The following is a 72,089-nucleotide window of genomic DNA, read 5'->3' on the forward strand; positions in this document are numbered from 1 at the left end:
CTGTTCCAGGGATGGCTTGCACCTGTTACCCTTGCATCTGGATATTGGATAAGGCTTTTGCCACCTCCATAGAGCCTTTCTTAGACAAGGCTGAAAAGACTAACCCACCACCCTGGAAAACATAAGTGGAAAGAAACAGAAGGGTAATGCTGACCAATGCTAGACGTGTAAACCTCAATATGCATGCTCCCGAGGCCCTCCCCAGTATAGAGAACATTGATGTCCATACAGTGACAGAAACCTGCAGCAAGCCTCCTGACAGCACACCAGCACTACCAGGTTATACCTCATATCATGCGTTATAGCCCCAAAACCTGGACCAAAACATGAAAAGAGGGGGAGTATCCATATTCAGCACAGACACCCATACGTCTAGGTAACTGACAATACACGAAGCATCGGAGACCACCCATGTGCAACTAGCCATAGGCAAAACTGCTGTACAGTCTGTAGCATGCTACAGACCACACTCTCACACACAGGAACCCCACCCAGCCATCCTGAAGACACTGGACAGCATGAATGTCCCACCAAATACCAAACAAGGTACTCACAAATTACCACATAGGTTGTAAACCATTATGTATGGAAGGAGTAATCAGGGACCTAGGGACACATGTGGACAGTAACCTGTTATGTGACACTCACATTGCCAACGTGACTAGGAAGACTGTCTATACTGGACACTATATCATGAAAGGATTCACATTTACGTCAACAGAAGTCATTGTGCCCCTATACTGTTCACTTATCAGACCCATAATCTAGTACAATGCCTCATTTGGGATGTACCTTACCTGACACCTGCAGCAGTTAGAAAGACCTCAAAGGTACCACACCAAGAGGATAAAGGGTCTCAAATATATGTCATATGCTGAAGATGCAAAAACCAAATGGCTGCAGGTACACTGAGGTGCCCAAAACACACAACAACAGCAAAAGTAAATTAAGGCACCAAAGTTACACACTGGAAATCAGTCACTGTACTTTATTGCAGAAGACAAACGGTAAGCGCTTTCACAACTTAATGTTGCTTCATCAGACCACATCACTACAACTGATGCTTGGTTAAATACTAGGACAATTAGCATGACATCACAATTTAAAGAGATATTACTCCACTAACATAAGAACATATATCGATATCCATAAGAAAAATGCATAAAATATATAGAATTGTGTGTATTTACACACAATAATATTTAAAAAAGGGGGAATGTCATCCCTGATGGTTATTAAAATATATATATATATATATATATATATATATATATATATATATATATATATATATATATATCTATATATATATATATATATATATATATATATATATATATACATATATATATATATATATATATATATATATATATATATATATATATATATATATATATGTACATATACACACACATTTTGTGCACATATAACCATAATAGTACAATAAAAAATATATAAAAAAATCTTATTTAGTGTTTAAGGCGCCTTGCTTTAAGGTAAGGAGCTAATGAGGTGCAGCCATTCAAACCAGGATATCTATCTGCTTGTAATTTAGTGATCCATTGTTGTTCTAGTTCTTCAGTGTGGTTTTCTACATCACCACCTCTGTTTGTCCTTACTATTTGTTGTAAGATTAAAAATTTAAAACAATGACTACTGTCTGTATTCAGGACATGATTAGCTAGAGCATTTGATTGCTTCTGGTTCCGTATGTCCCTTATATGTTCTAACATTCTTTCATTAAAACTCCTATTTGTTTTGCCTACTTAACAGGCATGGCATGCTTGGCAAAAACAAAAATAAACAACATCGACAGTTTTACAATCATAGTAATTCTTTGTATAAAGTTTAAAACATTTCACAGGATGAATGTACTCATTTTTAGTATAGACATGCTGACAAGCAGCACGATTCCTGCACGGGAAGGTGCCCTGTCTGTTTGAGAGATTTTTTCTAAAAGACTGATGTTCTCTATTACAGAGCTGCTGCTTTAAAGACACATTATTTCTAAAACTGAAGTTTGGGGTGTCACCAACTGTGGAAACCAGATCTGGTATTTCATGTAATAAGTGCCAATTCTTTTTATTAATTTCCATATACTTATTGATGTCACTTGCAAATCTAAACACTATTCGAAACTTATTTCTATCAATACTTGTATCATAAGGTATACTTGTATCAGCACTATAAGAGCTCATGTATGGTTTACATCTTGTAGATCTCAATTTCCATGCATCTGCTATCACTCTAGTGATTTCTGAGCTAGAATAGCCTCTTGTTTGAAATTTGTCTTGTAACTTATTTAAAGCAACTACTGCCTCTTCATCATTATTATGTAGGAATAGGGTTCTATAGACCTGTCCTTTGAGGACATTTCTAGGTATGTGTCTCGGGTGCATGCTTCACCTGTGAAGACAGGCATTAGTTCTTGTGGGTTTGTGATAAATACTGGATCTTATCTGTTTTAAATCAGTAAGGGTGACACTCATATCCAAGAAATCAACACATGTATCAGAAAAAGTAAAAGTAAACTTCAAAAAGTCTGTAGTACTATGCAGGTAATCAATGAAATTACTGATATTTTCACCATGCCCTTTCCATAAGACAAAAACATCATCCATGAAACGGACGTACCAGAGAATGTAGCCAAAAAATGGGTTAACATCTGTCAAAACACATTGTTCTTCCCATCTTACTAGTGATAGATTGGCGTAGCTATTTGCACACGAAGTGCCCATAGCCACGCCAATCTTCTGTAGAAAAAATTGATCCTGAAAAGTTACAGTGTTATTTTCAAGTATAATCTCCAATAGTGCACAGACTAGCATAATCTTATTAGTAGTCAGCTTCTTATTCATATCGAGGAATTCTCTTATTCTATCAATACCCCAAACATTTGGAATACTAGTAAAAAGAGATTCAATGTCCATGGTAAGGAATACAAATTCTTCATCATTATCAATGGTTTCCATTCTATTTTGCAATCGCTGTAAAAACATTTTTGTGTCTCTAAGAACTGTTTAACAACTATCCAAGAACTCATGTAAAATGCCTTCTACATAAATAGATAAGGGCTCAGTGCACCATCCTGCTCCTGATACGATGGGGCGTAAAGGAGGAACCGTGGGATGTTTATGAATTTTAGGGAGTCCATAAATCCTAGGAACTAGAGGTTTTTGTACTGAAAAATAATTGAATAAGGATTCATCAATTAATCCTGTAATCAGTAAATCAAACATTAAAAAAGACACTTTATCAGTGATAGCAATCAGCATTTGAAAGGTACAAGTATCTAATAGCAAAACCTTCATCTGGTTAACATATAAATCTTTGTCCATTAATACAATTTTACCACCTTTATCTGCTTGTTTAATAATAAGAGAATGCAAATCCTGCAATTCATGTAGAGCCTTATATTCTTCTGTATTTAAATTATGAAAGGTGCAGCCTTGCGTACCAGGAGTATAAGCTTCATTAAAAGCATTTTCACAGATATCTAAAAATCTGTAAAATTCTGATACATGTGCTGATTTCTTGGATGTGAGTGTCACCCTTACTGATTTGAAACAGATAAGATCCAGTATTTATCACAAACCCACAAGAACTAATGCCTGTCTTCACAGGTGAAGCATGCACCCGAGACACATACCTAGAAATGTCCTCAAAGGACAAGTCTATAGAACCCTATGCCTACATAATAATGATGAAGAGGCAGTAGTTGCTTTAAATAAGTTACAAGACGAATTTCAAACAAGAGGCTATTCTACCTCAGAAATCACTAGAGTGATAGCAGATGCATGGAAATTGAGATCTACAAGATGTAAACCATACATGAGCTCTTATAGTGCTGATACAAGTATACCTTATGATACAAGTATTGATAGAAATAAGTTTAGAATAGTGTTTAGATTTGCAAGTGACATCAATAAGTATACGGAAATTATTAAAAAGAATTGGCACTTATTGCATGAAATACCAGGTCTGGTTTCCACAGTTGGTGACACCCCAAACTTCAGTTTTAGAAATAATGTGTCTTTAAAGCAGCAGCTCTGTAATAGAGAACATCAGTCTTTTAGAAAAAATCTCTCAAACAGACAGGGCACCTTCCCGTGCAGGAATTGTGCTGCTTGTCAGCATGTCTACAATAAAAATGAGTACATTCATCCTGTGAAATGTTTTAAACTTTATACAAAGAATTACTATGATTGTAAAAGTGTTAATGTTGTTTATTTTTGTTTTTGCCAAGCATGCCATGCCTGTTATGTAGGCAAAACAAATAGGAGTTTTAAAGAAAGAATGTTGGAACATATAAGGGACATACGGAACCAGAAGCAATCAAATGCTATAGCTAATCATGTCCTGAATACAGACAGTAGTCATTGTTTTAAATTTTTAATCTTACAACAAATAGTAAGGACAAACAGAGGTGATGATGTAGAAAACCACACTGAAGAATTAGAACAACATTGGATCACTAAATTACAAGCAGATAGATATCCTGGTTTGAATGACTGCACCTCATTAGTTCCTTACCTTAAGGCAAGGTGCCTTAAGCACTAAATAAGATTTTTTTTATATATTTTTTATTGTACTATTATGGTTATATGTGCACAAAAATGTGTGTGTATATGTACATATATATATATATATATATATATATATATATATATATATATTTTTTAATAACCATCAGGGATGACATTCCCCCTTTTTTAAATATTATTGTGTGTAAATACACACCTTTCTATATATTTTATGCATTTTTCTTATGGATATCGATATATGTTCTTATGTTAGTGGAGTAATATCTCTTTAAATTGTGATGTCATACTAATTGTCCTAGTATTTAACCAAGCATCAGTTGTAGTGATGTGGTCTGATGAAGCAACATTAAGTTGTGAAAGCGCTTACTGTTTGTCTTCTGCAATAAAGTACAGTGACTGATTTCCAGTGTGTAACTTTGGTGCCTTAATTTACTTTTGCTGTTGTTGTGTGTTTTGGGTACCTCAGTGTACCTGCAGCCGTTTGGTTTTTGCGTCTTCAGTTCCTATTTTTTATTTGGCTAAGGACACACTGCACGTGGATATAATATGGACATGGATACCAACCAAGAATCATATAATGAGCATCATCAATTTTTAAAGCTTCTTGAAGTACCAGTGAATCCATTATTAAACGCTGACGTACAGGCAAATACAGTGGATATTGGTTCAGAGATGGAAAAAATGCTTGAGTTTCAGGCACAATATAGGGGGCTAGAAAACCTTCTATTTAAGTACAAATGACTACAATGGCAAAGACTACACCTACAAGCTTCATTGGAAGCTAAAGTAATACCTCGAGGTCTACGTATCTTAAATATGCCAACTTATGGGAATACATATCCTGAACTCTTACGTAAGTGGCAAGAATTTAATTTATCTTTTAGCTCCAAGTATATGGAGCTCCTTATAGAGTTTTTTTACACCCCTTGAAACTGAGCTGAAAACTGAAATTGTGACACTACAAAACCAGATATCTGTAACCTTTCCTGCTACTATTACCCTTAATAAAATGGGCCAGTTGCATGAAAGCATTAGTGCCTATGAGAAAAAGCTTCAAAATGTTAAATTAAATAAATTAAACAGAGATAAAACTGATTTTAGCAACAATAATGTCTTCTCATGGCCGAGAGATCCTATAAATAGAACCCCTTTGTATAATCCTGCTACAGTGAGCAGAGGAACTAGTAGGACACTAAATACTGAGACACAGGCTTCCACTTCCTGTTTTAAAGCTACTGAGATAAGGGAAAGCATGGCAATACAACAAACTGACCAAGAACATGTAAATTCTAGTGTTCCTACTCTCCAAGTTGCATCCTTTGCTTCTATAGTGAATGGGAATACATCTACATCGAATATGGATAAAAATTAGAAGTCAGAAGAACGAAGGAATGCAAACACTATAGGTAAGACTCCATTAGACACTTCACAAGCACATGCTACAGATACTAGTGTTTTTTAGAGAATTTGAAAGTGGGAGAATTCACTTTGAAAGCAGCTCTTCCTTTCAGAGCTCGAGCCAAAAGCAATCCCAATATGGGAAAGACAGCAAGGGAATATCAAATGGACAGAACTGCACACTTTTCAAAGAAAAGGAGGATGTAAAACCTGATCTTATTGTTAACATTTCTTCCTTTACTCTAACTAATGAACAAAACAGTTTGCTTAGTAAGGGTTTGTCTTTTATACCTGCCAAGAAGGCAGATTTAACTGAAATGCTAACAGATTTGAAATTGCTTGGTAGGAATTTATCATTAAAATGCATGTTTCGTAATAATGAAAATGTCAATGTAAATATATACAAGAAACCTAGCACTTTTGTACCTCCCACCCCTTCAGGCATACAAAGATTTTTAGATATCTGTGAAAATGCCTTTAATGAAGCTTATACTCCTGGTACGCAAGGCTGCACCTTTCATAATTTAAATACAGAAGAATATAGGGCTCTACATGAATTGCAGGATTTGCATTCTCTTATTATTAAACAAGCAGATAAAGGTGGTAAAATTGTATTAATGGACAAAGATTTATATGTTAACCAGATGAAGGTTTTGCTATTAGATACTTGTACCTATCAAATGCTGATTGCTATCACTGATAAAGTGTCTTTTTTAGTGTTTGATTTACTGATTACAGGATTAATTGATAAATCCTTATTCAATTATTTTTCAGTACAAAAACCTCTAGTTCCTAGGATATGTGGACTCCCTAAAATCCATAAACATCCCATGGTTCCTCCTTTACGCCCCATCGTATCAGGAGCAGGATGGTGCACTGAGCCCCTATCTATTTATGTAGAAGGCATTTTACATGAGTTATTGGATAGTTGTTATACAGTTCTTAGAGACACAAAAATGTTTTTACAGTGGTTGCAAAATAGAATGGAAACCATTGATAATGATGAAGAATTTGTATTCCTCACCATGGACATTGAATCTCTTTTTACTAGTATTCCAAATGTTTGGGGTATTGATAGAATAAGAGAATTCCTCGATATGTATAAGAGGCTGACTACTAATAAGATTATGCTAGTCTGTGCACTATTGGAGATTATACTTGAAAATAACATTGTAACTTTTCAGGATCAATTTTTTCCACATAAGATTGGCGTGGCTATGGGCATAGTACTACAGACTTTTTGAAGTTTACTTTTACTTTTTCTGATACATGTGTTGATTTCTTGGATGTGAGTGTCACCATTACTGATTTAAAGCAGATAAGAACCAGTATTTATCACAAACCCACAAGAACTAATGCCTGTCTTCACAGGTCAAGCATGCACCCGAGACACATAGGTTCATAGGTTCATACTAGGCTATCTGCCCAAGGGCATTTATAAGCCTAGCCCATAGTTATGTGGCTTTCGCCACCCCTTTAGTTTGAATAAAAACTATGCCTATCATTTTTCTGTGCCTCTGTCAAGCAGTGACACTGAAGTAATCCCTGGGGTATATCTGCGATCTCCCATCCATTGGTCAAGATTCCTCTTGAACAAGGCCAGCGAGGTGCTCTGCCTCACATGTACCGGGATTTTGTTCCACAGCATAGGGAGTCTCTGACATACCTAGAAATGTCCTCAAAGGACAAGTCTATAGAATCCTATGCCTACATAATAATGATGAAGAGGCAGTAGTTGCTTTAAATAAGTTACAAGACGAATTTCAAACAAGAGGCTATTCTAGCTCAGAAATCACTAGAGTGATAGCAGATGCATGGAAATTGAGATCTACAAGATGTAAACCATACATGAGCTCTTATAGTGCTGATACAAGAATACCTTATGATACAAGTATTGATAGAAATAAGTTTAGAATAGTCTTTAGATTTGCAAGTGACATCAATAAGTATACGGAAGTTATTAAAAAGAATTGGCACTTATTGCATGAAATGCCAGGTCTGGTTTACACGGTTGGTGACACCCCAAACTTCAGTTTTAGAAATAGTGTGTCTTTAAAGCAGCAGCTCTGTAATAGAGAACATCAGTCTTTTAGAAAAAATCTCTCAAACAGACAGGGCACCTTCCCGTGCAGGAATTGTGCTGCTTGTCAGCATGTCTACACTAAAAATGAGTACATTCATCCTGTGAAATGTTTTAAACTTTATACAAAGAATTACTATGATTGTAAAAGTGTCAATGTTGTGTATTTTTGTTTTTGCCAAGTATGCCATGCCTATTATGTAGGCAAAACAAATAGGAGTTTTAAAGAAAGAATGTTAGAACATATAAGGGACATACGGAACCAGAAGCAATCAAATTCTCTAGCTAATCATGTCCTGAATACAGACAGTAGTCATTGTTTTAAATTTTTAATCTTACAACAAATAGTAAGGACAAACAGAGGTGGTGATGTAGAAAACCACACTGAAGAACTAGAACAACAATGGATCACTAAATTACAAGCAGATAGATATCCTGGTTTGAATGGCTGCACCTCATTAGTTCCTTACCTTAAGGCAAGTCGCCTTAAACACTAAATAGGATTTTTTAATATATTTTTTATTGTACTGTTATGGTTATATGTGCACAAAAATGTGTGTGTATATATATATATATATATATATATTTTTTTTTTTTTAGTAACCATCAGGGATGACATTCCCCTTTTTTAAATATTATTGTGTGTAAATACACACCTTTCTATATATTTTATGCATTTTTCTTATGGATATCGATATATGTTCTTATGTTAGTGGAGTAATATCTCTTTAAATTGTGATGTCATACTAATTGTCCTAGTATTTAACCAAGCATCAGTTGTAGTGATGTGGTCTGATGAAGCAACATTAAGTTGTGAAAGCGCTTACCGTTTGTCTTCTGCAATAAAGTACATTGACTGATTTCCAGTGTGTAACTTTGGTGCCTTAATATGTCATATGCTGCCTGGCTGTAGACACCCCAGCTGAATGCAGTCACATACTGCCTACACAGAGGTGTTGTATGCCTGTTGTACAAGGCCATGTCCAACACAGGAGTAATGGACATGCTCCACCCCAGAAAACCCAAAGCCATTGGAGCTGTGAGAGTGAGAGATGTCAAGCTCAACACATAATGAAATATGATGTGCTGGAGGGACAAATACATAACCCTGAGGCTCCCTACACCCTGGAACAGAATCCCACTCCATGTTAGGCAGAGCCCCTCACTGACACTCTTCAACAGGAATCTTGCCAAGTGGATGGATGATCGTAGATGTACACTTGGGTCTTCACTGTGTCACGTCCAGTCAGAGGCACAGCAAAGTAAAGCATAAATGGCCATAATATTCATATAGCAAGGGGTGGCGAAAGCCACACACACTCTGGCTAGGCTTATAAATGCCCTAGGGTAGATAGCCTAGTATGAACCTATGAACCTATGAAGATACAAATTGTACGGGACACTAAGGATAATCACAAGGCTTTCTTAACTGATGGTAGGAACCTTGTTGGGAATTCACAGATATGCTCTGAATCATTTAAATATTACAAACAACATACCAAACACAACCACATATTGCCAACATCCATCCTGACAGGGGCAGTTCAACCCCCCCCCCAGAATGCAAAATATCTATCCCAGCAGACTGCTGGCCCCCTGACATTGCAGATGCTGAGGTAACAGCCAGCATCGACAAAGCAAAACACACAGTAGCAATGGTATGAGATGGTGTCCTGGGCTGAGTCCAACATGGACTCCAAGAAGAATGGAATGCCAAATCACACTGCTGCTCAATGTCAGCCTTACCACAGGATATGTACCCAAAGAGCAGTGTACAACAACAGTGGTCCTTCTCAACAAAGGTGTTGCCTGAATGGATACTGCAAACTACCACCCCAGAATCCTGACAAGCTTGGTCTGCACAGCTATGGAAGGGATCAGCATGTACCGCAGACATAAAGATATTGGGGACCTACTGACACCGGACTCTACCCAGTGTGGCTTTCTTAAGTGCAGATCCTGCCCCTTAAACGTTTGACTCATTTGAAACAGTCATTAAGGTCATTGATGAGGGCAATGTGGTCCACACAGCATAGCTGGACCTTGCAAAGGCTTCCATACAATACCCCACGTGTTCATTATAGATAAGCTCACCAGCTTAAATATAAACCCCTATGTCAGTAGAGGGGTTGCAAACCAGACCAAGGACAGAACTGACATGGTCAGACATGCTGCAGCCATCAAAAGGGGCACATAGAAACAGACAACTGATGCCATAGCCATGTTAGCAAGCTAATTGCAGAAAAGTGTATAGTTAACCCCTGTGGATATACAGTAAGTGCTCACCAATTACCACGTAGGTGTTAACCCATTAAGTACTTAACATGTAATGAGAGACCTGGGGACACAAGTTGATAGATATCCTGCATTGGACAAGCATGTGGCTGTAGTGGTTACAGAAACATACCATATACCCACCTAATCATGAAGGTTGTCAGATCTAAATAAGGGGAGGTCATTGTGGCTCTGCAGTCATCCTTCATCAGCATTACAATTGACTACAATAGCCCCTGTGGGATGTACCTCAGCAGACACCTCCATCAACTGTAAAGTCCCCAAAAGTACCTCACCAGGAGTATCAAAGAGCTTGAACAGATGCCATGCATTGCCTGATTAAACAAACTGCAGCTCCACACACTGCCATACTGCCCACCCAGAGGCAAGCTGTGCCTGATGTATAAAGCCATGTCCAAGTTGGAACCAATGAACATGCTGCACCTTGTACAATCTGAATGGCAGTGAGCTATGCACATGAGAGACCTGAACCCCAGCACTGACATACATAGGACAAGCTGTACTGAATGATCCATAACACAGAAGCCACCCCCACTCTTGAGTAAACTCCCAGTACAGGTTAGCCAGAGAGTCACTCATCGACTCTCCTCAAGAGGAATCTTGATGAGTGGATGGGAGATGGTAGGTTTACCCTGGGTATCACTGTTATATCATGGGTAGACAGAGGCACAGTATACTAACCATGACATATGTCATGGCAAACTCCACTTACAATGTGTGTCGAAGGACAAACACACTCTCCGACTAGCATTAGAAATGGCCTAGGGCACAGCGCTAGTGTTTGCCAATGTACACCTATGTTGTGGAATACACTACCAATGTTGGACAAGCCTGGTTTACGTAGTTCATATCTGAACATAATGCAACATGGTCAGATGTGCACAACTGGCCCCTAACCAGGCTGTTGTGCTCACTATGAAAATGTGAAGCAGTGATAGGACTAAAGGCTAGGATACTGTCCACCACAGTGAAAGTACTGAAACAGTACACTATACGGTACTACAGTGTTAAGTCAGTATGAAAGGATGCTGACAACTGTATGCAAAGTATCCCATGCAAACCCTGCAGGCACAGTATAATCCCTGTTGTGTTCAGACACAAAGCAGTTGGACAGTAACTATACAACATGACACACAACACACAACCATAAACGTGAGATATTTTTGAAGTTCACACTCATCCACAAATGTGGTGGGCTGCAGAGTTCAACATATGGAAAGCTCACACTGGGCATGCTCGCACACTTTGATAAATGAGACATATGTCAGACAACATGCCATGGAAAGCCTGACCTGGGCATGCTCACACACTTAGGCCAAATCTCAGTTTAGCAGTTGGCCACACATATCTGGTATTTGTACGTGTTATGCCAGGAACCAACCACATTACAGCAATCTGCCCAGTGCACACAGTTAAATGACTACAGAGACATATGTGATATAGTGGATCCCTCTCATATTCAAACATCTTCCACAGATACAGAAGTTGTTCATAGAAACAGGGAATGCTATGGCAATAAAGACCTGCAAACAGTCTATCAGCAACAAATATTGTGCATCTGACAATTAAACATATGGGTGCAGAGGCCAACACTAGGCTGTTTGCCCTAGGGAATGACAGCTTAGACAGAGTGTGCTTGGCGTCTGCCTCCCCAGTACGGTAGGCTACTGTGCCACTGTAAAGTAGGTCACATAAGGCACCGTGTGAGGCTAGTGTGCTGTGCCTCTGTCAAGCAGGGTCACAGTGGAGATCCCAGGAGTTGAATTTGCTAAGCCACATTCATGTTGTTGGTGTGTGCTAGAAGAGGGTTGGTGAGTACCTCTAACAGTAAGTGGGCATCAATAACAGACTGAGGGGAGCCTTATCTGCATTGTCTGGACAATTTCACTGTCAACACTTTGTTGTGATGATTATGAGGGATTGAAGTGTCGTGCCAGTACTGTTCAGAGATGTCCTCCCTCTGTGGGCTACTGCTCTGCAATGTATTAGCTCACTCTGTCTGTTGGACAGCCCATATATGGCTGGTGTACACCTGACAGGTGCCCTGTTGTGGAGCAGTCATGGGTATATTTGGGATAGCATGATCAATGCAAACCTTCCACATGCTCATAGAATGCAATTGTCAAGGATTATGCAGAGTGGCCTGTATACTCCCCCAGCATGGGTCCTTTGAAGTCTTCCACTCCAGTCTTCACAAGGGTAAAGTCTGCTTTTGATAAATACACTTTGTTTGCAGTGACAACCTTGCCTGGGGGTGGGGATGGGATATGGATGTCCAGGGAAAGGTGGGTATGGTCAGATATCAACAATGGTGGTCTACCTCTGGTGTGGAACAGGGAGTACCCATGTTGCAGATGGTCAGGTGCAATATGTAATCCCCCTTGTGGCTGTGGTGAGTGGTTGTGCCATAGCACATAGACTCACAAATGGTAGTGGCTGTAGGGTAATGTTGTAGAGGCCTGAGTAGTTCCCACACACAATATACCTGTACCTGATGTTAACAACTGGAATGGTGTATGTGAACACCTGCATACCTTGGCACTGTTCCCAGGGAAGCAAAATGTGTGTCCTGGATGTGGGAGGGGTGGTCTGAACTGGTTGTGTTGTGTGTTACAGGTCCTGTGGTCACGAAGCATGGTATAGAACATAACCTGCCAGTGCGATGTGCATATCTGACCCTGAAGTAGGTGGCTGCAAATGCATATATATGCTATCCCCAACCTGACAGGTAGTACTAGATGTACATACCTCTGTAGAAATAATGATGTCAGCACCCTATAAATACTGCAGGTGCAGAACAGATGCCCAGTAATTCGGATAGTGTACTCTGCTAATGCATCTCCATCAAGTGTCATAATATAGCTAGGTACGGGTTTGAATCCTGCAAATGCTCCGTGTGTGTGTGGGTGAGTGGGGTTGGTGTGTGTGCAAGTCTGTGTGAAGAAATGTCCCTTTTGGCAACTGGGAAAACACACTACAGGATGTACATTCCCCTTTCTAAACACTGATGATGTCAGCACCCTATAAGTACAGCAGGAGAAGAAAATCCTCCCAGTAATGCAAGTAGCACGCTCTGCTAATGTGTCCATCTTGAGTGTCATAACATAGTTAGGTAGTGGTTTGAATCCTGCAAATGAGAAGTGTGTGTGTTTGAGTGAGGGGGTTAGTGTGTGTGCAATTCTGTGTGAGGGAAATGTCCCTTTTGGCAACTAGGAGAACACACTACAAGATGCACATTCCCCTTTCTAAACACTGATGATGTCAGCACCCTATACGTATAGCAGGAGAAGAGAAATCTCCCAGTAATGCAAATAGCGTGCTCTGCTAATGTGTCCGTCTTGAGTGTCATAACATAGTTAGGTAGGGGTTTGAATCTGGCAAGTGTGTGAGTTTGGGTGAGGGGGGTTAGTGTGTCTGCAATTCTGTGTGAGGGAAATGTCCCTTTTGGCAACTAGGAGAACACACTACAGGATGCACATTCCCCTTTCTAAACACTGATGATGTCAGCACCCTATACGTATAACAAGAGAAAAGAAACCTCCCACTAATGTGAATAGCGCGCTCTGCTAATGTGTCTGTCTTGAGTGTCATAACATAGTTAGGTAGGGGTTTGAATCCTGCAAATGTGTGTGTTTGGGGGTAGTGTGTGTGCAATTCTGTGTGAGGGATATGTCCCTTTTGGCAACTAGGAGAACACACTACAAGATGCACATTCCCCTTTCTAAACACTGATGATGTCAGCACCCTATAAGTATAGCAGGAGAAGAGAAACCTCCCAGTAATGCGAATAGCGCGCCCTGTTAATGCGGCTGTCTTGAGTGTCATAACATAGTTAGGTAGGGGCTTAAATCCTGCAAATGTGTTGGTGTGGTGTGGTGGGGGTGAAAGTAGGGTGTATGCAATTACATGGGTGAGAGAACAGACCCTTTTGCCAAACAGTACAACACACCAGCTGCTGCATATTCCAATCTCTACACAGAGATGATGTCAGCACCCTACAAGTACAGCGGAAGAGGGCAAATCCCCCAGTAATGCAAATAGCACGCTCTGCTACTGTGTCTCCCACTACTGTCATAGCACAGTTAGTTATGGCTTTGAATTCCACACATGCCACGTGTTGTTTTGTCACACAGAATGCCCATGTGTGTGTGTTGTTGTTCACAATAATGCATGACTGAGTCATATGTGTCCATGCCTCTGACTGACCTATATGCTTGTGTTATGTGGTGGACCATAGTGCCCCATGGGCATATCACTGTGACCTTCACCTTGTCCAGCCTAGTGAGCTGGACCTTACTGTACTGGACAATAAAGGTACCTAACACAACTGTAGCAGGTGAGTTGTCTAGCCATACAGGTTGTGACTGTTTGGCACACAGGATTTGTGTGCTATGTGTTGCATGTGCTGTGTTCCGGCTTAACGTATGCCTGTGTGCCAGCTGCAGAGGTGTCTGCTGCTCAGGCAGGATGCTATTCTGAGGCTCCACAAATGGCCCAGTGTGTTCACATGTTTGGATTGCTGTCAGTGTAGGTCTACATCAGACTGGTATTGTAGTCACTGTAGTATGTCATGCCACCTGACAGGTTATGCCAGTACTGGGTTCAGAGTGCTTAGTCCCAAGTTTGGCTATGTGGTTGCATCTCATACATGTGTTGTACGTCCATGTGTAGGGGAGAGGGTTGACTGTGTACATGTGGCAGCTGTGACATTGCCACATGACCCACATATTCCACAACTGTACCATAGAGGTTCATAGGTTCATAGGTTTATACTAGGCTATCTGCCCTAAGGCATTTATAAGCCTAGCCCAAAGTTTTGTGGCTTACGCCATCCCTTATATGAAAAAATACTGTGCCCATTAGTTTGTTGTGCCTCTGTCCAGCAGTGACACAGAGATGATTCCCAGGGTAAACCTACGATCTCCCATCCACAGGTCAAGATATCTCTTGAACAGAGCCAGCGAGGTGCTCTGCCTCACATGGACCGGGATTTTATTCCACAGCATAGGGAGTCTCTGAGTGATAAATCTATCCCTCCAGCATGTCCTATTTATATCCGTGCTAAGGTTTAAGGCGCTTGCTCTAGTGGTTTTGGTGGATTTGGATTTTTTGAGGTGGAGCATGTCCATTAATTCCGGGTTGGACATGGCCTTGTATGTCAGGCACATGTCACCTCTGAGCAGACGGTATGCGACTGAATAGAGCTGGAGTTTCTTCAATCTGGCAGCATATGACGGATTTTGGAGTCCCTTTATCCTTTTGGTGAGGAACTTTTGGGGGCTCTCCAATTGCTGCAGACGTCGGGTGAGATACATCCTGAATGGGGCATTGTACTCGATCATTGGTCTGATAAGTGAAGAGTACAGGGGAACAATGACCTCACTAGATCTGGATGTGAATCCCTTCATGATCAGGTGGGCAATGTAGAAGGTCTTTCCAACCACTTTAGCAATGTGAGTGTCAAAAGGAAGGCCACTGTCAACCTGGGTCCCCAGGTCCCTGATAACCTCTTCTGTGCTTAGTGGATTGCCACCTATATGGTAGCTTGGGGTTACCTTGTTTTTCCCGAAGGGTATGACTATACATTTTTTGGCGTTTAACTTCAGGCCATAGCTCTGGCACCAGAGGTGACTGACAAGTGACCTTTGCACATGCTACCACAGTATCGTGATTGTCATGGTGTTTAACAGCACATAGGGCCAATGGGGAACAAGGTACATAGGTTCATAGGTTCATAGATTCATACTAGGCTATCTGCCCTAGGGCATTTATAAGCCTAGCCAGAGTGTGTTTGGCTTTCGCCACCCATTTTAAATTTATTTTGCTATGCCCTTTTTCGAGGTTAGTATACTGTGCCTCTGTCTAACAGTGACACAGAAGAGATACCTGGGGTAAACCTACGATCTCCCATCCACTCATCAAGATTCTTCTTGAAGAGAGTCAATGAGGGACTCTGCCTAACCTGGACTGGGATTTTATTCCAGAGTGAAGGGAGCCTCTGGGTTATGAATCTGTCCCTCCAGCATGTCCTATTTATATCAGTGCTGAGGTTCAAGTCTCTCGAGTGCGTAGCTCGATGGGATTTGGATTTTCTGAGGTGCAGCATGTCCATTAATTCCAGGTTGGACATGGCTTTATACATCAGGCACAGATCGCCTCTGAACAGGTGGTATGCCACTGAGTAGAGCTGGAGTTTCTTTAACCAGGCAGCATATGGCACCTGTTTGAGCCCTTTGATCCTATAGGTGAGGTACTTTTGGGGTCTTTCCAGTTGCTGCAGGTGTCTGGTAAGGTACATCCCAAAAGGGGCATTGTACTCAATTATGGGCCTGATGAGGGATGAGTAAAGAGGCACGATGACCTCCCCTGATCTAGATGTGAATCCCTTCATGATTAGGTGGGCTATATAAAATGTTTTTCTAACCACTTTGGCCACGTGGTTGTCAAATGAGAGATTGCTATCAACTTGGGTCCCCAGGTCCCTAATTATTTCTTCTGTACTTAATGGATTACCACCTATGTGGTAATTTGTGGGCACTTTGTTTTTGCCAAAGGGGATGACTATACACTGTTTGGCATTTAGCTTGAGGCCATGGCTCTGGCACCAGTTGTCTGTTTCTATGAGGCCCTTTTGGACAATGCTTGTATCGGCTGGAGAGTCGATTATGGCGCCCAGTTTTCAGTCATCTGCGAACTTGGTCAGCCACAGTCCTTCCATATTGGCCTGTACCTCCGAGAAATATATACTGAACAAGAGAGGTCCCAGGACTGAGCCTTGTGGGACACCACGAGTAACTGGTTTGGAGTATGACATGGCTCCAGAAATTCTAACCATGTGGGTTCTGTCCTTGAGCCAGTTTGCAATCCATCTAGTGACATAGGGGTTTATATTTAAGCTGGTGAGCTTATCTATAATGCCCAAGTGGGGTATTGTATCGAAGGCTTTTGCAAAGTCCAGGTAGGCTGTGTGGACCACCTTCCCCTCATCAATGGCCTTGGTGACTGTTTCAAAGAAATCAACCAGGTTTAAGAGGCAGGATCTGCTCTTAACAAAGCCGAACTGGGTAGGATCCAGTGTCTGTAGGTCCCCAATATCTTTATTTATGGGGTCCATGATGATCCTTTCCATAGCTTTGCAGACCAAGCTAGTCAGGCTTTTGGGGCGATAGTTTCCAGGATCCGTTGAGGCACCACCTTTATGGAGAGGGACCACTGTTGCTGTATGCCACTCTTTGGGCACATATCCTGTAGTAAGGCTGAGATTGAACAGTAGTGTTATGTTTGGGTTTAGCTCTTCTTGGAGTTCATGTAGGACACAGCCTGGGACACCGTCTAGTCCCATTGATGCTGTGTCTTCTGCTTTGGAGAGGGCGGCTCTTACCTGAGCATCTGAGATGACAGGGGGGCAGCACTCTGCTGGGATAGATATTTGCCCTTTTGGTGTGGAGGGGGGGAGAAGTTTGCGCTGAACCTGTCAGCTAGGATGTTGGCAGTGTCTGTGGGTTTGGTGTATTTATTGTCATTTTGGACTAATTCTGAGCATATCTGGGAATTACCACCCAGGTTCCTAACATAACTAAAGAAAGCATTGTGATTATCCTTAGTGTCCTGTGCAATGTTTCTCTCGAAGCTGGCCTTAGACAATTTTATGAGTGCCCGTAGTTTTTTGCTAATACTGATCAGTGATGCCTTCCCTTTTTGGGATTTTGCTCTATCATTTAGTAGCTTCCGCCTTCTATTGTATAGTTTGTTTTATGGCTGGGGTCCACCAGACATGACATCTGCCTTTGGAGGATTGGGGCCTGGTTTTATTTGGGATTGCATGATCCATGCATTCCTGAAGGTGTTCATAGAATGCATTTATAAAGGATTCTGCGGTCTGGTCCGTATTTTCCACAGGCCCGGGGGCTTTGAAGGATTCCACCTCAGTTTTGAGGAGTGTGAAATTTGCTTTAGAGAAGTTTTTCACTGTGGTTTTCTGTGCAGGGGGTGGGGTCGGGATGTGAATATCCAGTGAGATTAGTTTATGGTCTGATCTTACCAGTGAGGGATACACTTCTGGTCTGGAGCATAGAGTCTCCATGTTGGTGATGATCAGGTCCAGTATGTATTCCCCTCTTGTGGGAGTGGTAACAAGTTGTTCCATAACATTTGAGTTTCTAAATTCTAGAAACCCTTGGGCTAGGGTGTTGGAGCTAGAGTAATGCTCCCAGTCTATGTTTGTGTAGTTGAAGTCGCCCAATATAATGGTGTTTGGAGAGACCTTCATATTTTCCAGTGTTCTCAGGAAGGCCGTGTGGGGTTCCTAGGTTTGGGAGGGTGGTCTGTAGCAGTCTATAAACTGGAAGGCAGTTTTACCCACTGTTAGTTGCACATGGATAGTCTCTGATGCTTCGTGCTTTGCCACCAACCTGGAGGTGTGGGTATCTTTGATGAATATCGATACTCACCCTCCTTTTGTGGTTCGGTCCATGTTTTGGGGCCGAAAAGCATGGTATGAGATATAACCTGGTAGTGCTGGTGTGCTCTCAGGAGCCCTGAACCAGGTCTCTGTTACTGCACAGATATCGATGTTCTCCATGCTAAGGAGTTTCAAGTGCGTGCATCTTGAGGTTTACACTTCTGGCATTGAGTAGCATTACTCTTAGTTTCTTATCCCTTGTGATACCTATGGAGGTGGGTTTGTCTTTTGAGCCTTGCCTAAAAAAGGCACTATGGGGGTAGCAAGAGCCTTTACCAATATCCGAAAGCCCAGGGGTGACAGGTGCAAGCCGTCTCTAGCGAAGCAGGTGGTTCAACAGAAGGTAAGTATGTGAGGGTGTAGTGCCTGTGATTAGTTAGCACTGGCATATATGACTGCTCACGTGGACAAATGCCAGGTAAGTCATATGCAATGTGTCACAGGCAACGTACATGTGAACAGGACAAACAGTGACATTCTGTCAGGTGAGACATGGACATACATATAGCAAGCTATGCAGATGTCACTAGGAGTCCACAGAAACTCTGTAACTCTGCATTGCAGGTGGGATCAGTGTTCCAGGGTAACTGCAAGCAGACATGCATGCAAACAAAGCTACAGTAAGCAGGGCTGCATGTAGTCCATTGTACAACAAACAAGCTGTACCACTTCCACTAGGTAACAGTGCACATATGCAGGCACTATACACATGTACATGGAAATACACAGGTCAGATGGCTAGGGTCCAGTCTCAGCGCACACAAGTGTACAGACCATGTATCGTCAAGATGTACAATAACTGGATGGAAACCCAGGTGCTCATACCTGCAGTAATACACATGTCAAATAACAGACACTGAGCCTTCACTCAGTGGTTCCATACTTAGTAGGATGTATGCTACCTGGCCTGCCACCTTAGTATCCCTGACATGTATGGGGACTCTCCTTCCTGTGACAGTTAGTTTTGTGTGTTGGGGCTGTCTAGCATGGAATGAGATGTGAGCTTGCAGTGCTAGGGTGCTCCTGTGTGTCCTGTACCAGTCGTGTAGTACTGCACACATATCAACATCCTCATACATCCACATTGCAGAGTCCAGTGTGGGCCATATGCCGCATGCAGTTTACATGTCCATCATTGCATATCAATACTTTCATTACCTTATCCCCTGTGCTACCTATGTATGTAGCCTTCTGTTGACATCCTTACCACCAGTATGCCAACATGTGCAGATGATACACTATGGTAATTACCATGGGTGTAGACAACAGTACAAGACAATCATACCCTTACTGCATCAGGCATGCTGTAATATACCCACAATTATATCAGCACACAGTACTGTTAACAACATGATACTATTACTACATGTCTATGTAGTCACCCTGTGCATCAGCAACATGTTAACCTGTACTTGCACTGATGTTACAGATTGCAGGAGGTGGCACAGTTTCATCATATTCACATGGAGTGAACTTGGTATGCCTGAGTCTGCCACCGATACCACCAATTGACATGTATGTGTATGTGTGTTTGTGAGGGACAGCAGTACAAGGTGGGGCAATGTTGATGCAGTGTGTGCATGTATGCGGTAGCCCTAGGTGTTGTCAATTTGCATGTGTGTATGGATGCACACAGTTCCACCTCATGGCTGCAATATGCTGGTGTTTGTGGACAGCCACAGACTGTACCTGCCAGGTCATACAGATCAGTGTCTGTGGCCACGGACACGGTACCTGTGCCTTGCAGGGGTGCTATGGACCATATCCGGTACCAATCCAGACTGGGTACTGTCATCAGAAGCAGGTGTTCATTGACTGGACACAGATCCCTGTCAGGCCAATCCAGAGCCACGTGCACGTGGTCTCCTGGGGCGGTCTGATGACAGCACAGACCCAGCATTGCTGGGGCTGCTGCTGGCACTATGGGGGTGGCCACGGCCCTGTTGTCGTCCACGACAACTGCCAGCTCCTGCTGTTGCTGGCATACACCCACATCGACGCCTCAACTGTCCACCATCGCCCTGGCTCATGGACATGTAGTTGAGGAAACGGTCTAATATGTCCCCACAACGTCTGTCTATGACATCGGTGAAATTACGGATAGCAGCCGCAATGTCACGCATACTGTCAGTCATGGCTGTGCGACATGCTGTCAGCTCCCTCAGACCCTGTCTGGTGTACCGTTCCATACGTGACTGTGCCTGCATGACAGCCCGAAACATAGCTGAGGTTGTAAGACCTCTGTGGACATGTCTGACAGGGGCAGTACACCCACGGATGCTCCCACGAGAACCCCTGGACATTTGTCTGTGTGGTACCATCTCAGGGCCATGCCCATGGCTGCTGTGTGGGGAAGCATGTGCCACAGATACCACATTACCCTGGTCAATGCCCACTGTATCCTGTCCATCACCTAGGGACATTGGTGACAAAGGGTGTATTGGCAGGATAACTGTGCACATTGATGGGGTTGACAGCTGTGTACTGTCAATTGGCTGACCAATGATGGACCCTGGCATACCTTCCTGTGCCATTACACAGATGTCATCATTATCAGTACCCATGGCACCTGATTCAGGTTCCCTGCTGCATGACACCAGAGCAGCACCAGAACCTGTGGGAGGGAAACAGGAAACACAGTTTACAATGTCTACACAATGTTACCAGTGATGCACACATGCACAGGTGCACACATGCACACATGCACAGATGCACAGGTGCACACATGCACACATGCACACATGCAAACATGCACACGTGCACACATGCACATGCACACATGCACACATGCACAGGTGCACACATGCACACATGCACAGGTGCACACATGCACAGGTGCACACATGCACACATGCACAGGTGCACACATGCACACATGCACAGGTGCACACATGCACACATGCACAGGTGCACACATGCACACATGCACACAGTTGCACACAGTTGCACACTTGCACACTACTCAGTATGCGAGATATCAACACACAGACACACCTGCATGCATACACAGAGCACTACTCAGTGAGCCTAATATTACTATTACTATCAATACTATTAAAGGTATTGTTAATACACACTCACCAGCATGGATAGGCTGCATTGCTGTTTCACCAGAGGGACCTGCAGAAGTGAGGAAATTAATGTCAGTGGGCACAACTGTGCCATTGTTACTGAGTATGATACAGGTCAGTAGTACAACAGTCACCTTTCACAGGTCAGCTGCTGATATTGAGAATATCACACTTGCACATTAAATACTATGATGACAGCTACAAACCAAGGACACACCTCACACATGCATTAACTACCAGTGTACACAACAGTCAACTATACATATGGCATATTACCTGCATGCTCGTTGTCTTGCTGCTGCGTGGCTCCAGCCTCCATCATAATGCAGGTCTGCTGCTGTTGTTGTTGTTGGTGGGCTGGAGCCACAACACTTATGAGTAGTCCCTCCAGTCTGGTGAGTGGGGGATGTGTATCCACCCCTCCACCTGTGGCAACCTGTTGCCTGTGGATATCTGACACACGCTGAAGGACATTTCTGATTAAATCACTGCAGTGATGTCATACCTGCTCATATGTCCTATTATGCGTGCCTATGTCATTTACCCGGCGGACCAGGTCTTGCCACAGTGCAGCCCTGTCCTGCTGATTCTGGCTGGTGCAGGAAAAGAGTATTGCATAATCCTGCACTAGGCTCTGGTGTATCTCCTCATCCTCAGCTGCAGAGTAAGCTGGATTGCGCTGGTGAGCCATGGTCCTGAAAAAGGAAATAACATGATATCAGCATAATATGTCAGCAAAATTTGGCACACATACTACACATGCTACTCGTCTGTTGTGATACAACATATCTCACATATATAGCATCTGTATGTCTATTGGTGGATACACATGTAAATGGCCAGGTATCAGTGCTCAGCCAACAACTGTGCAACAGTACCTGGCACACTCCATACGACATACTACCAAACCCCAACAATCAGAACACTGATTCAGGTCCAAAGCACCTCCTCACTCTGGGGGTTTGTATCGAGGTACTGTATGGGTATATCATCAACTACTGTGAGCTGACCACAAACTAATTGCCCTGGATATACATATCCCACCTCCACCACCAGCACAAACGACTACAGTGAATAACATTTCAAATGCAAACTTTACACTTTATAACACTGACATGGTATCCTTTCAGCCCACTGGGCCAGTGGAAGACACAACCCACAATGCTGACCCCTTCACAAATTATTTCTACGGACATCTCTGAGAATGCATGGATCATGCAATCCCATATAAGACCAAGACACTCTCCACAAAGGGACAGCATCCTGTCTGGTGGACCCCAGCCATGGACAGATTGTATAACAAAAGATGGAAGCTACTGCAAGACAGAGCGTAATTCCATAAAGGGAAGGCATGTCTGATCAGCACTAGTAAGGAGCTATTTTCTGTCATACAAACATCCATGGGCAATGTTGAGAGGGAAATCAACAGGGACACTACAGATAACCACAAGGCCTTCTTCAGTTATGTTAGCAACCTGGTCAGAAACCCTCCAATATGCTCATAGTTAGTACACAACAACAAATAATTCACTGAAACCACAGATATTGGCAACATTGTGGCAGACAGGTTCAGTGCAGGTTTCCCCCCTCCCTCTCCCCCAAAATAAGACATACTTATCCCAGCTGACTATAACCTCCCTGTCATCACAGATGCCCAGGTGAGAGCCGCCTTCAGAAAAGCAGAATACACAACATGAATGGGACCTGATGGTATCCCCGGTTGCATGCAACATGAACTCCAAGAGGAGCTAAACACACATATATAAGTGCTATGTAACACTAGCCTGACTACAGGATATGTACCTGTACACTGGCAGACAGCAGCAGTGGTTCCACTCAACGAAGGAGGCACCTCTACATACCAATACAATACAACACAATACAATACATTACAATACAATACAATACAATATGCTGTTGCCCCTGGGACTACAGCAACATACTGTTCTGCTACCCTGACCATTGTGACACATGTGATGTGATGGTACCTGCTCCTGTCAAACAGTTACACAGGGTGACTCATATGGCATATTACCTATCTGACTAACATTCAGCAGGGGTATGTGTGACATGTACTCATGGGGGGTCTTGCTTCTTAACGTTGTGTGGTTTATTGTAGGGTATGTCTTATCTGTGGGTAGGAACCTGTACCTCCACGATATGCTCTCTATTGCAGTGTCACGGACAACACACAGCAGTCATTTAGGTTGTGGATGGTGTGAGGTGTTACTATGGTTGTTGGATATCTGTCATTGGTGTGACTTAAGTATGTAAATCCAGGAGTGGTAACCTCTATGTTGGTAGTATGTGTGTACTCTGTGGTGTTGTCAGTCACTGTGCATTGGTAATGTGTTTGAGTGTATTGTCACAGTGTTGTACATGTCACTGTGTCCTTCTCCATATCTGTAGCTGTCATGTGAGGTACATACCATGGCAGCCATTGTGTGGTGTGGAAGGGTACACTGACCTACATGTCCATAGCTGACACACCATGTCTGCTGACACATACCATGTGCAGGAAGTCCAGGAATAGTGTGCCACTGTGAATATCATTGGAGGGACTATTGTACACATTTATGACCCTTTTCACCCCTGACACATGCAGAGTTGGGCAGCCAATCACATATCTGGTGGTTACTGGTGTAGGTGATTTGAAATGGGGTATGGTACTCCAGTTCTGACACTGGTGTTCACTCCATGCCTTTGTCACCAGGCACCTGTTGCAATACATCTGTACACATGTGCCTCACTCAGAATATGTATACATCTCTCTCTCTCTCTCTCTATATATATATATATATATATATATATATATATATATGTATATATATATATATATATATATATATATATATATATATATATATATATATATATATATATATATATATATATATATATATATATATATATATATATATATATATATATATATATATATATATATATATATATATATATATATATATATATATATGTCTGTATACATATACACATATATATATTGATGTACATATATTGCTATAGATATGGAGAGGGGGGTGTGACAGAGAGGGGATGAGAGTGACAGAGGGGGTGGGACAGGGGGAGTGTGAGATCGTCATATACAGTCATACCTGTAGATAGTCAGATCTGTCTGTCTATGTATATGTATCTACATATATCTATATCTGTATGTGTGTATTATATATATATGTTTGTACATATTCTATCTATCTACATCTGTCTATGTATTCCTACATCCCTCTCTATGTATGTATACATATATGCATATTATATATATATATATATATATATATATATATATATATATATATATATATACATACATACATATATTGACATACATACGTATCCGTATGATAGATAGGTATATCACATGTTTGTTTACAAAACTGTATACACACACTAACATACTGCTAAACATACATAACTGTGAAACCTACTTTGTACATTGCACTACAACCTACATTCAACCTACATTGATATGTGCACATAGATGCCCTCACATGCATATGTATGTACAGCCTTCACTGATAGTTGCTGTATGTCCCCTGCCCTTTGCACATCTTCATATACATATGGATACAGACCAATGACACATATGGAGGGTTCACAGTATGTAGACTTTTATAGTATTACTTTACATTACCTGTGTTTGTCACAGCTGCTTGTGTTGCCGTCTGGTTTCGTGTCCTGCTGCTCCACTTGCCAGTTGTCAGCTTTCAAGTGGTTGTTGCTGACCGGTTTTGTTTGTGTTTGTTTATTTATTTATTTCTCTCTCTCTCTCTCTCTCTCTCTCTCTCTCTGTCTCTCCCTACCTCCACAGGGTGCAATGAAAGTATTGCATGTGTGGACTGGGAGTACAGCATGCTTTTGTAGGTATCTGCATATGTCCATGTGATGGCCTCTGCACCAATTGTTAGCCAGCATTTGCTAATTGCATGCAGCCAGTTGTGTACTGATTGCAGTTCTCACTGTTATTTCAGGACAGTGCTATAAAAAGGTATGTGAGATAGGCGTAGCCCTTTCAGATTTTTAGGGCAGGGACCATGCTGGTATGCTGTGGACACTGTTCTGTGAGTGTAAAGGTTAGTATCTCTCTCATATTTCCGGCTGTGTTGTAGATTAACATTTCTCCATTCATTTCTCCAGTTTCCTGTACTAAGTGTGTATGTACACTGACACCTCAGACTACTACTACTGCTAATGTGGGTGTGTGTGCTTTCCTGTGGGACATGTGGTGTAACTGATGTATAGCAGTGGCTCTTGCACTTTGTTGCTATGGCTTCAATATTTGCCCTTTACATTCACTACTTGTATGCCTGCTAGGTGTCTTGACTGTAGTGTGTTGCTGTGGCATTCCTATTTTCCATGTACATTCACACCTTGGAATGCTTGCTATATCTGCTAGGGTGTTACTGCATGCAGTGTGGTCTGGCCATGGTGTGGGCCTTGACATCTATTAGGGTATTTGAGTATGCTGCTGAGCAGGCCCCAGAGACTCTCAGGTGCATCTTTTATGTGCTTCATGGAATGGTACATATCAGTGGGGTACACCCATTAAATTGTCTGGTATTCTGCAGTTGTTACTGTGGGATAGCATGAGCATATGTATTACTACACTATTTCTGCCATGCAAGTGGTGCATACTTTTAGTACTTCATAGTTACCATTGCATGTGTTGTAACACCTTCCTGCCTACTGTTTGTACAGTTCACAGGGAGTCTGTGGGGCATCCCTGTAACTCAGTCAATGTTGCTATGTCTAGGCTCTTAACTATTCAAATATGGCAGTGTCAGACCTCTCACGTGTACAGATATCTGCAGGTTGTCCACATTTTTGCCTCATATTTTGGTCAATATCTCATGAACAGCTCTTTCTGGCAAATCACTCTGGGCTCAAGTCAGACTATAGTGACAAACAATTAAGTTTCAGACTTCATACCCTTCCACACATCCAACAAAATGCAGAACCTGTTACTCTCTGAACTGTCTAAGTTTGTTGTAGCATTATTTGGAATGTGTCCCTGTTTTTGGCCCTTTGCTCCACATTTTTTATTACTTGGTCCAGATGTGTTCCTGTAAGAGGTTGTGTGGTATGGGCAGTGATTATCCTGCTGTGAGTATGTGTGTGGCTTGCAAGGTGCTACAGTGACATTATTACCTACTAGCTACCAACTGGCATGGCTGTTTCTGTTCACACACTACTATTCTAGAAATCCACTAGATTTGACAGTAAATATACATGACATGCTTTGTGTTCTACACATCCTATATTCCCTTTACATTCATTCCTACTATTGCATGATATATTTATTGTAGCACAATGTTCTTATATAGCAGTCATGGCTTAGTGGTAAGTCATGGAGACTACTGTTTCCTGGGTTCGGGACTGACAGTGGGATTTTATTTTGCTTTTGAGCAGACTACAGGACTTGTCATTCAGAGTGACTAAGGAACTTTTAAGCAGTTGTAACCGGGTTAGTGCTGGTTTGCGCGGAGCTCCCGCATGCGCACTGGCATTCAGCTCCATGCACACCCGCTTACAACCGCTTAAAAGTGCTTACTCTTGCACACACCCGCGCTATTTTCTTTGAAAGAAATGAAAATGGGGAGACAGGAAAGTGGTGAAAAAGGGGTCACAAAGAGGGTAAGACAGTAGTGAAACAAGCTCGGGTTTTGCAGGAGGGATGTAGGTAAGGCCCATAGCTGCCCATTTCTTCATCAGCAAAGGCTGTGCATATGTTTGTAATTTGGTGTGACATTTGAAACCTTCCACCCCTGAGAGAGGTGTGAGGACAACAGTAATACTTGTTGTACAGCCAATTTTAATTGACAGTTTCCATGTCCAGCAGACATGTGTGTGAAATGGGCAGCTATGTATGGGGCGTAATTTTTTTGTGGGTACAGAGTGCCCTTTTTTGTATAGCTGGAGAGGTAGGTTGGGTAGGTCAACAGACAAGACAAAGAAGATGCATACAGGGGCGGTGTATGACACATGTGGGGGGGTTACACAATTGACGGGGACGGATGTTTGGATATCTAGAGCCCATGAGCCCCCAGATGGCAACAGTGGAACTGATATCCCCACCCATGGGCAGTTGCCACTGTGCCTTCACTGCCCAGGATGGGGCTGTGCTGGGGGCTGTGTAGGCCGGGCAGCAGGCACGCCCGTTAGTTGTGCCACCTATGCCTCAAGCTGGTGTAGGGGCCCAAGAACAGCTTCCCAGATCTCCCTACGCACCACAGTCCGGACGCTACAGAGGGCAAGTGGTTGTTCTCCTCTGGCTACACTTGCAGAGGGGGGACGAGCCCAATCCCCTGCAGTGCTTCCACCCGCAGGTGGCACAGGGCCACCAGAGGAGGGTCCGGACTGGGCACTACAGCCAGGTGCACTCGCCAGCTGAGATGGGAGAGGTGGGTCCGCTGGAACCCGCCTTCCCTGTTGTCCTATGTTTTGCATTATGTCATGACAGTTTGGGTTAGTAACATACAATACCATTCACAATTAGTTGTAACAGCATGCATTAGTATTCCCATTAACCAAACACCCAAATATTCAAACCATTGAACAGCAAGCATAACACATGCATAATTTGAACAGCAATACACAGTCCAACAACATGCAGGGTTGATTGATGGCAACAGGCCATCAGGTTTGGATGTATGAACAGGGCAGATGCATCAATGTACATGCAAATATGTATGACCCAACAGGACAAATGTCCAGGGGTGTTAATTGTGGTTGCACATACCAATTTCACGTGGAATGGATTATATGTGGTTATAGGGTAGGGTGAAGAAAATTTAATTAACACCTTCAAATACCAATACATATGCTGTACATTTCTAATAGCTGCAGATATATACACACTACAGTTCTACCTACAGTTTCCTATGTGATAACTACTTCAAGTTGGTGATGGGAATGTTACTGCTACATCAATATACATTTTCATTTTTACTCATACACATTCATATCTGGCTCTGTTCGGCTACATCATCCTGCTACATTTGCTTTATATAGCTATAGACAACTGTGGATGTTTGGTATTTCAGACAACCATACTATCTGCATATTGCAGACTGAAAGCAACATATCCAGATTTTGGGATACACATTCCAGCTGCAGGAACATTTTCTACATATTTCGCAGTTTGGTTCTGCTTGTCACGTTTATTTCATTCTGTACTGACAGCAGTATACTTTATTCAGGAGTTATTACTACTTTATTGGTGGATTCATTACTCTTTCTCACACTCTCTCACTTGTTTTATTTTTAAACTTCAGGATGGTACTTAATTCTAGGCTTTATTGACATGTTTTACCTGTAGTTATTACAATCCTTTCCAACAGTCTCACTTCTGTCATATTTCTGTATTTCAACAGGGATATATTTCACACATGTGTTTTACTCAGCTTCTGCAGCTGTACTTTTCAGCCTGCTGTAGGTTTTGTACTATTATATTACAGGTGGGACATCTTTATTTCAGACTTTATTTCAGACTTTTTCATTTCTCTGTTTGGATTACAGACTGCATCACACTTTTGTAATCAAGCAATACTTGCAAACCCTCTTACACTGTTACTTGCACATTTTATTACTTAGTGACTACACTGCACTCTTTTGCTAACTGTCATACTTTTATATGTATTTACAGTTACAGGGAGAGGATTACTGACCTGCCTGGTGGCGCAACCACACCAGCCTATCGCCATAGGCTGTACGGTTCGCAGAACGGACACCTACAGCTGTAATATAAATAAAGTAATATTGGAATACACATCTCCATAATATCAGCTAGGTTAATTTCTTACATAAATAATTAGTTGTAACTTACTCAGTAGTGGGGCGTTGGGCATTTGCCAGGCCTCCTGGATCCAACGGTTCAGTTGGTCCTGCTTCCATCTCTTCAGGTCCGCATGGTGGTGACGGACCTGCTCACCAGTCCTTGGTATCCCTGTGGCACTGGTAAGATCATGAGCCAATCGGTCCCACGCCTCAGCCCTATATGCTCCCCACAGGACCTGGCCCTGCATGAGTTGGGCCTCATGATTGTGGACAAGGAGCCAAACCAGATATTTGGACTCCTCAATGCCCCACCTCTGTGCTCGAAAGCAACTACCCTCACCTACACCTGACATTCTGGCTGTAAGTTGGTTCTACAATCGGTTATGCTGTGTATTCCCGCCTATGGGGCTTATATATGCCATTTTTCCCACACTTATCTGTAATTGGCCATTTTGGAATTGTATCAGCTTCACAAAACCTGCTTTGTCATGCTCCTCTTTCTATTCATTCCTATATATTTGCTATTACTGCATTTCTAAGTACAGCTGTCATGGCTTAGTGGTTCAGTACATTGACTATGGTGCATGGTATCCTGGGTTCGAACCTGGCCAATGCTTTTTATATTTTATGACTGTCTACACAGGCTAGGAGGTGTGTCTGTGTAAAGGCAGTTTTGTTACAGCTTGCTCAACGTTGCCCATCGGTTAGCTTGTTGGCGCGGCACGCAGCTCCGTGCAAACAGGTTACTCTGGTTTACGCTTCATTTGGCTGTCAGCATGCATATTACGCTCAACTCAGCTTGGGGCACACAGTTTCAGCGTATTAAACCACTGCTCACCTACGGGCACTCATTTTGCACCTGTTAAACCACTGCTCACCTACAGGCAGATGCACTCAACTTGTTAAACTGTAGCTCAGCTATAGGCACATCTGGCATTTTTTATTATTTTGTTATCTCACATTTCTTCAAAATAAATGGCCCATTTCATTACATTTTACATAAAATATAATTTTATATGTGTACATATATGTCAGGACCTGTTTCGTGCTTATTTCACTAAAAATATAAATTGATGTTGGGGGGGGGTTCAAACCATGACTGCCTGCTCTTCAGCTGACGTCTCTACCGCTACGCTATTGCTTCTTGGCTTACTTTGCATATGTAGTTCTTATATGCTTTTCCACTGACTGCTAACTGTGGCTAAGCTACGCACGCCAGCAAACGAGCGCACTCACGGGCAAACATCTTTACAATTTAAAAAAATATATAACATGTTCATTTATATAATTTTATGTTCATAGTCTGTGGGGGCATGTGTTGTGTTGTGTGTTTATTCACATTTCCATGGAGTCTGTCTTGGGGATTTACTTTCGGGACTTTTACTCTTCTGGGGCTTGTCCGTTTGCAGGGCTCGGCCTATGGACACGCCCCCTACTGTCTTCCACGGACCATGTAAGCCTTAGGTGTGATTCAGCATGCCCTCATGCATATGCATGACATGCTGACGTCACACCGTTTAACTGCAGCCTCCGTGTAAGCCTTGTAACTCTTACACGGAGGCTTCATGAATCCTGCCCAATGTCTCTACACATTGTTCACTTACATTTTTTAAATGGATAGGTGTGAGCGGTGCCAAACCTACAATGTGAGCATTAAGACTTTTATTTTACATGGAATCAGAAAGGAATGTAATAGTCTTGTTTTGTATGAGGAACTGTAAGTAGATGGTGGGTGTGAACTTGTTTAATGAACAGTTAACTGTTTTCCTAGGTATATGAGGCGACTGGGCAATTTTAAAAATGACAATTGTGTTTTGTATATGTGGACATAGGAGTGTGATGAGTGTGATTGCACCACAGGTATTACACAACATATTGGGGACCTTGTTATTTAATCCATTCACCTAGAATGTCTCATCACTCAGGCACTGAAAAGGCAGTATGCAATTACCAGTCAGGTACCTAGTACATACGGATCATAAGCCACAGGCCGTATGAAGAAATATTCTTATTTTTTATTACCATCACCCTTAAAACATACCTTTTTTTTTCATTTTCAGCAAACAAATGTGAATAGATTAAAATACAATAAAATACATAGGATATTATGAATGTAAAAGTTATTCAGCATGTAGATATCTATAAAACGACAGGAGTTTTCTACATATATATTTATATTCTCCATTTAAAGGGTAAGACCTGAGGGCTATTTTTTCACATTTCTCAACAAAGACAAATAAATTTAAAAATGAGCAAAGGGACATTTTCTCATATCTTTTCTCATATCTTAGCAAACAAAAGCAAATCATTTTAGAAAAAAAAAATGATAAAAAAAGCAGAGAGCAGAAAAGTTTTCAGCATGCTGTTATTGTTGTCAATTCAGTTAATTATTTTCTGTAAACAATGCAAACAAAATGTTTTACCATATTTAAACTTAAAGAAACCCATCCATTGATCCAGGTTGTGCTTGAAGAGGGTTAAGGAAGGCTTTGGTTTCACATGCATTGAAAGCTTGTTCCAGAGAAGTGGCAATCTCTGGGATTTGTATCTATCTCTCCAGCATCATTTCTTCATGTCAGAGGCTAGGTTAAGATCCCTGGAGTGAATGACCCTTCTGTTTCATACAGAGTAGATTTTCCAATATGTAGCATTTCCTTCAGGGACGGGTTAGAAATTGCCCTGTAAGCAAGCACTGATCACCCATTGACAGACAATAGGAGACAGAAAACAGTGACAGGGCTTTCAGTCTTTCCATGTAGGACTTGTTTTGTGTACCCTGTATTTTCTTGGTGAGAAACCTTTGTGGTCTCTCCAGCTGTTGCAGGTGCCTGGTGAGGTATACACAAAAGGGAGCATTGTACTCAATTATTGGTCTGATGAGGTCCAAATATAATGAAATTATAACATCCTTAGATCTAGATGTAATGCCTTAACTTATGAGATGTGCCACATAGAAGGATTTTCTTACCACTGTGGATACATGGTGGTCAAAGTTCAGATTCTTATCAGCATGAGTGCCCAGATCTTGTAGCACTGGGTCTTTAGTTAGGGGCTGCTGTCTATAATGTAATTAGCATGGATGTTAGTGCTTCCCAAAGGGAACAATAATGCATTTAGGTTTAATCTGTGGCCTTGACACTAATTATTTGTTTGCATTAACCCTTTCTGCAGTATATTAACATCACCAGGGGATTCAGTGATTGCTCCCAATCAGTGAACCTGGTCAGCCATGGGCTGTCCACTTTTGCTTGGACGTCTGAGAAATAAATTCTGAACAGTAAAGGGCTGAGCATAAAACCCTGTGGTATGCCACTGGTGACTGGTCTTTTACTAGAGGTGTAATCACTCACTTTGATAGTATATGTCCTGTCAGTGAGCCAGTTGGCTATCCATCTAGTGACATAGGGATTAATTTGCAATGGGGAGAGTTTCTCTACAATACCTGAGTGGGTGGTTGTGTCAAATGCCTTGGCTAGGTCAAGATAGGTGGTATGCACTGTCCTTTCCTCATCCAGGAGCTTGCTGACTTTCTCGAGGAACCAGATTTACCAGGCATGATTTGCCCTTAATGAATCCGAACTGGGTTGGATCCAGAGTTTGGAGATTACCTATGTCCATCTTGATAAGGTCAATAATGATTCTTTCTATGGTCTTGCAGATGAGGCTAGTCAGATGTATGGGTCTATAATTTCCAGGGGCGGTTGATGGTCCCCCTTTGTGCAGAGGGATTACTGTCGCTGTCATCCTTTCTGCCAGAACATAGGCAGTATTTAGTGATTCCATGTTGCAAGTCCTAATCTTGAAAAGAGTGTTTCACCAGTAGCTGATATGAATGATGATTTGTCTAGAATCAAGTTTTCTTTCTGGATGTTTCATACAGAGTAGATTTGTTCTTTGAGGTGAAGTATAGTACTTAGAAAAAAGCACATGATGGCACATAAAGCCAATCAATTCCCTTTAGAGCCTCAGAATGCCTTTTTTGAGAGTCTGCTAATAAAATCAATCTGTATATCTTGTTTTCAACACTTCACAATTTTTGAATGTTATATACTGATTGGAGACACATTTGGGGCAAGCTATACTCTAGCTAGCGTAAAACAACATTTTTGATTACTGTGATGCCCCAACACTGGCCCAGTAATCAAGGAGCCACAATCCTCACCACTGGCAACAGTAGGGGATGTACACTTTAGGAGAGTGATAAGTACATACATAGTAAAGTGCAATTTCCCTTAAGAGCACACAGAGACCACAGTCAGTATGGGGCTGGTTTCTCCCTTTTTCTCCAGATCCCCAATAAGACTTTCTACTGGCACAGCTATAGAGTCGAGTCCTTAGTCAAGGTTCTAAGCTGAGTCCTCCAACACTCTCTCTGTCCAACCAGTGCTTTGTGTCCCTGCCCAAGTAGCTGAGAAATACACTCTTGGAGATTTGTTTTACACACACACACACACACACACACACACACACACACACACACACACACACACACACACACAATTGGGAAAGGCCAGCACAGGTTTACTAGCTATGCCCCCTTCTGCCCAGACTATAAAATAGTTATCACTGCCACCAGAACTCCTTACCAGCTACTTTAAGGCCCTTAACAAAGGGTGTCCAATCCTACTGTGTAATGTTACTATTAATCCAAATGGCAGTCTGACCAAGAGCAAGGCTATCAGGAGTGGCCTACAAAGTGGTACCAAATAAATATGCAAGTACTCTCAGAGCTTAAATATGTCTCACAAATATCAGCCACAAAGATAGGTTTAAATATATTTAATAATAAATAATAAAGGAATAAGAAAACACTCAGTAAATCATGACACTAACATCAAAGTTCAAAATCAGAGGAAATATTTAAAACAACATTGCAGGACAGTCTCAAATAAATACAGAAAACATCTAAACTAATCTTTACTATATTCCTAACTATATCTAAAAGAATTTACTGTGCCCTCGTTAACTTACTTATAACAAGGCAAGCCAGGTGTGGTAAGTGGATGTTTCCAGTGGATGCTGCCAGGTCAAAAGATAAAATACAAAATGCACAGTCACTCTCTCAGAGAGTTCTTAAATTAATATCAAATATTACTGTTGGGATACTTGCAGCATGACATCACTTTTTATTACTTAATTTCAGTTCCCAGGCTCAACAACCATTGCTAGAAACTGCTAGCATGTAGCATCTCCCTGTGAAAATACATAGCCTTCAGATGTTTGCAACTGCTGGAAGACATAAAACAATAAAACACTTACAAAACAATGAGGAAGGCTCCCTGGTTTTAGACATTCTGTCTCTTTGCTGCATTGAAACCATTTATTTTATTATGTGGTTATAAAACAATTTAATTTCAAATATTTTCCTGAAGTTTTACAAGTTAACCTTTTATGTTCCAGTTTCCACTGTTAAAATATATATTGTTACACACCTACAATAGTGTATATATATTTCTGTTCTCTTCCAGTAGGGTACACTGTGGCTACATCTTTAAGCCCAGTACTTTACACACACTTTTGTTCCACCGGTTTGATATACACATACCATACAGTTGTAATACAGTGGTAACACAAGCATATAAATCATGTTGATATTCACAAATGACATATAATTATTTAAAAAATTCCAGTTAGCTGGGCTGGCAATATTTCCTTTTGTGTCATTTTACCCCCCACCCATAGATTCAAGCTAGTTTTTTAAGGTATCCCTGGGAAACGTTGCTTGGGAGGGTTGAGCCTATCTGAGAATACCTTACCCCATTCCCTGACTTGAAAGCCCATCTGCTTTGGCATTGCTAACCCCTCTGTGGTGCTACACTGTCATATCATATACCTGCAACCCTAGGCTCCACCTTAGTAACTTGGAATTTTGATGGCTGGCTCAATGAAGCCATGTTAAGGGATTATGGTCTGTAACTACAGTGAATTTCCTTTCATACAGTTAAGGCTGAAGTTTCTGCAGTGCCCACACTATGGCTCGACATTCCTTTTCTACCACTGCATAGCATTCCTCCCTGGGTTGGAGCCTACAGCTGAGTTATACCCCTGAGTGCTCTTCTCCCTCTGAGGAAACCTGGCTGAGTACAGCCCCCACCCCATGGTTTGAAGCATCTACCTGCACAACAAATTCTTTGCTGTAATCTGGATTGGAGAACACATGGGGCTCCTTCCAAAGCTCCTTTAAGCTTCTGGAATGCCTGCTCATGTGCTGGGGTCCACACTAGCTTATCTGGTCTGTTTTTCCTTGCTAGGTCTGTGAGGTGAACAGCTATGGTACTATAATTGGGGACAGACTTTCTGTGGTACCTGCTGTCCTTAAGAATGCCCTCACCTGCTTTTTGACAGGCCATGCCTGAATGGCTTCCACTTTGGCAGGTTCTGGCTTGATCTTAACACTCCCCATTCTATGTCCCAGGTAGGAAACCTCTGCCATACCCACCTGACACTTATTGGGCATAATGATCAACCCTGTCCTTTGTAGTCTGCTCAGCTCCTCCCTGACATGCTGAAGGTGATCTTCCCAGGAATGGCTATAGATGACAATATCATCCAGGTAATCAAGGGCAAGATCTCCTGCTCCTGCTAGGATATGATCTACCAGCCTCTGGAAAGTCGCTGGGTCATTTTTCATCCCAAAGGGAATCTATGAGAACTCATGCAAGCTGAAAGGACTCACAAAGGCTGAACTCTCTCTCTAGCCCTGGGAGTCAAGGGCACCTGCCAGTAACCCTTGGTAAGATCAATAGTGGTAAGATACTTAGCCCCACCCAGCTTCTCTAGGGCTTCATCTGTCCTAGGCATGGGGTAAGCATCTGACACTGTGTGACTATTTAATTTCCTGTAGTCCACACAGAGCCTGGTGCTGCCATCTTTCTTTGGTACCAACACCACTGGGGAGGCCCAGAGACTGCTGGACTTATGGATTAACCCTAGTTCCAACATTTCCTGTATCTCCTCCCTCGGAGTCTGTTTGACTCTCTCGGGCACCCTGTAAGGGCCTGCTTAATAGGCCTTTAGTGTCCTGTATCCACATGGTGCTGCACCAGGTGGGTACACCCTGTTTTTCCAGCAAACATGTGCCCAAGCTCCTGAAACATTGTTAAGCTCTCTCAAACCTGGGTATGGGTAGCTGCTGGGACATTGCTACCACTTCCACTGAGGTGTCAGTCCGAGCCTCACTGAGAAAATCAGTCACATCACCCTCAGACTCCTCCTGCTATCCACTGCAAATACTTAGCACAAGCACCTCTATGTCATGGTAAGGTTTCATCATGTTAACATGGTACAATTTGTGCCCCTGTTTCCTTCCTAGCAGTTCTACCATGTAGTTAACATCACTGATCTTCCTTACCACTTTGAAGGGTCACTCCCAAGCTGCCTGCAGCTTGTTATGTCTTACAGGAATGAGAACCATTACCTGCTGCCCCACAGAATATGGTCTAGCTTGAGCATTCCTGTCATACCAGACCATTTTCTACTGTTGGGCTTCTGCCAGGTTCTCCTGGGCCAAGTCCATGAGTTCCCTGAGCCTTGTTCATAGGTTCATAGGTTAGTACTTGGCTAACTGCCCTTGCAAGCCATTGTAAGCCTAGATAATTATCCCATGTGAGACTCAAACCCTGCACCTTGTGTTTGTAAGGCAAACACCTTAACCATTAGGCCACCCTCCCAACCTGTCCTTGACCTTGTACTGAGGTTTAGGACATATGCCACAAGAGACTCCTTTTGGGATTCATACTCACCCTCCCCCCATCCTGTATCAAATTTAGGGGTCCCCTCACCTTATGCCCATACAGCAACTGAAAGGGTGAAAAAATGTGGATTCCTGGGGCACCTCGCTATAAGCACCAACAGATGGTGCAAATATCTGTCCCACTCCCTCTTAAACTGGTCTAAAAATGCCCATAGCATGGTCTTTAGTGTACAGTTAACCTCTCAACCAGGCTATTAGTCTTGGGAAGGCAGGGGATGATCTTTAGATACATCGCCCCACAGTGCTTCCACAGACAAGCCAGCAGGTCTGACATAAAAATGGCAACTATGTCAATCAGTATTTCTTTTTGGAAACCTTCCCCACTGAAAATTCTAACAAAGCATTTTCCACCTTTTCTGCTTTAATGGAGGACAGGCCCAATGCCTCAGGGTATCTGGTAGCATAATCTACTACCACTAGGATATACTTTTTCCCTGTGGAACTCAGGGTACTCAGAGGCCCCACAATATCTATAGTTACCCTCTGAAATGGCTCCTCAAACACAGGCAAAGGCATGAAAGGAACTTTCACCTTGTCTCCTGCCTTGCCTACCTTTTGGCACTGCTCACAGGTCCTGCAGTACCATGTTACATCTCTGGAAATCCTAGACCAATAAAAATTCTACATAATATGTGTCAATCTATGTTTTATGCCCATATGACTTGCAAAATGAATACATTGGGCTATGGCCTGAAGTGCCAGATGGTAGGCTCTGAGCATTACCAACTGCTGTATTCTCTCACCCTCCAGCCCTCCCTCAGGGGTCCACTCTGTATACAGTAACCCTTTGTCCCAGTATACAGATTCCCTTTTTCCTTGACAATCAGGTGCCTCACTGGCTACCTCCTTCAGGCCTTGTAATGTAGGGTCTGAGAGCTGAGCCTGTCTCAACCCTCTCTTTGGAACCCTTCCTAGCCCCCCTTCCACCACAAGAAGTCTGGTATTCTCTGACAACAGTGCCTCACTGTCAGCCTAGGTATGACTACTCACCTCCGCCCTTGCAGTCACTCTGTCCAAGGGAACATTATTAGATATATATTTAGAGATTTATAAATGCATGTACATCTTTTTGCTACTTAGATGCATAAACACTTCTGTTGCTATAATATAGGTTGGAATAATATAGTCAGTTAGATGCATGCATTTCTGTTTGCTGGCATACATATATTAAAGGGTTAAACTGTGCTCAGCTAAATGATGGCATTAATGTGTATGCAACATGCTGGTACAGCTTGAGAAAAATGCTGACAAGGATAAGCTGAATGTTCACTGTTTCATGCAAGCTTCAAGGACTACAGATAAGGACACAGGTGCGAGGAAGGAACCAGGTTGGCGGCAAGAACAACTTAGTGAACTGTCAAATAATCCATCTTGAAACAAGAACACAAAGGAACTTATTAACAGACTGCATGACATCATCAAAAGACTGCTTTCACACAGAAACATTCTCAAACAGGAAAAACTCCTTAAATTAATAACAGACTGTATGACATCAGAAAATACCAAAGTAATGACTTTGAGAGTTCCCAAAAGACAACATTCATAAGAATGTATATATGTGAGATGTAATCTTATTTCTTGTTAGATCTGTTAGAGCTGTTTACTGGAGAATACCTTTCATTTTGTATTGAGAAGCATTTTGAAGACATTAAACCATGCAAACTATGCATTATTGTACATGTCGTCTGTTATATAGACAAGTTAGTAGTTTCTGCACAAGAACAATAATAATAACATACTGCTAAAAAAGTTAATAATCTGCAAAGTTTATGTGCACTAACCAGACTTTGGTTTTACAAGGCACTTTTTGTACAAGACACATAGCATTTAGCACAGACATCTGCACATGTGCAATTAATTAACCAAGACTTTCAATTAGTGTCATTCATTAATTTTAAATAACTTTTCAATGTCTAACTTTGCTTGCATTTGAATACAAGGGAGTAGTGCCTGTGCCTTGTATAAGGTCACTTTACTAAAAGCGCAGTAACTAACATTTATGTATGTGATTGAGTCCTGAATAGGAACACTTCAATTTCCACAGTTTGCAGCAGTACATTTACCCAGATGTCAGGATGCAGAGAAGGACTGCAGGGCAAGAAATAAACAGTGCCATAAATTCACCATGGTGGTGAAAACTTCAGGATCAAATTTGCCACTACAAACTTCATTTCAACAGCTTTTCAAGTAACTACAAAAGTTTTCCGACCATCTATGGTTCTCATAAGTGGCCAGCTGAAGTCAACCTAAACATTGGTAAGCAAATGTGTGTGGTAATCAGGCTAGTAAGAAATGTAAACAGAACTTAGAACAGGAAAATGTTCATGCAAGTAAACACAGTATTACTATTATTGTGTCAATTTTAGACAGACTACAGAAGTTGTATAAACAGCATATTAGCAAATGTAAAACATTATTAGGGCAAGTTGACAGTCAGGAAATATGTAAATGCATTACGTTTGACTGGTATCTTAAAACAGAAACATAATTGGTATGCCAGTAAATGTTTATTGTGTAAGTCATATAAAACTGCTTTCTGTGTGCAATGTCATAAAAGTACTATTGTTAATGGTAAACAACCAGATAAGGGTAATACACTTGCATTTTGTCTTGTCACCACGTGTGAAATGTTAATTTCAGAGTTACAACAGCAGTCAAGTCAGTTATTGACAAAATCTTCTGTACGTCTAGTTAGAAAAAAGTGGCATAAAACCACTGCACAGTACAAAACAGATAAGAGACGAGGTTCATGGTGAGCTGACAGAAAAAATTAATAAACTTCTAATAGACAGAGTGAGTTCAAAAAGTTATTTTTCAGAAGTGCATAACAGCTTTAGAGTCAGCAAAACAGAATACTGAGAAATATCAGACAGCCTGTGCAAAATCACAAGACAAAAATAATCTGGTTAGTAAAGAGTTAAAGCAACAGCAGTTAGCTACACTAATAAAAAATAATTTGACATTATACTCTACATTTAGAAAATGGTTAGCATATACAGCAGGATCTAATGTAACTTTCATTCAGTTAAAGCAAGACACTTAGTTAAACAGTAATGTAAAACGTATGACGCTATTCTCATAGCATACACACAGGGATAGTCTGTTATAGCTAAGCTGTTAAATAATTTCAAAATCACCATTTTAAATAACAGAACAGTTCTAGGGCACAGAAATCAAATGAGAGTAATTAAAAGCAGTAAAGACATGAGGTCACAAGACTGACATGCATGTAGTTTCTTTTCACCTAAAGTGCATCTGTTTGAATTGCACAAGAGCAAAAGGCAGACAACAGCAAATGTAAATAATGTAAATATAAATATATAAATAAATACCCATTATTTTTATATAGTTGGTCTTGAGATACTCTTCATTTTTTGGACCTGTTTTGCTCCTGCAACCTCCAACCTGATTTTACTTCTAAATGTAAATATATCTGTTTTAAGCAAGTGTTAGTTAAGCCAATATCTGTTTTGTTTATTACAATATTTTGTAATTGCATAATAGCATCAAAAAATAGCAAAGACTCTAGCAAAAACAGTATTCAAAAGCAATGTTAGTGATATAAGGTTATACTGAGTACATAATACTACAAATAAAACCCAAGTTTAAAATTTATGCATAGTTAGACAAATTACAACTGTATTCTAATATCAAGTTGCAAGTGTATTAGCAAATGAATGAAGGTAAAGAAAGTGATGAAAGGGTTACAAAGTCTGGAATGTCCAGAAAGAGGAAAAAAGTAAGAAATTTTGTTTTATGTGAGCTCGGATCTTCCCAGACTGAGATGGGTAATTACAAGGAATTCATCCTAAACCAAAATCACATATAAAACGGAGGTGTGGCAGTAAAATTATTTTATTGAACTAAATAAAATTAAGCACTTTCATCCCTCTCAACAGAGGACTTCATCAAAATACCAAACTGAATCATGTTCACAGGTTTAAATAACAAGCAAAACCTGGCCATTAGTTAGGAAAGAATCAATAAAAAAATAACTATAAAGGCAAAAGTACTGTGACACGAAACTAGATAAAACACAAAAAACCAAATGCTTCCAGTCCAATTCTCAGCCAAAATACGAGACACCAACAAGTTGTGTTAGCGCTTTCATTCACATTTAATAACAAGTGAACTTCTTCAGAAACAACTTGCACATCCACACTACTCAGATAAATACAATTAGTACTTAAATATTTACATAATTGATTAATTGCTCAAGTAAATAATTTAAAGACATAAACAAAATATTCTGTTGAATCATTTAGACAGACATTATTCACATAAGTAAATGAAAAATACATATTATGAATCTGTAAATATAAAAACTTAATATATCTAAAAAATCAAATGATGACATGTATTTAAAAAAATATCAATATATATAATACTATCTATTTTCTAAAAAGCATTTAAGATTAATCACTTCATTTAAACCTGGGGCACTATCTGCCCCAAGGAAAAATTGCCAGAATGACTCTTTGCATTCTAGCAAAATTTTAATATTTCCATTAAATACAGTATTGGACACATTATCAATAACAGAAAATGTGAACTTCTTGAACATACTACAAATGACTGAATGCCTGGCCAGGGCATTATTAACATCTTTCTTCCTAATAGCTAACATATGCTCACGAATTCTGACCTTGAGTTCTCGTTGTCATGCCCACATAATAACTAGGGCATGTCTGACACTGAGCAACATAGACTACCATAGAACTTTGGCATGTAAAAAATGCTTTGGACCAATGTGTATATGATAAATGTGAAAAATATATAGAGGAAGAATTACTTATGTATCTACACTGTTTACATGTGTGACATGAAAATGTTCCCTTAGTATTTATAATACTTTTTTTGTCACCAGCATACCTGTCTTTACCTTCCAAAATTGACTTAATGTTGACTACCCTCTTAAAAGTAAAGTGAGGTTTTCTACCTACAACATTTGTCAATTCGTGGTTACCTAATATAATCTTCCAATTGTCAAGAATAATATCCTTTATTAGCCACATTTCATTGCATATAGGCAAAATGAAAGCATTCACAAACTCCTTTTCAATCATATGGTCTACATTGTCAGAATTATTATGTCTGATCAAAATTAGACCCGAATTTAAAATGGGTCCTATTGTTGTGTTACGGAGTTGTATAACTTCTTTCTCAATCAACAATAACCATGACTCTCCATATCCCCTGTTGATAAAGAAATTTCTCAATATCGACATCTCAGTAAGAAAAACTTCAGTGTCAGAGGTTAATCTACTCAACCTAATGTACTGACCTTTATAATTCCTTTTTTCATATGAGGAGGGTGTAAACTAGTCTGATGTAAATATTGGTTCGTGAAAGTAGATTTCCTATATATTCTACTTGAAAAGGTCTGTGTATGTTCATCATATTTGAGTGATATATCCAGAAAAGAAATGTCACTACCAAAGGCTCCAATAGTGAATTTCAAAAAACAGGTACTACTGTTCAAAAATGAAACAAAATGTTCAAATTCTTCAAATGTTCCATGCCATAAAAAGAACAAATCATCAATATAACGGGTGTAGAATACAATTTTGTTGAAATGTACATAATTTTCTATGAACCTAGTCTCCCACTGAGACATCACTAGGTTTGCATATGCTGGTGCTACACGTGCACCCATTGCTACACCTGCAATTTGTTGATAAAAGATGTTATTAAATCTAAAAAAATTATTTTCCAAGATTAGTTCCATGAGTGTACAAATGGTATTGATTTTCGTTCCATCAAAATTAGTATTTTTGACAAGATATTCTCTTAAGTATTCAATACCTATATTGTTATCTATACATGTATACAGTGACTGTACATCTAAAGTGGCCATAACCAAATTAGAAACTGGCAACTTAAGCTCCCTTAGTTTTTCCAATAAGTGCCATGAGTCCTTTAAATAGTATTTGGAAGCTTGTACAACTGGATTTAGTATGTAGTCCAGCCATATTGAAATATTCTCTGTTTTGTATTTGGCTGCAGATATAATGGGCCTAAATGGGGGATCTACTAGATCCTTTTGAAGTTTTGGTATGCCAAACATATTTCCCATCTTCGGAAATTCTATTAGTAGGAAGCTATAGGTGTTGTAATCAACCTCTCCTTGACTGAAAATATCAAACAAGCTTAAATCTAATTTAGAGAAACTGTTCCGGATATGTACACTATCAACAATCTGATATGTGTCACCATCTTTTAACAAGTTCTCCATAGACCTGATGTAATGGGTATTGTCCATAATCACAATTTTACCCCCTTTGTCCGCCTTCATAATTCTAACTTGTTTGTTAGTTCTAAGCTCTTCCAAAGCCAAAAATTCTGACTTATGGACATAATTAGGATGGTAAACAGGATGTATTTTCCTTATAGCTTCTTCACTAATATTTTGAAATACTTGCAGAGTATTAATCAATGGTGGATTGTATGTACTTGCCTTTTTGGGACACAAACTGACATCATTAGAATGTAAATCCTTCAAGATATATCTCAAATTGAGCTTCCTAAGGGTCAATCTAAGATCTATAATAGTTCTAGCCTTATTGATGTTATTAGAGGGAATGTATGAAAACCCTTTCTTCAACAATTTGTATACATTTTCAGATAAATGAACTTTGGACAAGTTGTGTATTTGTATTTCAAATTCATCACTGACATTACAGTTCACCACCTCTTTTTGTTCCTCAATCTCCCCTTTTGTCTGTTCTGTGCAACCTTGGACCAAGTGGGGCCCCTTTTGTTTCCTTGTTTGTCCACTAAAAAAGGTCCACCTTGGGAAGTACCCTCACCTTTATTAGTGTTAGCATTCCTATTGTTGTCACCATTGTTTTCATTACCAGAGGCTACACTAGTGTCCTGATCTAATACATCCAAAATATCTGTTAAATTGGCATCAGTGTCCATATCACCCACTAAAGAATCAGTGGCATCTCTTAGTATACAGCCATTTGTAGTGTTAGTGTCATTCTTATGTACATTACTTTTAACAATTTTAACACCAGGGTTTTATTCTTGTTTGTATTAGAAAGCCCCTTAGTGTTGTTGTAAGATTTAGCATCTAGAACGTATGCTGTTTCATTATTGTACGCAGTAACATCTCTAATGAGTTTCTTTTGTTTCCTACTAACAATGGTAGCTTTATGTCTTTCAGCTTTTGCCGTAATGCCGGCATACAAACCAGAAAGCCCTGAAAAACAGGAAAAATTCTTAACTTTATTATCCAATTCATAAAGCTTATCTTTAACTGTCTCTATTTGAATCTTGTAGTGCTTAACCAAAATATTTAACATCTCGACACCAAAGTCATTGAAGAACGCCAAAAGTTCAGTAAACAAAGCGTCGTCATAATTGACTGAATTCGGAAACTTATTAAAGCGAAGTGTAGATACATAAGTAATTCTTCCTCTATATATTTTTCACATTTATCATATACACATTGGTCCAAAGCATTTTTTACATGCCAAAGTTCTATGGTAGTCTATGTTGCTCAGTGTCAGACATGCCCTAGTTATTATGTGGGCATGACAACGAGAGAACTCAAGGTCAGAATTCGTGAGCATATGTTAGCTATTAGGAAGAAAGATGTTAATAATGCTCTGGCCAGGCATTCAGTCATTTGTAGTATGTTCAAGAAGTTCACATTTTCTGTTATTGATAATGTGTCCAATACTGTATTTAATGGAAATATTAAAATTTTGCTAGAATGCAAAGAGTCATTCTGGCAATTTTTCCTTGGGGCAGATAGTGCCCCAGGTTTAAATGAAGTGATTAATCTTAAATGCTTTTTAGAAAATAGATAGTATTATATATATTGATATTTTTTTAAATACATGTCATCATTTGATTTTTTAGATATATTAAGTTTTTATATTTACAGATTCATAATATGTATTTTTCATTTACTTATGTGAATAATGTCTGTCTAAATGATTCAACAGAATATTTTGTTTATGTCTTTAAATTATTTACTTGAGCAATTAATCAATTATGTAAATATTTAAGTACTAATTGTATTTATCTGAGTAGTGTGGATGTGCAAGTTGTTTCTGAAGAAGTTCACTTGTTATTAAATGTGAATGAAAGCGCTAACACAACTTGTTGGTGTCTCGTATTTTGGCTGAGAATTGGACTGGAAGCATTTGGTTTTTTGTGTTTTATCTAGTTTCGTGTCACAGTACTTTTGCCTTTGCGGTTGTTTTGTTCACGTTTCCTGATTCAATTCGAGCCTCGAATATGTCACAAGATACCTTACTGGAGCTATCCACTCATCCGTTGCCGGAAGGTTTTATCCAATTCCAGGAGCAACTTTCGGATGTCATTGTTTCTGCTATTAAAAAGGGTCTGGATGTTACTGCTAAAACAAGCAATCCGCTTGTTGCTGACCGCAATCCATGCGGTAATCGGAAGATATTGGCCAGCACACAGGATGACGGAAGAGGAGGTGAAGCGAATGGGGTCCCTTTCGTAGGTCCGGATAGTGTGGTGGATTATCTAGTCAGAGAAACGGAAAATCCTTTTTCGACTGTGAAAGCTACTACGAATAATGAGGCAGTAAGTACTGTTACTGATACTGAATATAACAATCAAAGGAACTGTAGAACTTGTATTTACGAGCTGGAAAAACTTGTGCTACGTTATGTGACTTTGGACATTGAGATATCTTATCTATTGGAATGCGTGAAAAGGAAATGTGTCCCACAGGGACTTCGCTTTAATAAGTTTCCGAATTCAGTCAATTATGACGACGCTTTGTTTACTGAACTTTTGGCGTTCTTCAATGACTTTGGTGTCGAGATGTTAAATATTTTGGTTAAGCACTACAAGATTCAAATAGAGACAGTTAAAGATAAGCTTTATGAATTGGATAATAAAGTTAAGAATTTTTCCTGTTTTTCAGGGCTTTCTGGTTTGTATGCCGGCATTACGGCAAAAGCTGAAAGACATAAAGCTACCATTGTTAGTAGGAAACAAAAGAAACTCATTAGAGATGTTACTGCGTACAATAATGAAACAGCATACGTTCTAGATGCTAAATCTTACAACAACACTAAGGGGCTTTCTAATACAAACAAGAATAAAACCCCTGGTGTTAAAATTGTTAAAAGTAATGTACATAAGAATGACACTAACACTACAAATGGCTGTATACTAAGAGATGCCACTGATTCTTTAGTGGGTGATATGGACACTGATGCCAATTTAACAGATATTTTGGATGTATTAGATCAGGACACTAGTGTAGCCTCTGGTAATGAAAACAATGGTGACAACAATAGGAATGCTAACACTAATAAAGGTGAGGGTACTTCCCAAGGTGGACCTTTTTTAGTGGACAAACAAGGAAACAAAAGGGGCCCCACTTGGTCCAAGGTTGCACAGAACAGACAAAAGGGGAGATTGAGGAACAAAAAGAGGTGGTGAACTGTAATGTCAGTGATGAATTTGAAATACAAATACACAACTTGTCCAAAGTTCATTTATCTGAAAATGTATACAAATTGTTGAAGAAAGGGTTTTCATACATTCCCTCTAATAACATCAATAAGGCTAGAACTATTATAGATCTTAGATTGACCCTTAGGAAGCTCAATTTGAGATATATCTTGAAGGATTTACATTCTAATGATGTCAGTTTGTGTCCCAAAAAGGCAAGTACATACAATCCACCATTGATTAATACTCTGCAAGTATTTCAAAATATTAGTGAAGAAGCTATAAGGAAAATACATCCTGTTTACCATCCTAATTATGTCCATAAGTCAGAATTTTGGCTTTGGAAGAGCTTAGAACTAACAAACAATTTAGAATTATGAAGGCGGACAAAGGGGGTAAAATTGTGATTATGGACAATACCCATTACATCAGGTCTATGGAGAACTTGTTAAAAGATGGTGACACATATCAGATTGTTGATAGTGTACATATCCGGAACAGTTTCTCTAAATTAGATTTAAGCTTGTTTGATATTTTCAGTCAAGGAGAGGTTGATTACAACACCTATAGCTTCCTACTAATAGAATTTCCGAAGATGGGAAATATGTTTGGCATACCAAAACTTCAAAAGGATCTAGTAGATCCCCCATTTAGGCCCATTATATCTGCAGCCAAATACAAAACAGAGAATATTTCAATATGGCTGGACTACATACTAAATCCAGTTGTACAAGCTTCCAAATACTATTTAAAGGACTCATGGCACTTATTGGAAAAACTAAGGGAGCTTAAGTTGCCAGTTTCTAATTTGGTTATGGCCACTTTAGATGTACAGTCACTGTATACATGTATAGATAACAATATAGGTATTGAATACTTAAGAGAATATCTTGTCAAAAATACTAATTTTGATGGAACGAAAATCAATACCATTTGTACACTCATGGAACTAATCTTGGAAAATAATTTTTTTAGATTTAATAACATCTTTATCAACAAATTGCAGGTGTAGCAATGGGTGCACGTAGCACCAGCATATGCAAACCTAGTGATGTCTCAGTGGGAGACTAGGTTCATAGAAAATTATGTACATTTCAACAAAATTGTATTCTACACCCGTTATATTGATGATTTGTTCTTTTTATGGCATGGAACATTTGAAGAATTTGAACATTTTGTTTCATTTTTGAACAGTAGTACCTGTTTTTTGAAATTCACTATTGGAGCCTTTGGTAGTGACATTTCTTTTCTGGATATATCACTCAAATATGATGAACATACACAGACCTTTTCAAGTAGAATATATAGGAAATCTACTTTTACGAACCAATATTTACATCAGACTAGTTTACACCCTCCTCATATGAAAAAAGGAGTTATAAAAGGTCAGTACATTAGGTTGAGTAGATTAACCTCTGACACTGAAGTTTTTCTTACTGAGATGTCGATATTGAGAAATTTCTTTATCAACAGGGGATATGGAGAGTCATGGTTATTGTTGATTGAGAAAGAAGTTATACAACTCCGTAACACAACAATAGGACCCATTTTAAATTCGGGTCTAATTTTGATCAGACATAATAATTCTGACAATGTAGACCATATGATTGAAAAGGAGTTTGTGAATGCTTTCATTTTGCCTATATGCAATGAAATGTGGCTAATAAAGGATATTATTCTTGACAATTGGAAGATTATATTAGGTAACCACGAATTGACAAATGTTGTAGGTAGAAAACCTCACTTTACTTTTAAGAGGGTAGTCAACATTAAGTCAATTTTGGAAGGTAAAGACAGGTATGCTGGTGACAAAAAAAGTATTATAAATACTAAGGGAACATTTTCATGTCACACATGTAAACAGTGTAGATACATAAGTAATTCTTCCTCTATATATTTTTCACATTTATCATATACACATTGATCCAAAGCATTTTTTACATGCCAAAGTTCTATGGTAGTCTATGTTGCTCAGTGTCAGACATGCCCTAGTTATTATGTGGGCATGACAACGAGAGAACTCAAGGTCAGAATTCGTGAGCATATGTTAGCTATTAGGAAGAAAGATGTTAATAATGCCCTGGCCAGGCATTCAGTCATTTGTAGTATGTTCAAGAAGTTCACATTTTCTGTTATTGATAATGTGTCCAATACTGTATTTAATGGAAATATTAAAATTTTGCTAGAATGCAAAGAGTCATTCTGGCAATTTTTCCTTGGGGCAGATAGTGCCCCAGGTTTAAATGAAGTGATTAATCTTAAATGCTTTTTAGAAAATAGATAGTATTATATATATTGATATTTTTTTAAATACATGTCATCATTTGATTTTTTAGATATATTAAGTTTTTATATTTACAGATTCATAATATGTATTTTTCATTTACTTATGTGAATAATGTCTGTCTAAATGATTTAACAGAATATTTTGTTTATGTCTTTAAATTATTTACTTGAGCAATTAATCAATTATGTAAATATTTAATTACTAATTGTATTTATCTGAGTAGTGTGGATGTGCAAGTTGTTTCTGAAGAAGTTCACTTGTTATTAAATGTGAATGAAAGCGCTAACACAACTTGTTGGTGTCTCGTATTTTGGCTGAGAATTGGACTGGAAGCATTTGGTTTTTTGTGTTTTAAAAAAATAACTATGTCTGCTTTATTTGTAATCATGTTATAGATTAATAATATGTTATTGAAAATCTTTTTCTCAAAAAAAGAGTAAACTGTTTTAAAACCATATCATAAACATTAAAAAACATTGTATTTGCCTTAGATTTACTGAACCTTTACAAAAATGCAAACAATTAAAGTATATAAAAATATACAAAAATATACAAAAAGGAAGGTGTAGCCCTTGTTGAAATTACTAGTGGTTTCACCTTCAATAACCACATCACCACAACAGTCAGGAAATCCTTTTATTTGGTACACCTCATCACTAAGAGCTTTTTATCCAGAAAAGAGGTCATTGTCCCACTGTACTCATCACTCATTAGACCCATTATAGAGTACAATGCCCCGTTTGGTATGTACCTCTCAAGACATCTGCAACAGCTGGAAAGGTCACAGAAATACCTCACTAAAAGAATCACAGTCCTAAAGCAGATGCCCTATGCTGACCATCTACAAAACCTCCAGCAGTACTCTGTGGCATATCGTCTACTCAGAGGCGATCTCTGCTTAACCTACAAGGCCATGTCAAACCCTGAGCTGTTAAACATGCTCCACTTAAAGAAATCCCAATCCCTCAGAGCCACTTGCTCCAGGGATCTAAACCTTGTCATCACAATGAGCAAAACATGATGGAGGGATAGGTTCCTGACCAAGAGACTCCCCATACTCTGGAATAGACTGCCCATATATGTCAAGCAGAGCACCTCCTTGGCCCTCTTCAAAAGGAAACTTGACGATTGGATGGGAGATAGGAAATTCACCCCGGGGATCATGTCTGTCACCCTGATAGAGAGGGTCCAGGGAAGTAAATATTGTGGGAAGAAATATCAGGGGAATTGTTTGGCTATGCTTGTATAGGCCCTAGGGCCGATAGCCTAGTACCAACCTATGAACTAATGAGAAAAACAAACCTGACCCTTTAGAATTTTTATTATTAATAGAATTATACATAAAATCTATGAGCTCTATCTTTTAAAACTGGCATTAATGAGACAGCATCATTCAGCCCAGGTGTAAAATGTGCAGCCAATCTTAACTGCCATTTTAACCAATTTTTACTAAGGGTATTTTTCCAATATCCCCCCTACACCAATCTGTACATTTTCCAAAATACCAAACCTGAATTTTACAAATCATTGACAACCAAGGGAGTGTTTATATATGGCATTTATATCTTTTTTCATTTTGAATATCATATAGATGTTCGTATATTCTGTTTTTAAAAGATCTTTCCATCTTGCCTACATAAAAACTACCCCAAGGTTCACAAACAGCAAAATAGACTATCCTTTTATTAGTACAGTTCCCTCTTTTAAAATATATTTCTGTCTGCCTGAAGATGTTTAAAGTCATCAACAGACTTGAGTATACGTAGGGACATTGACTGTTACAAGGAATGTTGGAGAAATAAAATGTTACCGGTACTGAAATTTATAAGGTCAAAAAATCAAAAAACAAGACTGGTTACCAGGCCAGGTTGGCTTACGTTTTTCTAAAAAATTATTCTTATTAAAACATAATTAACTATTCCCGTGCAGTACTAAGCAAAAAGCAAGAGAGTCTACAGAGATCCTGTTTGGTAATTGTAATAAAACATCACAGTTGTGCATAACCTCAGTTAAATTATGCAGGTCCCTTGACAAAAAAGGGGAGAGTACAAATACCTACTAGTAGTGGTGGATGCCTTTTCAATTCTCACAGCATAAAGCAAATAAACAATACTACAATAAAATGCTGCATACTGCAGGGGTAATGGCAATTCTACATTGACTAGGTAAGCAGTACACTGCAGAAGGAACTAAAATAAAGGTACAAGAAAAAAACATATTAGTCTGTATTAATTATTAAAAGACAACCATGCCTTTTTTGTCATTAAGTGATTAGGGTGCCATCAACATGTATGGTAGCAGAACAAATATACCAGAAATACATTTTAATGTTTAATTGGCAGGCTTCAGTTTAATACTAAGTTTGTAAATTAGACTGAGTGTACATTACAGCCCATATATGTACAAATACAAAAACAATCTCTACAAGCAAGCATATGTTGTACAGTAAATGGTTTAATAAGTAAAAATAATTCTTCATTGTATAAACCCTGTTTTCTACAACATTCATAAATCTGTGTAAACAGACAATTTTGCATTCACATTTTAAACTGTTCAGAGAATTACTCCTCAATTCATTTGTATGTATAGTAACAAGTCAAAGCTTGACATTTATGACATATGTGTTCATTCAAAAACAAGACTGCAATACTTTTGCAATAAAATTCACAAGCATTGTCAATGTAAAATCACTATACAGAGCATCACTGTATACAGTCATATTCATAAATTGAAAAATACAGCTCATAACTGGTGAAACATTTTTGCAAAATGGTCTTCAAAGAAAAAGTTGTTAAATTATATAGTTCATCCAATTCTTGTAGTAATGGTTGTTATCACTTTGTTGACAATATAAAACTGTGTTGCATCAAAAGAAAACTAAAGGTTTTGTTTCCTAATGTGTTTCACATAATCAGTTTTTTTAAATAAAACAGGGAATTGTTAGATATATATTTAGAGATCTATAAATGCATGCCCACGTGTTTACTAGTTTGATGCATATACACTTCTGTTGCTATAATACAGGTATGAATAATATAGTCAGATGCATGCGTTTCTGTTTGCTGGCATACATATATTAAAAGGTTAAACTGTGCTCAGCTAAATGACGGCATTAATGTGTATGTAACATGCTGGTACAGCTTGAGAGAAATGCTAATAAAGATAAGCTGAATGCTCACTGTTTAATGCAATCTTCAAGGACTACAGATAAGGACGCAGGTGCGAGGAAGGAACCAGGTTGGAGGCAAGAACAACTTACTGAACTGTCAAATAATTCATCTTGAAACAAGAACACAAAAGAGCTTATTAACAGACTGCATGACATCATCGAAAGATTGTTTTCACACAGAAACATTCTCAAACAGGAAAAACTCCTTAAATTAATAACAGACTGCATGACATCAGAAAATAACAAAGTAATGACTTTGAGAGTTCCCAAAAGACTGCTTTCATAAGAATGTATATAAGTGAGATGTAATCTTATTTCTTGTTAGATCTGTTAGAGCTGTTTACTGGAGAATACCTTTCATGTTGTATTGAGAAGCAACTTGAAGACATTAAACCATGCAAACTGTACATTATTGTACATGTCGTCTGTTATATAGACAAGTTAGTATTCTCTGTGCAAGAACAATAATAATAATATACTGCTAGTAAGGTTAATAATCTGCAAAGTTTATGTGCACTAACCAGACTTTGGTTTTACAAGGCACTTTTTGTACAAGGCATGTAGCATTTAGCACAGACATCTGCACATGTACAGTTAATTAACCAAGACTGTCGATTAGTGTCATTCATTCATTTTAAATAACTTTTCAAATGTCAGTACCCACAAGCAGCTGTGGCTCACCTTCAGTCTCTCTGCTACAGGGTAGCTCCCTCTCTGAAGTAACCACCACACCAGTCCTGGCTTCAAGGGTGCAGTCTGTCTGGGTCCACCCCAGGCTACCAGATCCACATGCTTGTTTCCATGCCTGACTGTGTGTCACTGCATGCACACAAGGTAATGCATTCTCATAATCATTCCCTATCAGGATATCTGCAGGGATATCCTCAAACACTCCTATGGGCTTGCTTCCTTTTCCATCCTCCCAGTCAAGGTGAACCCTAACCAAAAGTATTTGGAATGGGGTCCCTCCTAAAGCTCTGACTGGAGTAGACTGCCCAAGTAAGTAGTGCTCCTCTTTAACCATTGCAGGCTTGACAGTGTTTAGGTCAGAGGCTGTGTCTGTCTTAGCAGTGGCCTCTTTCCCATTTACTAAGATCAGATATAACCTCTTGTGGTTGTTTGGTACCCTTGTCTCTAGACAGCTCACTGCTGAAATTCTGTCATTCCCACTTACTGGCTCTCTCTCACCTTTTGTTTCCCACCTTGCCTCCATGGACATCTATATGCTACATGGCCCAACTGGTTGCATTTAAAGCATTTAACACTTGTTCCTGGATGTGTACCTGGACTAGTGGCATTCCCTGCTACTGGTGGACTCTGTCAGGGTGGTTTAGGTTGCCCACCATGGGTTCCCTTAGACCCATGAGCAGCACTGGGTATCCATTTCCTGTTCAGTGATGCCCTGCTTACTAGATATAGGTCTACCCTTTTCCCCAAATCATCTGCTGTGTTACATTCTCTATCCACTAATCAGACTCTCATGTCCTCAGGCAAAATGCTAAGGGCTTGTTCCCTCACCAAAAGGTCTGCCAGCCCTTTAAAAATAGTGGCCTGTCACCCACTCACCCAGCTGTGAAAATAAGTGCTTATTTCAGCAATATATTTGCACACACTTTCATCTGCCTTGCGTCTATGCTCACAAAACTTTTTCCTATAAGCTTAAGGTTTTAACTTAAAACACTCTAAAAGACAAATTTTAACAGTATCATAATTTAAGCAATCAGTATCAGACAATTTACAAATAGGAACAAAACAAAATTCCGGACAACTGCACACTGAAGTAAGGTCCACAGGCAATTCTTTAATGGAAAACCAGAAGACTAAGCGCTTTCACCATACAACCATGGCATCATCAGAGTCAATGACTACAACATTCTGATCCCCCTATTTAAATACCAAACCAATTAAACAATTATCCATAATTAAAAGTTAATAGCTGATTACCATTAAACCAGCCATAAGATTCTAAAAACTGCAATGCTAAATATTTAAATACAACAACAACAAGCACATCACCCCCCATCAATGTTTAAAATATATGTTATATATATACACTATACTATTATACTCAAAAAACAGACAAATAAGTACTGATAAATACAAAGTTACAAAATTAAACCATATAAGATTTGTGTCTTAAGGCAGGCTTGAGAGAGATAAAATCATTCAATCCTGGGTGTCTAGTTGCGTTAAGCCTCAATTGCCACTCTGCTTCCAGCATGGCAACTTTGTTAATGACATCCCCTCCCTGATCAGTATAAACACGATCAATAACAAAAAATAAAAACTTTTTGAAGTTAGAACACTTACAAGAATGGATATATAAGGCATTGTGGAGATCTTTATTTTTGATGGACCTATTGTGCTCCATGACTCTATCCCTCAATCTACGGGTAGTCATACCCACGTAGAATGCTTCACAGCAACTACATGTGGCAACATAAACTAAATTCCTACTATTGCAATTACATACACCCAGGCATGCTAAAGTGCGTCCAAACCCACCCACACACAAATACGACCCATCAGCTATAAACCTAAATATATTGCACATTCCACATTTACCCATCCATGACCTAGAACGTCTAACAACCTTTTCTAAAGTATTCTTAAGATTAATCCCCCCTACTAAAAACAATGGTTGGCGTTTTACCCACTATATTTTTAGTACCTATACTCAAACAGTCATCCCAAGCATGTCTCAAAACAGCACACATTTCAGAGGCCTTCTCATTGTACTTCAACACAAAAACTGGGCCAGATGTTCTACTATCAACCTTGTTTAAATTCCCATTCAATAACATTTGGTCAATACCATCATCAACAACCCCTCTCTTCAAAATAGGCAAATAAATTGTCCTTCTCTTTTTATAAACCTCTTTTTTAATTCTTAACAAAAGCTTTAAGGGATAACCACGCTCAAGTAGGAACCCAATTAATTTATACATTTCCTGTTTAAACACTACATCATCACTAACTAGTCTTGAGACACGCACCATTTGACCTTTTGCTACCCCTTTTCTCTGATGAAAGGGGTGACAGCTATTAAAATGAAGCAATGAATTTGAATAATTTTCCTTCCTGAATATAGTACTACTTAAAACGCCTTCCCTTTTGTCAATAGTAATATCCAAATAATTGATAGTATCTTTGTTCCAAACATATGTAAATTTTAAAAAACTAGTAGAACTATTCAAATAATCCACAAATTCATTGGCCTCACTTTCATCCCCTTTCCAAAGAATTAGTAAATCATCTAAAAACCTATTGTATTGAATAATTTTGGAGCTGAATCTACTCGGAAAACAAACAACCTCTCCCAAGCTAGAAGCACAAGGTTTGCAAAGACCGGGGCACATTTAGCTCCCATTGCTACTCCAGAACACTGCTTGAACACCTCCCCTTCAAATCTCATAAAATTATTTTGCAGTATGATTTCCATTAAGTCATACATAAGATTTAATTTGTCCTTACTAACATTAGTGCTCATGTTGAGACTTTCATGAAACATTTCTAAACCTTCCACATGTGGAATCACCGAAAATAAATTGGTAACATCCACCGTAAGAAAACTGTAAGAGTCACTACTAGCACTAATTTCGCTCAACCTTTCCAAGCAGTGCCAGGAGTCCCTCAACACATGTGCAACACCTACCAAAGCCGGCTTTGATATCACATCAACAAAGGCTGCCAAAGGCTCTGTTTTGGAGCCCCTTGCTGCAACGATAGGCCTAAAAGCCAAATTGACTATCCCCTTATGTACCTTTGGTATACCAAAGATGCTGGGCATGACTGGATATTTTACCTGCAAAAAATCAAATTCTGTTTCATTGATGGCACCCTGAGACAGAGCATCCGACAAAAAAAGATCAATCTTTTGGTATGCTCTATTTACTTCATTTATAGACACCCTAGTGTAAACAGAACTGTCATCAAGCAGCTCCTTCATATAAACCAAGTAGTCAATCTTTGACATGAGCACCATTCCCCCACCCTTGTCAGGTTTCATACATCTAATATTGTTGGAAGTTTTAAGTTCCATCAACACGACCCTCTCTTCACTTGTCAAATTATCTGGTAAAAAATATTTTTGACTACAAATTCTCCTAAAATCACATTCCACAATCCTTTCCAAAACAGAAAATTCTATATTAGATGGTGGAACGAAGGTACTCTTCCTCTTTAATAAGGCCCCATTTTCATGCAATCCATCATTTATAAAATTTTTTCCTTGAAAATACATCTGAAGATTAAGCCTCCTCAAAAAACGTTTAAAGCTCGTCAAAACCTGCGCAATATCCAACTTGAAATTGGGAACAAAATGAATACCCTTACTAAATAAATCAAAATAGCTGTCAGCAATAGCCATGTCTGTGAAGTTGTAGATGGTAAACCCAAATTTAGATGAAACTACACACCCCACACTTTGACTACTCTGTAACACACCCTTCTCATAGAAAAAAACAACACAATTCATTCAACACATGGTCCCCATTAAACACTTGTTCTATTGTTTCCTCCACATAAATGGTAGATAAATCACAATCAACAACTCTATTATTCATAAGATTCGATGCATAATCCACCATTTCACCACAAGGATTGTCAATTACCTCTCTCAAAACAGTCACAAAACCATCATTAAAACAATTATTAAAATCAGAATTAATAACTAAGTCACAAGACTTATTAGAAACGAGATCAACATCATTGTTTAAAACATCATGGTGCAAAACATTTGAAGCATCAATTATTTCTTCCAATAGACCCCCCTCCCTCCCTTCGAACCCATGTTGCTGCTGTAGCTGGTATTCGCCCTGTTTATTAGTCTTTCCGACCTCCTTAGGCCGCTTGTCTGGTCTAAAAAAACATCGTGCAACTCAGCATCATGTTCATCAGTTGTTATATATTTGTCCATATTATTAACCAAACCAGACCCACAACTTTCAGTTCTATTGACAGTTCTATTTGAAGCATAACGTGCACGACGACCAGGAGGATAAGCACATTGGTTGGCATAGTCCGTACTGTCCCTAGCCAACTTCCTTTGCTTAATAACTCTATTCTGATTAACAAATTTCTCAATATTAAACAAAATTTTATCGAACCAGGCCTGATACTGAAAAAACAAGAGGTCAGCAGTTATACTCAAATGCAACTTAGCGATCTCCCCCCATAATTCAGTCAATTTATTATCATTATTGTGAATAATGATGTCCAACAATTCTAACCCGGTTCGATCAAATAACTTAACCAAATTATTGAAGGATTCAGTACCTTGCTCTATGCCCATCGGCAACTTCCATACACGGAGCCCCTTCGGTACTTGTTTCAGCTCCTTCGATTTAAGCAAAAACAAATTATCCAACTGGAGTGCCCTGTATTTTGTACAAAGTCTCTCATAACGAAAAATAAGCTCCTTTAACGATGGAGGAGCTACATTACTAGCGTTGACCCCAACACGACCAAAATCCAAAACTGGCAGTTCAAACCACGACTCTTGGTTGTGCTCTCTCCTAGCACACACCGATGAAGAGGGTGGAGTTCGCGAACTGTTTGAAACTCCATTAGCCACTCCCATTCTGGATCCAGTCAAACCTTGCGACACCATACCACTATACGAAGCCGAACAACCAGGTCTCTGCCCCGGTGGTATAGATGCTGCAATAGGGGAGTGCAAAGTAAATAATCCAACCTGAGAATCGGTTGGGCTGTCTGAACCAGCAACACCATCATCATTGCCCTTGTTTTCTTTGTCGTGCAAACATATTAACTTGTGCACAGCTTCAGCCAACTCTTTCAAAACAGCATCCATAATAAAGAATTCACCTGACATCCCAGTTCCTCACAGGCAGAGCCGATAACAAAATACACATTTTTTTTTTTTTTTTTTGTTATCGGCTCTGCCGGTGAGGAACTGGGACGTCAGGTAAATTCTTTATTATGGATGCTGTTTTGAAAGAGTTGGCTGAAGCTGTGCACAAGTTAATACGTTTGCACAACAAAGAAAACAAGGGCAATGATGATGGTGTTGCTGGTTCAGACAGTTGATTGTGATTTATCTACCATTTATGTGGAGGAAACAATAGAACAAGTGTTTAATGGGGACCATGTGTTGAATGAATTGTGTTGTTTTTTCGATGAGAAGGGTGTGTTACAGAGTAGTCAAAGTGTGGGTTGTGTAGTTTCATCTAAATTTGGGTTTACCATCTACAACTTCACAGACATGGCTATTGCTGACAGCTATTTTGATTATTTAGTAAGGGTATTCATTTTGTTCCCAATTTCAAGTTGGATATTGCGCAGGTTTTGACAAGCTTTAAACTTTTTTTGAGGAGGCTTAATCTTCAGATGTATTTTCAAGGAAAAAATTTTATAAATGATGGATTGCATGAAAATGGGGCCTTATTAAAGAGGAAGAGTACCTTCGTTCCACCATCTAATATAGAATTTTCTGTTTTGGAAAGGATTGTGGAATGTGATTTTAGGAGAATTTGTAGTCAAAAATATTTTTACCAGATAATTTGACAAGTGAAGAGAGGGTCGTGTTGATGGAACTTAAAACTTCCAACAATATTAGATGTATGAAACCTGACAAGGGTGGGGGAATGGTGCTCATGTCAAAGATTGACTACTTGGTTTATATGAAGGAGCTGCTTGATGACAGTTCTGTTTACACTAGGGTGTCTATAAATGAAGTAAATAGAGCATACCAAAAGATTGATCTTTTTTTGTCGGATGCTCTGTCTCAGGGTGCCATCAATGAAACAGAATTTGATTTTTTGCAGGTAAAATATCCAGTCATGCTAGTAGTGACTCTTACAGTTTTCTTACAGTGGATGTTACCAATTTATTTTCGGTGATTCCACATGTGGAAGGTTTAGAAATGTTTCATGAAAGTCTCAACATGAGCACTAATGTTAGTAAGGACAAATTAAATCTTATGTATGACTTAATGGAAATCATACTGCAAAATAATTTTATGAGATTTGAAGGGGAGGTGTTCAAGCAGTGTTCTGGAGTAGCGATGGGAGCTAAATGTGCCCCGGTCTTTGCAAACCTTGTGCTTCTAGCTTGGGAGAGGTTGTTTGTTTTTCCGAGTAGATTCAGCTCCAAAATTATTCAATACAATAGGTTTTTAGATGATTTACTAATTCTTTAGAAAGGGGATGAAAGTGAGGCCAATGAATTTGTGGATTATTTGAATAGTTCTACTAGTTTTTTAAAATTTACATATGTTTGGAACAAAGATACTATCAATTATTTGGATATTACTATTGACAAAAGGGAAGGCGTTTTAAGTAGTACTATATTCAGGAAGGAAAATTATTCAAATTCATTGCTTCATTTTAATAGCTGTCACCCCTTTCATCAGAGAAAAGGGGTAGCAAAAGGTCAAATGGTGCGTGTCTCAAGACTAGTTAGTGATGATGTAGTGTTTAAACAGGAAATGTATAAATTAATTGGGTTCCTACTTGAGCATGGTTATCCCTTAAAGCTTTTGTTAAGAATTAAAAAAGAGGTTTATAAAAAGAGAAGGACAATTTATTTGCCTATTTTGAAGAGAGGGGTTGTTGATGATGGTATTGACCAAATGTTATTGAATGAGAATTTAAACAAGGTTGATAGTAGAACATCTGGCCCAGTTTTTGTGTTGAAGTACAATGAGAAGGCCTCTGAAATGTGTGCTGTTTTGAGACATGCTTGAGATGACTGTTTGAGTATAGGTACTAAAAATATAGTGGGTAAAATGCCAACCATTGTTTTTAGTAGGGGGATTAATCTTAAGAATACTTTAGAAAAGGTTGTTAGAAGTTCTAGGTCATGGATGGGTAAATGTGGAATGTGCAATATATGTAGGTTTATAGCTGATGGGTTGTATTTGTGTGTGGGTGGGTTTGGATGCACTTTAGCATGCCTGGGTGTATGTAATTGCAATAGTAGGAATTTAGTTTATGTTGCCACATGTAGTTGCTGTGAAGCATTCTATGTGGGTATGACTACCCGTAGAGTGAGGGATAGAGTCATGGAGCACAATAGGTCCATCAAAAATAAAGATCTACACAATGCCTTATATATCCATTCTTGTAAGTGCTCTAACTTCAAAAAGGTTTTATTTTTTGTTATTAATCGTGTTTATACTGATCAGGGAGGGGATGTCAGTAACAAAGTTGCCATGCTGGAAGCAGAGTGGCAATTGAGGCTTAATGCAACTAGACACCCATGATTGAATGATTTTATCTCTCTCAAGCCTGCCTTAAGACACAAATCTTATATGGTTTAATTTTGTAACTTTGTATTTATTAGTACTTATTTGTCTGTTTTTTTAGTATAATAGTATAGTGTATATATATATATATATATATATATATATATATATATATATATATATATATATATAACATATATTTTAAACATTGATGGGGGGTGATGTGCTTGTTGTTGTTGTATTTAAATATTTAGCATTGCAGTTTTTAGAATATTATGGCTGGTTTAATGGTAATCAGCTATTAACTTTTAATTATGGATAATTGTTTAATTGGTTTGGTATTTAAATAGGGGGATCAGAATGTTGTAGTCATTGACTCTGATGATGCCATGGTTGTATGGTGAAAGCGCCTAGTCTTCTGGTTTTCCATTAAAGAATTGCCTGTGGACCTTACTTCAGTGTGCAGTTGTCCGGAATTTTGTTTTGTTCCTGGTTCAAACCCTCTTCGGGTTACAACTTTTTATTTGTGAATTTACAAATAGGAGTTACAGCTTTACCATGCAGTAAGGGGGTCAGGAACCGTACCCAAAGCCCTTGGTCAATGTTATACTGTTTACACACCCTTTCAAATATATGAATAAAACTGTCAAAATTATCACCCTCTGTAAATTGTGGAAGAAATTTACTGACCTTTCTGGCTTCTGGGGTTCAGTTGCTCCCTTCCCCATTGCCTCCATGACCCTGGTGAAGAGTCAGCATCTCCTTCTCATGTTGCCTCTGCCTCCCATTCTCCTCAGCTTCCATACTTCACATTTTCTCATTTTCTTCAGCCTCCAGACATCTCAGTTTCTGATTTTCCTCAGCGTCCAGACATCCCAGTCTCTCTGATGCTTCTATTTCCAAATGTTTGGCCTCCAGTTCAAGCTTTTTTAACTCCAGATGGATTTTTAAGTCCTCTGTGGAAAGGTTGAACTGTCCATTTTCTGAGAGTTGTACATCTCCAAGACTATTCTGATTGTCCTCCTGGATGCTGGTCTGTGATGCAGCTCTGCCCAAGGCTGCAATCATTTCTGCTTTAGCCAGGTTGGTATGTACCAGTCCTTTAGTCTGGCACATCTCAGCCTACTGGTTCCCTGTCAGCTTGCCATACTCCTCTGCTGACATCCTTGCCTGCTCTCCCTGACTAACTAAGATAACAAAAGAAAAAAAAAAAACAATTGCGATATGAAAAACTGAATGTTCACTGTGTAGCTGATTGAGAGTACAAACACCTCCCATCACCACTGTTTACAGGCTATAGGAATTCAATATCTGCACCACTGAATCCTAATATGTGGATATCCCACCTCTACAAGTCAATTAATATGTGATGTTGATATCCCACCACTGCTCACCAATTAATATGTGACACCCCAGCACTGGTGCAGTAATCAAGGATTCTCAATCCTCTCCACTGGCAACAGCAGGGGACATACACACTCGGAGGATGACAAGTGCACACATAGTAAAGTACAATTTCCCTTAAGAGTACACAGAGACCACAGCCAGTCTGAGGCTGGTTTCTCCCTCTTTCTCCAGATCACCAGAAAGACTACCCACTGGCACAGCTATAGAGTTGACTCCTTAGCCAGAGTTCCAAACCACGCCCTCCAACACTCTCTCTGTCCAACCAGTGCTTCATGTTTCTGCCCAAGTAGCTGACACACACACTCTTGGAGATTTGTTTTACACATACACACACACACACACACACACACACACACACACACACACACACACACACAAAAACACACCTTGGAAAGGCTGGCACAGGTTTACTAGTTATGCTCCCTTCTGCCCAGACTATAACGTAGTTATCACTGCCACCAATGCTCCTTATTAGCTACTTTAAGCCCCTTAACAAAGGGTGTCCAATCATACTGTGTAATGTTACTGTTAATCCAACTGGTAGTCTGACCAAGAGCGAGGCTATTAGGACTGGCCTGCACAGTGGTACCAAATAAATATGCAAGTACTCTCAGAACTTAAATATGTCTCACAAATATCAGCCACAGAGGTTTAAATATATTTAATAATGAATAATAAAAGAATAAGAAAACACTCAGTAAATCATCACAGTAACTTCAGAGTTCAAAATCACAGGAAATATTTAAAACAACATTGCAGGAAAGTCTCAAATAAATACATATAGCATTTAAACTTATATTTACTATATTCATAACTATATCTAAAATAATTTGCTGTACCCTAGTTAACTTACTTACAGCAAGGCAAGACAGATGTGATGAGTGGATGTTTCCAGTGGATGCTGCCAGGTCAAAAGATAAAATACAAAATGCACAGTCACTCTCTCAGAGAGTTCTTAAATTAATATCAAATATTACTGCTGGGATACTTGAGCATGACATCACATTTTATCACCTGACTTCAGTTCCCAGGCTCAACAACCATTGCTAGAAACTGCTAGCATTTAGCATCTCCTTGTGAAAATAAATATCCTTCAGATGTTTGCAACTACTGGAAGACATAAAACAATAAAATACTTTCAAAACAATGCAAAAGGCTCCCTAGTTTCAGACATCCTGGCTCCTTGCTGCATAGAAACCACCTCTTTTATTATGTGGTTATAAAACAATTTGATTTCAACTATTTTCCTGAAGTTTTGCAAGTTAATCTTTTATGTTTCTGTTTTTACTTTTAAAAATATATACAGTTACACAGCTACAATAGTGTATATACATTTTTGTTCTCTTATAGTAGGGCACACTGTGGATACATCGTTAAGCTCAGTACTTTACACACACTTCTGTTCCACCAGTTTGATATACACAACATACAGTTCTAATACTGTGGTAACATAAGTATATGAATCATGTTGATATTCACAAATGACGTAATTATTTAAAAAATTCCAGTGAGCTGGACTGGCAATATTTCCTTTTGTGACAATTACAAAGTCCTAACAGAAGGGCATAAGTGGTGACATATTCATAATTTGCATTATGTGATTCATCAGTACTAAGTGTAAACTTAAGGGATGCATCCAATGTAATACCAAAATGTTTATTTTCCATAACATTAGGAGTAGTGATGTCACTGATGTCTTTCAGTAGAATTAGTGACAATGTGGCTAGTTTGTGTGGCTTAAGAATACTATGACACTGCATTTCTTTGGGTTTCTTAGATGCTTATTTGTAGTAGCCCATTTGCAGGAGCTTGAGAAATTCTTCTAAAGGTTAAACGACAGACAACTGAATGTTTTATGTGAGGTGAGGAGAAAGATTTCATCTGCGTCTATTATTTGCTTCAAGTGAGGGAGGTCAGAACTAAGATCATTAATAAAGATGGAGACAAGAAATGGGCCCAGTAGGACACTTGTATTTAGGATTTTCTAGTTGGATGGACTGTAACTACCTATATTGGAAATGTCTGATAAGGAGCCAATTTATGGTTTACTTCAGCTGTCTTTATCGTCTGGCATAACCTTCATAAAACTGTAGTTTACCAGTTTAACATGAACTTTACTGTACTGCTGCATTGTCTCCCCAGTTTTTAGCATGACATTTGTCTTGCTGCAGTGTTAGCTTCCAAGTTTAACGACTTTTACTATACTGTACTGTGGTGTTTTCTTGGCATGTTTACATTCTGATGTCCCTATACTGTTTTAGCCTCTCTATAAGTCACTGTCACCCTGATTAAGCCATTTCCTCCCATTTGGGAAGAATTTTATTTGTTGGCAGATCTATATTTCCTGACAAAATTAATAATGTGCATGGGTATAATTTAGAAGGTATTTCATAATATGCTTTCATTTGTTTGTTCTCTGGGCCATTTTTTTCCATTTTCTTGCTGTGTTAACTCTCCCCTTTATTTTGTCTAAACTGGTTCCAGTGTGATTCAGTATTGTTGACAAGATCCATACCAAATACCTCCAAAAGGTCCTCTAAAGAAATACATTGATTACAATTGGACAAAGGGCATATTTTTTTTGTAAGTGATTGAAGTCTGTTGTAAATTAGACAATGCACATCTTAGGAAAGACATTGTCTAAATTCATGATGGCCAATTAGCTGTCAGGAATTCATTTTACAACTAGAAATCACTTATGAAGGTAGAAAGAATACCCCCCCCCCAACACATTCACAACAGTAGGAATTTAATGACTCTACTTTGGTTCTGATACCTTGCAGATCATGAATGTACCAAGAGCAGTGACCAGGTGTGACAAGGTCAGAGATCTATTAACTCACTGAGCAGCATTTCCCGCTAGTTTAACAATTCTGTAGACTAAAACTGGTTTATACATTATCATATCATCTATTGAAGCTTTTTAACAACTGCTCAGCTGCAAATGAGAAATGTAACAGAACAGAGCCAACTTGCAAACCTCAGTGCTAGATCAATATATTATGTCTGTATCTATGACATCTGTCACCAATGGATCTCTCATTGTAGGGTTTTGCTTAGTTAATTAATCACCTTAGTATGTCAAGAACCAGATTTTTCCAAATCACAGGTTGGAGGTTTCAGGACATCAAATAACTCATTTTTATAAGTCATATTTCTGCATTTGTTAGGATTGGCCCTTTTTTGCTTGCTGTAGCACCTACATCTGTCCTTAACCATAATTTATACTTGCTGTATTTTCTGTTGCCTATAGCTTTCATTATATTTGTCAGCACTCTACTGTGTGGCAATTTATCTTAGAGGGTTGAAGGTATGCATTTTTAATGAACATTATCTCGATGACCTGTGTTTGATTCCCCTCACTCTCTATGTGCTTACTGCACCGATATGAGTAAATAAGGTAAACTCCTTTTCAGAAGCCAAAAGTGGGACATTTTTTACTGAAATGTGTCATTGTCCAGGCCAAATCTTACCCTCAGGTATTGCAAAGGGCTTAATTACTCTTTATTACCAACCTAAAGATTTACTGTTATTATTATTATTATTATTATTATTATTATTATAATCATCAAATTTTAGTTGTTTATATTAATACTATAGTAATATTTCGCTATATACTGTGTCATAGTTTTCTACATCAGTTTAAGGAAAGTTAGTTTTTTTCCTCTTAAGATAGCAGCGCACTGTCATCTTTTTATCCATTTTTGATGTATGTATTCACTCAAATCAGGATTGACCTGAAAAAAGACAGACAGCTAGTCCCACTGAGGGAGTCAATCAATGTTCCTGAATTGCCTTTGAAAACAGTCATTTGTGCTTGGTGGTTTTACCAAGTTAACAAATAAACGGAAATCTCCATTTGTGGAAACCAGGAGATTATTTGATTTAGTTATTCTTTATTGATAACAAAACGTAGGCTGATTTTTAACTAGGACTTATCGAATATGTTAAACATTACCTCACTGAAAGGAGTTTTTAAGTAATAGCAGGAAAGATGCTTTCAGATGATGGCTTCTTTGAAATGGGTTTGTCAGGTTTTTGGTGATTTTCTATTAATCATAATTGGCTTAATTGAATGAGTTTTGAGAAATAGTCTGTGGACACAGGCAATATTAGATTACACATAATGTCTTCAAACAGTCTGTCAGTTTATCAAGTAGGAAGAATATATAGAGCACAGAAAAGACATAAACATACCCTTTTCCACTGCTAAAAAGAGTTCTCTGATGCTAAGCTCAGGGGATCCCTTACTGTTAATACATTCTATAAACATTTCAACTCTCTCCATTCTTGTCAGAAACTCCATTCTTTGTGAAGATCTCAATCTTTTTCTCCTGCCATTGCAATGGTTCTATAAGCAAACTTTGTTGGTATAATTCAAGCCATTGCAATGGTTCTATAAGCAAACTTTGTTGGTATAATTCAAAAAAAAAAAAAAGAAAAACAGTGGGCATGGCCTTTAGGACTGTCAAAAGGCCTAATAAGTCCATTGGATATTGGACCGTACTGTCCCTTATAAATGTCTCTAGTAATGGAGTCAAGGAATTTTGTTATCTACCTACTGCTGGAAGCTTAAGTAACTAATCTATATTGCAAAATAAATAAATAAATAAATAAATAAATTATAAGTTGTTCTGTCATGACAAATTCTAAATCAACTACCATTTTATTTGGACCTTGTAAAAACTCTGTGCTCTAGGATAACTGTGCTAAGTAATTTAAAAAAATTGCTCTCACTATCCTACATTACTTAATCTATTCTTGATCTTTGACGAGTTCTACTCACTATAGCTCCTTAATTAACTTTTATTTCAAACCCATTTTAAATAATTCTGACCTCTCCTTCCTCTACAACATCCACAAAGAATTGTTCAGTTTCCAGCCATTGTTTATATACTAGATTTTTTAGGATGTTGGTTTATACGTTTATCTGTAGCCTCTCATAAACTTATGGTTGTATAGCAATTGATTGGAAAAAATGACCACATTGTATTACATGTAGAAATTACCAGTCATTTCAAACTTAAACAGCTTAACCTCTTGCTAACCTCCCAACAAACATATAACATTCTTTAAAAAAATGCTTTATGTGCAGCTACTTTCACTTATTCAGCAAAACTCAGTTCTTAAGCACTGTCAACATTCTTCAGATCTATTTTCAATATTATCATTCCCCCTTTTCAAGTGATGTAATCACATTTTAAGTAATAACATCTGAGCTATTATACTATTCCTTATCTTCAAACTCAGCTGTCCAGTAATGACTGTCCAAGTGAGCCCTTATACTATAGCAATAACCCACGCCTGGATGTGAGTAATGCTGGATTTACCCACGGTTGGTGTGGTTTGGTCACGAGGGCGAAGCCCAAGTGGCCAAACAAAGACAACTGTGGGTAAATCCAGCATTACCCACACCCAGAAGTGTGTTATTGCTATTATACAATGACATTATTTAAGAAAAAAAATACTTACTTTTCTTAAATAATGGCATTGTATAATGCCTCCTTGCTGCCCTTCCGCAGCTGTCTGGTATTCCACGGTAGTTCTGATGTACTGCACATGCGTATGCAGTACATCAGAGCTGTGGGTGGAAGCAACGGAGAAAGCAAGATCTTCGTTGCCTCTTACAAACTGTCCCGCTATGTTAAAGGAGTTTAACATAGCGAGACAGCTTTGAAAAAAGCAACAGAGAATCTCTGTTACTTTTTTTGAAGCTGTCTCGCTATGTTAAACCCATTTAACATAGCGAGACAGCTTTGAAAAAAGCAACGGAAGATCTCCGTTACTTTTTTTAAAGCTGTCTCACTATGTTAAACTCCGTTGCTGTAAAAAAAGACTTATACTAATGGAAAAAGTCCGGCGACTGGACCTTTTTCCATTAGTATAAGTCTGATTTACAATGTGCATGCTGACCAATCAGCGTGCATGTTTTGGAATATTAATGGGGGGGGGGTCGTTGTATAATAGGATTTAAAAGCTACCTTTGCAGTCATTCTTTTAAGCTAATATTTAACGTGTTCTTCTTCTAGTGATATCTTCTACACTGTCATGCCTTAAAATTCCATTCTAAGACTCATCCTTTTCTTTTTATCGTTTAACAACTTTCCTTATGAATTTTCTCACATTCATATGATACTCCCTGCTATCTAAATGTCAATCAAAGCTTTCACTTTCTGGGACCCAGTGATATTCCAGGTAAACACATCTGTTCAACGAGTAACTACAAATTCATGGAAATGATCCTAAATCTAATTATATCTATATGTTCACATACATACCATTTTATTACAACTATCATACAGGCTTTCTAACTTATTAGTCTTGCAAAAATCCCTCAAAATAAATAGCTAAAAAATATATTCACAAATTAGACTTTTTTCACATTATGCAACACCCCATACTCCAATTCTCTTCAAATAAGATTGTTGCTTTATCAGCCTTACTGACACTTGCATCATCAATACATTAAGTACTATTAGACCTCTACATAGCATACAATGGTGCTACTTTATTTTCTCAACATTATTATAGAAACTTCTCTCTCTTTCTCAATTTCTGCCACCGCCCATGACACAAAAACATAAACACTGTTCTCTAGCATATTGTTTAATACACCAAAGTCAAGAAGTGATCTCTCTACTAAGGCACCTTTTTGTAATTTCCTCAACTAGAAACACATTTTGCAAATCTACTTTCAGAGTCTACATTTTACTACCTCCAGATATATATCAATCATCATGGTAATAAAAATTCAACACACAGAAAATTGCAGCTAGAATTGGAGTTAGTAATGCTATAAGTTGTATTAAAGGGCATCTTCACAAAATATTTTTTTTTACTCATCACAGTGTTTTACTCCCCTTTAATCCAATTCAAGAGTTCTACTTGAAAACAAAATACAACACAAGTTGTAGTAATTGCACTATCTGCCTCAACCTGTTTCTCTGCTCACCACCCTACATTTTTGTGAATTCTCACTCAATTACTTTTTGGTATTTTTCACATAATCTGTGGGGCCAACATTGGGGGTCTGAATGGAGACATGGTAAGGCAGCAAGTAAAGGAGAGTATTATTGCAATTGAAATTAAATTCATCCTCAAGTCTTGGTGAGTACCTTTGCGAGGTATACCCTGTTTTTTTCACAAAATATCACCAAAATGACACTGATATATAGACTGTATTTATATAGCATATATCATGGACAAAACTATGTTAAAAATTAAAAAGAGAGCTGAGTGCGCAAGATCCAGGATATAAAAGTGCCCAATCCTGATAGGCACGCTGGTTCCAGGACTGGAAAAGATGACAGTGTAGAATCTTCAAAATACGAAAACATTTCTACAATGGAGCTAGGCCAAGCCCGGGGGGAGGATGCCCCCTCCTGTTGTAGAAGGAAGTAATAGTCCAGAAAAATCACAAAAACTGACAGGTCAAAGAAGAGCCATAAAAACAATAAAGAGGACTATTGAGGATAAGAAAGAAATTATGTATTGTTACTATTATGCAAAAAGCCCAGAATTTCCAGACACAAGATATACAAAATGATTAGAGAGAAACTAGAGGAAAGAAAAATACTTCCACAAGAAAAAAACTGTCAGAAGCTTCAAATAAAAATGTGTGTTTATTAATACAACAGATTTATGAAAAACAGTATATAGATCAAGAAACTTTGATCTGTTTGGAAAAAGAAGCATATGAGGAAGTGCGAAAATATAAACAACAAAACCTTGAGATATTTGAAAAGTATAAAAAAGAAATATGGACATTGGAAAGAAAGAGAGATTTGATATGGTGCAATATTTATGCAAAGGAGAAAGCTAAATTTATCATTATAAAGAAGGCAGCCCCAAATATATTCAAACAGAAATAAAGGCACAGGTATCCAGATATGGAAAATTTCACACTAAAAAAATAATATCACAATAATGGGACATAAAAAAAAAAATTTTAGTAAAGTAGAATTTAAAAAAAATAGAAGTTGAAGTTATGGAGTGCCTGCAAAGTGAAAAATTTGGTGTAGAAGGTCTAACACAGGTTGCATCACAGCATAATGGATTGAGTCCCCAAAGTAAGGAAGAAGCAGGAAGATCAGGAGACATCTGAAGAAGAAATATGGACATGGAAAAGAAAAAGAGATTTAATATGGTGTAATATTTATGCAAAGGAGAAAGCAAAACTAACTTAATACCAAAAGGCAGCACCAAAGGTATTTGAAGAGAAATACAGGAAAGAAATCCAGACATGGAAAACTTTACAATACAAAAAATATGAAGACAAAGAGGAAACGTAGAAAAGGAGATTAGTAATGGGGAAGTTAAAGAAATAGAAATTGAGGTTATGGAGTACCTGTGAAGTGAAGGATTCAGTGTAGAAAATATAATTTAGAAAGCACCACAACAGGATAGAGCAATGGATATCCAAAGTAAGGGAAAACCAGTGGAACAGAAAGCAATTGGTCAGGTGCCATATGAAGATACTTTGGAGCCTTCTCCAGGAAACCAGTATAAATGTTCACTTGAAGCTAGACAGTAAGGGAAGAAACAGGAAACTATAAAACAATTAAGACAATAAGTGTCACTGTTAGAAGACTATAGAAGAGGGAACAGATTAACAAAAATACTAAGAAAGATGTAATAAAAGCAATGTACAGTATTAGAGCAGACCAGGATATATCATGCACTATCACACATAAACTAAAAATTTCACCACAGTTGGAAAAACTTAGAAGATATGCAGATAACTATAAAGGAAAAGTACAAAAATAAGCAATTTATTGATGACCCAAAAAGATTTTATAGAGAATTGGGAAACAAGGTAAAAGGAATTGAAAGACCACCAAAAAAAGAAGAATAAATAGATACATTTTGGAGAAGTATCTATGAAGATCCTGTGGAACATAACAAAGATGTTAAATGGACAGAAGAAGTAAAAGAAAGAATAAGAAGTTTAAAGGTACAGGATATGAAATGGGATGAAGTAACAGCCAGAGAGATTGAAACAAAGTTAAGAAAACCACTAATTGGAAAACTCCAGGCCCAGATGCAGTACCTAACTTTTGGTTAAAAGTATTAACATCTTTGCATGAAGATTTAGTCATGCGTATGCGCACCCTGAACAGACACCAACCTGGCTAAGAATAGGAAAAACAATGCTCCTACTTAAAAGTGAACCTGCAAGCTACTCTAAAAATTATAGAACAATAACTTGCCTTCCGACCACGTATAAATTATGCACGAGAATTGATGCTGACAGAGTTTATAGTCATTTAGAAGAAAACTCAATTATGGCAGTAGAACAAAAGGGCAATAAAAGAAAGTCATATGGAACAAAGGATCACTTGTTGTTAAATAAAGTCTTAGTGGAGAACTGTAAAAAGGGGAAGAATCTAAGTATGGCATAGACTGACTACAAAAAAGCATTTGATAGTATCCCACATTCATGGATAAAAGAGTGCTTAAAAATGTATAAGATACACCCTACACTTATAGACTACATTATAGTGACCATGAAACAGTGGCAGACCACTTTGTAATTAAACCATGATAAAGGACAAATTATTATCCCAGGGATAACAATTCAAAGGGGGATATTCCAGGGTGACTCTATGTCACTGTTGCTATTCTGCCTTGCCCTTAACCCATTAAGTTGTTTACTTAGGCCATGGCTATAATTTGGGTCCTAGAAAACAACAAAGTGTAAAGAGTTCAAAGCTTCTCTTTGTCGATGATTTAAAACTGTATAGCTCATCAGATAAGGAACTGAAAGCACAACTGCAGGCTGTCAAAACTTTTTCAGATGATATAAGAATGTCATTTGGGCTTGATAAATATACAAAAGCAACCTTTAAAGCAGGAAAACTACAGCACCAGGAAAACATACATTTGGGACAAGAATGTGATATAAAAGAACTTGAGCAAGAGGGAGTGTATACATATTTGGGAACTGATGAAGAATCGACAATAAAACATGAACAAATGTGAATAAAACTTAGTAAGGAATACTTTGGATGACTTAAATTAATCATGAAACCAGTGTTGACATCTAGGAACAAAATCCAAGCTATAAACCAATTTGCTCTTCCTGCACAGTTTTGGAGTGACTGACTCGCTCCAAAATGTGTTGGATAGATTAGATAGGAAAACAAAAAGGATGCTTCATGCTCAC

General features: G+C 38.9%; 1 long non-coding RNA gene across 2 annotated transcripts; it reads left to right on the forward strand.

The window, feature by feature from the left end:
* The first annotated feature begins 5,792 nt into the window (after positions 1-5,792).
* Positions 5,793-52,701, forward strand: LOC122804278. 2 transcript variants are annotated; one of them, XR_006365206.1, is made up of 3 exons: positions 5,793-5,953; positions 39,414-39,655; positions 52,339-52,701. It is a non-coding gene; the product is annotated as an uncharacterized LOC122804278 (long non-coding RNA). The 2 variants fall into 2 exon arrangements; XR_006365207.1 differs by having other exon boundaries at positions 39,424-39,655.
* The last annotated feature ends 19,388 nt before the right edge of the window (positions 52,702-72,089 follow it).

The sequence above is a fragment of the Protopterus annectens genome, chromosome 6.part0 (genome assembly GCF_019279795.1).
Source record: "Protopterus annectens isolate FY-2018-M chromosome 6.part0, PAN1.0, whole genome shotgun sequence".
In the NCBI taxonomy this organism is placed as follows: Eukaryota; Metazoa; Chordata; order Ceratodontiformes; family Protopteridae; genus Protopterus; species Protopterus annectens.